The 60948-nt window shown below is 36.2% G+C and overlaps 3 protein-coding genes across 4 annotated transcripts in view; 1 reads left to right on the top strand and 2 right to left on the bottom strand.

Moving 5' to 3' along the window:
- Positions 1-8887: 8887 nt before the first annotated feature.
- LOC125676611 (uncharacterized) lies at positions 8888-14790 on the bottom strand. The gene is made up of 3 exons (XM_048914448.2): positions 14773-14790; positions 12295-12975; positions 8888-9034 (listed from the first exon to the last, which is right to left on the bottom strand). The coding sequence occupies exons 1-3, from the start codon at positions 14788-14790 to the stop codon at positions 8888-8890; spliced, it is 846 nt and encodes a 281-aa protein (XP_048770405.2).
- Positions 14791-17558: 2768 nt separating this feature from the next.
- LOC125676612 (tolloid-like protein 1) lies at positions 17559-53929 on the bottom strand. 2 transcript variants are annotated; one of them, XM_056157636.1, is made up of 10 exons: positions 53775-53929; positions 53278-53359; positions 51136-51241; positions 42144-42259; positions 41634-41789; positions 34772-34856; positions 25007-25143; positions 22378-22527; positions 17902-18027; positions 17559-17806 (listed from the first exon to the last, which is right to left on the bottom strand). In XM_056157636.1, exons 1-10 carry the CDS (start codon positions 53775-53777, stop codon positions 17625-17627), a joined length of 1143 nt encoding a protein of 380 aa, XP_056013611.1. In that variant the 5' UTR covers positions 53778-53929; the 3' UTR covers positions 17559-17624. The 2 variants fall into 2 exon arrangements, with proteins under 2 accessions (XP_056013611.1, XP_056013612.1); XM_056157637.1 differs by having other exon boundaries at positions 17902-18021.
- A 6594-nt stretch (positions 53930-60523) lies between these two features.
- Positions 60524-60948, top strand: part of LOC130053499 (uncharacterized) — a 657-nt gene continuing 232 nt past the window's right edge. Inside the window, exon 1 of the mRNA XM_056160823.1 lies at positions 60524-60948. This exon is cut by the window's right edge and continues 232 nt beyond it. Coding sequence (XP_056016798.1) covers positions 60524-60948 — 425 coding nt within the window.

The following is a 60948-nucleotide window of genomic DNA, read 5'->3' as shown; positions in this document are numbered from 1 at the left end:
TGCATATTGTTTAACTTCGCTCTCTGTATACCTTGTTCACAACTAAAAACATACATTCAAAGTATTAAATGTTCATTTATATCATGTGGCGTAAATGTGTATTGTTTATTATAAAGCACTGTCCAATTTATTATTAATGTATTCATTTTGAATTTTTCATTTAACATGCATTCGGGTTGTAGAATTCAGTTTATTGAACAAAATGAAGCCAATTTTGATCTGTTTAATGCGATATAACCTAACTTTTAAAATTCGCGAATATTCAGTGGTGAATCTAGAGGGAGGGTTCAGGGGTCAGGTCGGACCCCCCTCCCTCCTTGTCAGAAAAGTTTGCTTAAAAGGGAATCAATAACGCATGTTGAGGGTAGACCCCCTTTGAAAACCAAAATCAATGGTAGAACACCCCTCCCCCTTCAATACATTCCTAGATCTGCCTGTGATATTTTGCATAGAGATGGGTTACATTGTGTTAACATTGGTTAAAGTTTATTAGCTTCCTTCGTTGAAAGCAAAATGATAAAACTACACTGTACAAACTTTTAATTCATAAAAAGGTAAACAAGTACTGATACATAAAAATTGCTTGCGCCGCGCAAAGATTCACTTCGCAACGTAACGGCGAAGTGAAAGCCGCCATCTTGGTTATTTACATAAGTGGAGTTTGTAATTTATCAAAAACGCAAGATGGAGTATGCAACAAATTTTAATAGGTGTTCAGAAGACATGCGTAGGCTAAATATATGGGATAAAGTGCAGTTGTCCCTATATATATTATGTAGGCCTATTGTTTACTTCATAGCGCAAGATCAGACTTCGGAGTCGCTCAGACAGACATTACACAAAATACGCAATGCAACAGAAAATGCAGAATTATTTGCGGTTTTTTATTTCATTAAAGTTTTATCAAACTGCGTTATAACTTACCCGAGCATGAACATTGTCACTAATTCAATCCGACACAGTAAAATACAATCAATGCACAGATCGCAATCCACATGTCAATAAATGCGATGAGACGTCATTTAACAGGACATGACGCATTTTATGTTTTGATAAGCGGATTTAATCTGTTTTGTTTGCCAGAAAATTGCCGCAACTACATGTATTTGCCACTAGTGGTAAATCATTTTCAAAAGTCCCAAATGTTTACCAGTACTTTGCTACAATGTTTTACCTCTACTGGCAAACTTCTGCAATGTTTTCGTGAATAGTTATGGCAAACAAATTTATTTGCCATAAACTTGTCGCAAAGTTGCAGCAAACATTAAGTTTTGGAAAGGGTGTCAAGCTCAAATAACCCTGTATCAAGAAAAGTTTTCGCATTTCAAGGATTTAATTCGCGCTGGTGTATTTAGGGATGTCTAACTATGTTTTGACTGCGGATAACTCCGTTTACTTGATCAAGATAAAGGGAACACGGCGGTTGTGACCTGCCGCCAGGGGATGCTTACTCCTCCTAGACCGGTGATCCCACCTCTAGTATATCCAAGGGTCCATATTTGCCAAACTCTCTATTTTGTATTGCTTATAGGAGTTATGATATTGATCAATGCTCGATATCGTCACCTTTCATTCATATTTGTGATAAAAGAGTTTCCAGTATTCGCATATTATGATGTACATAAAATTTTATTTGCGTACATCAAACTTCATAACATTTTCCTTTTAGATTGAGACAAAGGGTTTAGAATTTCAACGGATCGTTGTGGTCAGTGGAGTATTGAGTTAAAAAGCCCTGATTTTACAACAAAATGGCAAATGTTACTGAAATAAAAATCCAAGGCTGTCAACTGAATACGTCCTTAAACTGTTACCCTCATGTTGAACAACAAAACAATTATTCAATACCTCTCATTACCTTATCTATGTTTGTTGGAGTTCTGGCTCTTGTGTTCAACAGTTGTATATTAGTTCTTATTGTGAGGGAAAATAAGATTAGGCTTAACCTGTACCACTTCTTAGTTCTTATGCTGTGTGTGAGTGATTTTGTGGTAGGGCTGGCATTCGTATTTGCTATCCTACGCCAATTGCTTCCAGCTGTTAGGACAAGCAAAGTTTTTGCGGTATTGAACAGTATGTTAATGACATTAGGAGTCTCTCTGTCGCTCTATCATACCTTTTTGATTAGCTTACAAAGGTGTTTGGTAATTTGTAAAGAAAAATGGAACAATTTCGTTTTTCATGAAAACCGAAAGTACATTGTGTATGTTAGTGGTTGGATCGTCATATTGATAAGCAACTGCCTCTTTATTTCACCGCCCCCGGATTCACCTACTGGTGACATAATATCATATGCCTATAATGGTCACTATAAGGCATTCTCAATATATATGAGGTCTTTAATACTGGCTCTCCTATTTTCCACAGTGCTTCTGTACGCAAGAACTATTGTATATATGTTGAAGGCATACAGTCCCCCAATAAGCAATCCAATGCTTTACAAGTAATTAAAACAATCGACATTCACATGACAGAGCCACATGCCTCTAAAAACACATGTACTTCGTCATCTCTGCCAGCTCAGGTCAAAGTCAAACCAATGAAGTCGCGCGGTGAACAGTCTAAGATCGATACACTTAGACGTAAAAAGGTTATGAGTACATTGTACCTGGTGGGTCTCTTGATCACCCTCCTCCTGATTTTTACAGGGCCATTTCTTGTAACACAGCCATGGCATGATACATTGTCCATTAGATTTAAGGGTATATTGTTTTGTTTGTGTTGCATAAATTCAACGTTGAATCCCATCATATATGTGTGGAAGCTGGTTGATATCCGGGGAATTGTGAAATCAGCACTGTTTTGTTCCAAAACGTAAATCCAAACGTGCACACAAATGTAGATATTGGCAAATTGATTGTAGATATTGGCTCATTCCCTTCAAAATAGGCAATGATGTGCGGAGTGCAAAAGCAAATGGTGACTATCGTTTAAGATTGGATACTACTTGAAAAGAGTACCAGTTTCACATTGGAATACCAATTTTGTAGATACTTATCTGCAATTGCTCCTGGATTGTAACACACTATGCGTACATGTATATTGTGTAATATACCGGTATCACAACATTTTTCTATAATCAACATCAAAACTTTACACGACCATTCCTCACCATGAATTAAAGATCAACAAAAATGGAAAAAGGAAACATCAGTTATCCAAAAATTAGTTTGTTACACACCACTTTGATTTCACCGACAAGTATTCTGCAAGTTGAAATTAAAAAAAATACGCTGGAGTTCCTCATTGAAAATATTTTCGTACTTTTTAGTGATCAGCTCTTCCAACAACGTGCTGGAAGTCCCATTGGCACGGATTGTGCTGCTTTGTCAACTGGTCTGTTTTTTATATTCTTATGAAGCAGAGTTATCAAAAAGCTTCCAAGTGAGAAGAAAAAGTTCTTGCTGTGGCCTTCAGTTCGACACTTAGATATATCGACGACGTTTTATCTATTAACAAGAATAATTTTCCTTTATATGTTTATTCAACATATCCTCGTGAACTCGAAATGAAAGACAAAGCAAAGTCCTCAACATTTGCTTCCAACTTAGATGCTTTATTGAAAATGAATATCAACGGCAAACCAACAACTCAAATTGTGACAAAAGATATGATTTCAGCTTCTCCATCACCAACTTGTGTTTTTTTTTAATGCTCTAAGTCGTCAGTACAACCTGTCATTTTGTCAAATGCTGTCTGACGTATTTCATACCGATTTTAAGTCGTTCTTGGCACACTGATTTTGACTACGGATTACTCCGCTTATCTGATCAAGGCAGGACTTACGACGGGGTGTGACCAGTCGACAGAGAATGCTTACTCCTTCTAGGCACCTGACCCCACCTCTGGTATATGTATGTCCAGGTGTCCCTGTTTGTCCAACTCTTTATTTTGTATTCCTTATAGGAGTTATAAGATTGATCACTGTTCGTTATTTACACCTTTATATGAGCTATACGATTGATCACTGTTCATTATCTTCACCTTTATAGGAGTTATAAGATTGATCACTGTTCGTTATTTACACCTTTAAATGAGATATAAGATTGATCACTGTTCATTATCTTCACCTTTATAAGAGTTATAAGATTGATCACTGTTTGTTATTTTCACCTTTGATTTGATTGACATATTTGACCTAGATAAGAGTGCAGATATTCTAACTATAAAACGAAGTTTGTCTGAATTCAGTATAGAGAGGAAGTAACACACGTTTTGTCCTAACACTGTACGTTCTAGAATAGAAGGCTGTGGAAAGTTAATGTTAGTATAGTAGAATGTCTGTGTTTATCAATTTTGTATTCTTTATATTAGGTATGATATTAATCGCTCTTTGATATTTTTACTTTTTTCACTGTAAATTGTGTTGTTAGAAGTACTCGTTAAGCATTCGTTAAGCATTGCACGGAAAATCATTTTGACTTTGATATGTGGGTTTTGAATTGGACTTAATAACCAATTTGTGACAGTTTATATTTTCGTGTATAAATTCAGCTCGACGATAAACCAGCATTGGACACCGTGTATGTGAACTTTGGTGAGGTGTACTGTGTGTTTGTTAATTCATTCAATGGTGTATTTTTCTGTAAATAAATGTGAATAAATTGTGAAATATTTGCATTCTTTGTGATTGATAACTTCTGGCCAAAGGGTTTATTCTGACCCAGGGAAATGTATTAATTTCAGCGTCTCCATTGTCAACTTCCAATACTTAAGTAGCAATATTCAATGATCACATGCATCTGGTGTTTATTTATGAAACATATTTTGATGTTACAGGGGCTTTAACAGTCTCGTTTAAAGTCAGCATTTCGCAAATTCTATGGTCGTTACAAGGATCTATGCTACCAATAAAACATACCATTGAGTCAAATGCTGTCTGACGTGTTTCATACCGACTACTAGACCGTTATTGACACACTGATTTGACTAAAGATTACTCCGATTACTTGATCAAGACATAGGGTTTACAGCTGGTATGGCCGGTGGGCGTAATCGGTGGGCGTGACCGGTCAATAAGAGATGCTTACTCCTCATAGGTACCCGATCCCATCTCTCTTAAATCCAGGGGTCCGTGTTTGCTCAACTATCTATTTTGTATTACGTATAGAAGTTATGAGATTAATCGCTATTTTTTATTATCTTCCATAGCAATATTTCAGAGAGGGGTGTGTGTGATTGCTTTTTATATTTGGTGTTTGTTGTTTGGCTACACGATATAAAAAACATTGCAGTAATTTAACGGCTATTTAATGATGAAAACGTCATGACACGGCTTCTTTACAGTCCCAGTGCATTCACAATTCTACTCTTTTCTAGAAAACCACACTGTGCAATTTCAAAAGATACTTTTGAGTTGGCAAATGTAACATGAATTTCAAATACAGGAAATTTTATGTTACCTAATTAATAATTAGATGTGGTTTGATTTGAAGACGTTTTCTCAACACAATAAAAACGATCGGAAACACGTTCTACTGCTTGCAAGATCTTTTCATAGTATAATCGACACAATCGCTATTGTACACATTCTTTTTAGAATATAGCATTGATATACTCGTACATTACTTGCCTACATTTAAGTCAATCTACGCGAGTCATAAATTAGCTTATGAAAGTCAAGATAATTGTATTTTGAAACAAGCACACACAAACACTCACATACGGTCGACAGAGGATGCTTACTCTTCCTATGCATCTGTTTCCACCTCTGGTGTATCACGGATCCATGTTTGCCCAATTCTCTAATTTGTATTGCTTATAAGAGTTATGAGATTGATCACTGTTCGTTATCTTCCCTTAGCACATAAAAACTCACGTGTACGCGTGCCAAATTAACATTAACCTCTCACATGCATCTGAATACTTCTTAATGTTCTGATAGTTTTATAAGAAACTTTAGCATTTGGTGACACTGGGGACATAACTGGGGCTGTAATTTACAATAATATTGCCCTATTCACTCCTTGACTTTTGCTTATTAAGTACGCAATTGTATATAGCGATATGTACTGTAACTTTGATGTGGGACTTCACCTCGAATTCAGAAGTGTAATTGCTAGTGTTACTGCTAAACACCGAAATAATATTACCCGTCTGTTGACTGCAAGCATTCTAACATGCATTTTCTACATCGTAATTTCCCGTATGATCAAGTAACACGTTATTTTGAAAAACAAATATCAGGTTGCTCTACTAATGAACAAAAATTCAGGTGATGTACGTTAAAAGATGATCGTATAATGATAAAGCGATACGATATAAAAATTCTCTAAGTGAACAGTGCTGGGAGCAAGCGTATAATCAAAGTAAATATGCTATAATATAATAACATATCAACAGTCATCAGCGAACTACATCATATCCCCGCAATCCTTTAGATACTCTACCATTAATATAAAGGTCAACAGGTGTTCTCTGCACTTTTCAAAGACATCAATCAATTTGAAATATAAATAAAACGAAATGTAATGCTGGTTATAATACATGTAGATGCCCCTGAACTTTTCCACTGTTTACGTACATCGTGATCATTTATAGAAATGGCTCCATTTGAAAGCGTGTATCATGTATGCAGATTTAGAACGATTTCAAATTCACAATATAGTAACAAAATAATCTTTGTACATATTGATGAAGGTTTGTTTTACCAAATAAAAATAACAATCATTTGACAAGCGTATGTCCAGTCAAACACCAGAGTGACAGTCGAAAATAGTTCGCGATCAAGATATTTCATGTTACGGGAAGCACATGCCAGGAACACATGTAACCCACATATCGGTTCGCAAAACAACAGATATATTGCAGAGTTGCTGAAAATTGTGCACAGCTCGTGGTGTTTTAAGCTCTCATTCCAGAATTCTCATTTTATGGGATGTATGTCAGTAGGTCACTTCTAATCTAAATACAAAATTGTAGCCCAATACGTCGACAAGCACCAGAGATATGGGTGCGGAGAGACAAACAAACAGACGAATTGAAACCTATTTACTCCCATTTAAGAGGGGGTACAATAAAATAACTTCTGTGTAATCTATCCTAAAAAATCAATAAAATATTAGCGGGCGACGATTTAGGACGGGCGACAATTTGGGGTGCACTATAGTACATCCAAAACCGTCGCCCCCTAGTGATAGTGTAATATTGTCCCAAATCGTCGCCGGGCTTGTTCTGGGTATAGTCAGTTTTTAAATCGAGGTAAGCTACTGACAAACAAGTTGATGGTACAGGGATTTCAACAGTCTCGATTGAAGTCAGCAGCTCGCAAATTCTATGGTCGTTATAACGATCTAGTTCGTCAATACAACCTCGCATTGGGTCAAATGCTGTCTGACGTGTTTCATACCGATTGTTAAGCCGTTCTTGGCACACTGATTTTGACTGCGGATAAATCCGTTTACCTGATCAGGATATGGGGCTCACGGCGAGTGTGGCCGGTCAACAAGGGATGCTTACTCCTCCTAGGCACCTGATCCCACCTCTGGTGTGTCCAGGGGTCCATGTTTGCCCAACTATCTATTCTGTATTGCTTGTAGGAGTTATGAGATTGATCACTGTTCGTTATCTTCACCTTGCATGAGAAAATCAATTGCCTGATTATATGTCCAAAAAAAGAAAAGGTTATATATTCATTTAGAGACTTATAACACAGCCAGAATCAGTTAATACCAAAATGTTGCTGAATCAGCAAAAATTGTCATATAGTCAAATGAACTACCAAATATTGTTTAAATATAGTCCTATTTGTGCTCATATATTAAATACATGTATCTAGATTATATACATAAACAAATTGAGTATTATCTCTATAAGTAATTGTAAACATTTACATTTATGGCATATCAAAAATACACAGTGAATACATACAATGATAATAGTCATCATTAACAGTTATTCAAATATTTAACAAATTTGTTGATTACATTTGTTGACTTAGATATTCTAGGCTGCTTTGAACCAGATAATGGTTAACTGCAAACATTTCTCAACCCATTATGAGAATCCCTCTTGTGTATAATCTCTAATTTAGAAAAACATTTTGAAATCATAGTAGATATGACATTTGCCTTAATAAAAGATTCCAAAGACTTCTTGAAGGAGTAATAATTCAATGAGAACATATCATATTTTTCTGAAAAATTGCATAATGTCAACAACTTAATTTCAAAACGTTTTTTCAGTACCTTCACAGCAGCAATAGCATCATGTTCCCAAGTAGTTACAAGAGTATTTTGTTTGAAATTTACATCATTTTTACCAAAATATCTCTTGGACACTTTCAGGGTATCAATAAAATCAATAACAGCACTGGCAAAACTATCAAATAATTTGTATCTGACAAGCTAATTAATCAAAATTGGTAAATCAAAGTTTTGAATGTTGTACCCAACCAAAATAGGTTTACCGCCAACAGACACAACAAATTCTATAAACTGCTCGAGTCCTTTAGATGGCTTCTGATGCTCAACAACCCTGTCATTGTGTTTCATCCCTCCACCAACAAAAGTAATTCCGGTTACTGTGGATGTATCAAGACTAATGGGGGACTGTGGTGTCGAGTGTATGTTGAACTCTCTCTCTCTCTCTCTCTCTCTCTCTATCTCTCTCTCTCTCTCTCTCTGTCTTTCTCTCTCTCTCTCTCTCTCTCTCTCTCTCTGTCTTTCTCTCTCTCTCTCTCTCTCTCTCTCTCTCTCTCTCTCTCTCTCTCTCTCTCTCTCTCTCTCTATCTCTCTCTCTCCACACACTGCAGCAATTTGAACAATATCAGATGTTCTGGCTGAAATAAAATTATATTTTCACTTCTAAGTCAACCGAAACATGCCTCTCTAGAATGAAACTAGCCAAATAAAGACATATGTAACTTGATCATAACATAACAATTTCTTCACAAACCTAATCCAGTCGTTTCTAGGTCAAATACCGCATAGGAATTGCAATCTCTTGGAAGGGAATCTGGTTGATTTAAAGAAATGTCTTCCAGATTAATTTCATCTTTAAAACCAATTTTGCTGCAGTATGTGTCAGCTGCAACCTAAACACACAAGAATAAAACATTAAGTATGCACAAAATCACAAAAAATGAATTGCTCGTTATAAGCAGTATTTATGTAATTACCTTCAAGAATAGACTGTGATGCATGTATTGCAGACCACCGTTCTAACTTCAGCTCTAAGCGTCTCCATTTTGTGCTTCCGCTTTTGTCTGCTTTGGAGGATTCGGGCTATTTAACGGTAAACTGTCCTAGAGTAATTGCCAATCTCTTATTCAACTGAAAAATAACAAATGAATCAGTAAACTTGCCTTTCTAAATAAAGATCAACTGATGCTCATCGAAGTGAAAATTATCATTTTTTTTTTTTTTTTGAAAAAGTAAAACGTTTGATTTTTGTCAACAAAAGAAGAAATCAAATGTAAAACGAATTAAGATCTCCTGAAATGTTAAACTGCACATGCATTAAAATGTTCGGAAAAAAACCTGTTAAAAAGTATTAAACATCAACAAGACATAAAACTAATGAAAACAAAAACTAAACACCGAAAGAACTTTTTTCAATCAAGAACATATACCTCTATTATATAATTATACCCATCATTATTTTGGCAAACTGTTGCAGATACAGTAGTCTGCAAACTTTCTGAACCCCCATAAAACGTATTAGATGGACATTTTCAACAATTATGTAATGTTTACTTTAATTCACTAGCAAAAAAGAGAACTCATTATAACTCCCTATTTGTTGATGCATGACTAGACTTTTTGACATCATAGACAGTTGCTTCTTCAACAAAAACGGAAAACGGAAATATTCATATCTAGTGATCAGTCATTCAAAAACTTACTTTGTTAAACATCACTCTGATTCCACGCACAAGTACTCTGAAGTTGAAATAAAAAATATGCTAGAGTTCCTCATTGACAATATCTTCGTGGTCTTTGGTGATCAGGTCTTCCAACAGTCTGTTGGAATTCCCATGGGCACGAATTGTGCTCCTTTGTTAGCTGACCTGTTTTTATATTCATATGAAGCAGAATTTATTCAAAAACTTCTACGTGAGAACACAAAATCTCTCGCTGTGACCTTCAATTCGACTTTTAGATATATCGATGACGTTTTGTCTATTAACAATGATAGCTTTCATTCATATGTCGATTTGATATATCCCTGTCAGCTCGAAATAAAGGACACCACAGAGTCGTCCACTTCAGCTTCATACTTAGATATTTTATTGAAAGTAGACATTAACGGCAAACTAAGAACTCAATTGTATGACAAACAGGATGATTTCAGCTTCTCCATCGTCAACTTCCCACATTTATGTAGCAATATTCCATTATCACCTGCATATGGTGTTTATATATCTCAACTGATTCGATATGCAAGAGCTTGTTCTGGGTATAGTCAGTTTTTAAATCGAGGTAAGCTACTGACAAACAAGTTGATGGTACAGGGATTTCAACAGTCTCGATTGAAGTCAGCATTTCGCAAATTCTATGGTCGTTATAACGATCTAGTTCGTCAATACAACCTCGCATTGGGTCAAATGCTGTCTGACGTGTTTCATACCGATTGTTAAGCCGTTCTTGGCACACTGATTTGACTGCGGATAACTCCGTTTACCTGATCAGGATATGGGGCTCACGGCGGGTGTGACCGGTCAACAGGGGATGTTTACTCCTCCTAGGCACCTGATCCCACCTCTGGTGTGTCCAGGGGTCCGTGTTTGCCCAACTATCTATTTTGTATTGCTTGTAGGAAATATGAGATTGATCACTGTTCGTTATCTTCACCTTGCATGAGTAAATAGGAAAGAATTATTTCTCTCACGCTTTATCCACAGTTTAGTGTATTTATTCAGAAGCTTTGAGAAAATTCAAAATTATCAAAATCCTCAATTGAATTCAATTGCAAAACTAATTAAACAATCAGGACGAGCATATCTTAAAAATGGGTTACACTTGACGTGTAAAATGCAAAACTACATGGTTGTCCAAAAGAAAGTTGTATCATATTAAAGAAGAAAACAATACACAATATCTTATTTCACTGTACAACGTAACTCATTGAACGTACATGGCATCGTAGCAGTGTAAGACAGAAAAATATCTAATGACATTCCCACATGGGTGATATTGATCTCGCATTGGTGAGAATGTGAGAACGAAAAGTCTCACATGACTGTCATACGAATAATGTCGGTGATAAGGATTGACTTCCTAGTAGGTGATGTAAGAATCTATCCAAATTATATCTCAAATAGCTTGTAGATTTCTTCTTCATATACTATTGATATTGATGTTAAGGTGATATCAACAGTGTCGTTTAAAGTCAGCGTTTTGCAAATCCTATGGTCGTTAAAACGATCTAGTTTGCCAATGCAACCTCTTTTTGGGTCAAATGCTGTCTGACGTGTTTCATACCGATTGTAAGGCAATTCTTGGCACTCTGATTTTGACTACGGATACCCCCGTTTACCTGATCACTATATGTGGCCGGTCGACAAGGGATGCTTACTCCTCCGATGTACCTGATCCCACCTCTGGTATATACCATGGGTTCGTGTTTGTCCAACTCTATATTTTGTATTGCTTATAGGAGGAATGAGATTGATCACTGTTTGCTATTTTCACCTTTCATTTATGAACGAAGACTGTTGGATTTTTTCTGTTTTTGGATTATTTCAGATTTTAGTGTGTAGTGTTGATACATGTTATTTATTGTTTTTGAATGATGTATGATGACTCTACAAACTTACTTCCATGAATATTTGAATGTATTTACTTTTCATATCATCAACTGATTTCAAAATGAAACGCATATTGCCAGTTTTGGACATCTACCCATTATTTTTTTAATTCTAAATATAGGTTTATTGCTTAGTATGTTGACCCATATGACATATGTTTAATAAATTAGAATTTTATTCATTTTACCAAAGGCGGCAAGTGCAAAAAGGTCAGTTTCTAATCATATGTCAGTCATGTGAATTTGAACGTCTTCATTATATCATCATTTAACAATATTTTGGTTCATTTAAATCATTAAAAAAATTTCATTATGCTTTCTTTATACATTGAATACATTAATGTACTATGTTACTTACTGTCTCTGTCACATCACAATAAACAGATTAATTCATACACATTCAATCAAAAATATAGTATTTTCCTTGTTCTGTACGTTGTAAATCGGTGCCGCTTTATCACCTTTGCTAGTATTTTACCTTGGTAAGCTGTTTTTTTTATTTGACTTCCGTATCCTGCAGGTAGTTGTAGATATTTATAATGTTACTGTACGTCTTTCACAGATAGAGATTGTGTTGGTCGTCCACACACGCATTCCATGTTGGTCTTGTGTAAGCAGTAGAGAAAGGAACTGGCCGTCCTGATCCGGGAAATGGATACTGCTATTGTTATAACCACACACCAATACGTGTCCGTGGACATCAGTGCAGATTCCTGTTGGATAAAAGACAGGTTGATGACCTGAGTGGTCATACGGACGACCTTTGTAGTTAAACCGACGGCGTCCTGATTTATCCACCACCACTAATACTGCTTTCGTTCTCCATTCAGAAGTCCAGATGTATCCGGTCTTGTTCTCCGTGATGTATGCTGGTACTCCATACAGACTTTGTCCCTTGTCGTCCTTCTTAATGACCCGAGGATTCCGTCCTGTCCTGTCGTACTTCGTCACTTTCTCATAACTCCCCACCAGTATATCGCCATTAATACGGGAGGAGTGGATACAGAGTGCTCTTCTGTCTGGTGTGAAGAGTGTGGTGTCGACTGATGTTAACTTACGGACTTCATCATCACCGTCTATAAACAGAAGGTTCCCGTCTTCTGTGATGGTGTAACAACCTGTAAAACCGTATTTGACTATCCGTTTGTCGCGTACTACGTGTCTAGGGGTGTCCACCCTTAGGTGTTCTTCATTGTTTAATACTTTGGATTTGGGAATGGTCGATACCTGTTAACATTGCAAAAGTAACGAAAGGGTAGTCGATTTTCGATAAAGAATTCAGAATGAGAGAGAGAGAGAGAGAGAGAGAGAGAGAGAGAGAGAGAGAGAGAGAGAGAGAGAGAGAGAGAGTGTGTGTGTGTGTGTGTGTGTGTGTGTGTGTGTGTGTGTGTGTGTGTGTGTGTGTGTGTGTGTGTGTGTGTGTGTCTGTGTGTGTGTGTGTGTGTGTGTGACAAAATACCCCGAACGTTATTGATAAATTCATATATTGGTACCGACGGTTGCAATTATACCTATATATTTGATATAAATACGGTCGATACAACATATTTTGACCAGGGATTTTGTTTTGTGTATTAAGATATAAGTACAAGTGATCATCAGCGACATAGCTGAACAGCTAACTGTAAACAGTATGCGCAATTTGTCAGAGAATGAATAAAACAAGATCTTGTCCTTATAAAAGGAAACCAATATGTGAACACTAGGTATGTGTAATATCTTAAGTTGAATATGTGTACGATTTCATTACAAGTCACATTGCTAGAGTTTTAATGATCAGATGATGTATCATATTGATATGAAATATTGGTAGCTTTGACTTTTAACCTCAAAATTAAGAGTCATTCTTGTATTTGATCTGGACCGTAAAGTTCATCTGGACCGTAAACTTCAAATTCAACAGGGATCACTATGTGATTTACCTGATCAAGATATAGGGCTCACGGAGGGTGTGACCGGTTGACAGGGGATGCTTCCTCCTCCAGGGCACCTGATCCCACCTTTGGTATATCCAGAGGTCCGTGTTTGCCCAACTCTCTATTTTTCGTATTGCTTATAAGGACTATGAGATTGATCACTGTCCGTTATCTGCGCCTTTCATATATGTTCTAGAAATGGAATCCAAGGTTTTCTAGACCAGTGTTAAACCGTGTAAATAGACTCCCGATTGATGAGAATTGCAAGTATTCAATGAACGTCTATGGGGCAGTGATTGATTTCCTGGACACATTATCCCCTGGTATGCGTGCCTTTCCATTTCATGCCTCAGATCAATGGGGGATAAGATGGCTCGGATTACTGTTTGAATATTTGGCTTTCATATTTAGCTTTTCACAGCAACATCGCATTCTTTACTAAAATAATGTTGTGGATTTGTAAATGGATGTGTTAATTTCAAACGCACACCGTCCAAGAGTAATCTGGATATTCAATAGATAAACAGGTTAATCAACTGATTTATGAATGTTTTACATATTAATGGAGATACTTTATTCAATAACATATATACGATACTTGGTTTCACTATCGGTAACTGAATACATCACATGACCAAACAGCCATGATCAGAGTCAGCGAAAAAGAGTAAGGGCAATTTTTATTGAAATTTGCAATGAAGATGTCGGAAGTTTACCTAATCCTGCTCATTGTTCTTTGGCGTTTGACTAATTGTTGCCATCTCGAGACACTTTACGCCTTATCCGGAAATGTCGTCAACGCTTCGTATATCAGCTTTTCCACGAATGTCTCCTTTTGTTTCGGCAGGAGGTGCAAACTTCAGGGGAAATGTTTGTCCTTCAACTTTGACACTAGGGACAAGAACTGTTACCTTAACTACAAAAGCCACGTGAAAATCCAAATCGCATTCGATCTTTTGATGTCAGTGTGTGGAGCTTTATTTCTGATCTAAAATTGTGTTTAAAAGGGTATCTATAAACTCTTGTTGTGGCAGTTAATTAATTGAATTGTTTTAATTGTCTGATAATGTATATGTATCAACATAACATGTGTATGTTCGAAACATACGATGACAATAGTAGACATTTCTAAGTATTTCCTCTGTCACCGGAAACTGCAGCAACCACAGCTGTAGACATGATCTTGTCTGTAGTGAGGGAGGAAGCGATCCCACAATACCCTATAGGTGTACACATGACACACAGTGTCAGATGAATGGGCGTTCCAGCAGTATACAGGATGAGACAACTCTGGCCATACGTAATTATTTAGATTGCAAAATGTCTCTAACTTGAACAATCCGTTAATTGTTGGTCACTGACCGGTTTGGGATACAACACATTCTATTACTAATCAGATGTTAGTTATTCATGTCCATTGTTAGAGTCGATAAATGTATATAGTACGCCGAAATTACATGAATAATTGTTGGCAAAATGAAAAATTTAACCTCCATAAAATATCAATGAAAACCAAGGTAATATTTTGGACTCTTTTGTAGGAATGAAAATTCTGTATCAAAACAATACAATGTCTTATTGTCGTCCTCACATTTTCTTATCGTTGTATTCTCTTTATAGCTTAATATATGGAATATGGAAATCCTTTAAATGTTATGGAAATAAACAGCTATTTGAAATTTGTTGTAGGTAGTGGGAATACGATACAAGAAAGGTGAAGATAACGAACAGTGATCAATCTCATAACTCCTATAAGCAATACAAAATAGATAGTTGGGCAACACGGACCCCTGGACACACCAGAGGTGGGATCAGGTGCCTAGGAGGAGTAATCATCCCTTGTCAACCGCTCACACCCGCCATGAGCCCTATATCTTTATCAGGTAAATGGAATTATCTGTAGTCAAAATCAGTGTGCCGAGAATGGCCTAACAACCGGTATGAAACACGTCAAATAGCATTTGACCCAATCATAGGTTGTATTGGCAAACTAGAGCCGAATTCATTTTATTTGGCAGCAGGAGGCAACTGGATAAGTGTAGCACAAAAGTTATTAACATTAATGGTGTTGAAATTGAACCAGAACTTTAGATAAGATACTTAGGTGCATATTTGGAGGAAACTCTCAATTTGAAGGAACATATAAAAAGGAAATGCCGAACAGCTATGATCAATTATCTTAGGATTAAAAGTATTCGCAAATATTTGACAAAAGAAGGTACAGAGATTTTGGTTTTATCTTTAGTAATTTCTCATTTGGACTATTGTAATGTGATTTTAAACGGCATAGCACAGACTGAAATATGTAAAATGCAAAGAATCCAAAACATGGGTGCGAAACTGGTATTAAATCGTAATAAATTTGACAGCTCTAGGGATGTTCTCATTGACCTACATTGGTTACATATCGATTCTAGAATATCATTTAAATTATTGACCTTCATGTATAAGTGTCATGTGGGCGAAGCGTCATTGTATTTAACAGAACTTTTAATGAAACAGGTATCAAATAAAAAGTTGCTCTATCTTCTGAGAGTTGCTACATTGTTCCTTTGAACAGGCGTAAAACTGTCAGTGATAGAAGTTTCGGAACCATTGGTCCGAGAATGTGGAACAGTTTACCGGCTGAAATAAGACAGTCCAAATCTTTACATACTTTTAAAGCCAAATTGAAAACACATTTGTTTAGACAGTTTTAATGTACATATTTTTAGTTTAGTATATGTAGAGTGTGTTTGCATGCATATGACGTATTGTTTATTCATTTAAAGCTTTTTACATGTATATTGTACATGTACAACGCCATTGAATACTTTGTGTAAAATTAGGCGTTAAATCAAATAAAAACAGTTTCAGTAGAGCGTTATATCGACCATAAAATATGCAAATTGCTGACTGTATACGAGACTGTTGAAACTCCTGTACCATCAACTTGTTTGTCAGTAGCTTGCCTCGATTTAGAAACTGACCATATAAAGAACAAACTCTTGTGTATCGAATCAGTGGAGAGATATAAACACCATATGCAAGTGGTAATGGAATACTCTCTCTCTCTCTCTCTCTCTCTCTCTCTCTCTCTCTCTCTCTCTCTCTCTCTGTGTGTGTGAGTGTGTGTGTGTGTGTCTATATTTTCATAAATCAGTCATGATATGATATGCCATTTTCCATCAAAATGATTATTTTTAGGTCAAAAGATAAAATGATAGAACCGTCATTTGTCAAAGCATAGGCTACACCATAGAATTGTCTAACAGTGCATGATTTTAAATGAACTTAATCTTAATTAGTAGAAAATTGCAAAGATGCGTATCTTTAGACAAAAAATATTAATGAAAAGGTGAAGATAACGAAAAAATTATCAATATAAAAAACTCTTGATATATTAGAGGTGGGTCAGGGGTACACTGTTATGCTTGATATATTAGAGGTGGGTCAGGGGTACACCGTTATGCTTGATATATTAGAGGTGGGTCAGGTGTACACCGTTATGCTTGATATATTAGAGGTGGGTCAGGTGTACACCGTTATGCTTGATATATTAGAGGTGGGTCAGGTGTACACCGTTATGCTTGATATATTAGAGGTGGGTCAGGTGTACACCGTTATGCTTGATATATTAGAGGTGGGTCAGGTGTACACCGTTATGCTTGATATATTAGAGGTGGGTCAGGTGTACACCGTTATGCTTGATATATTAGAGGTGGGTCAGGTGTACACTGTTATGCTTGGTGGAATGACACAATTACACTTATAGATATGCTAATAACCCGCGTTTAGTAAGCGATTTACAATTTTTGATATATTCTAAACATCTTTTTATTACTGTTGAAATTGTCGTATGTCAATGAGGAAGGTAAACAATTGCATATAGTAATTCACCACAAAACAAAAACATTTTTGGTTTTTACTCTTGCAGAATCATAAACATTTCCATCTACTTCTGCCACAGAAATACATAATTTAACCGTTGGTACTGAGGCCAAACAGAAGAACCAACAATCCAACACCACTGGCGACTGCAGCAGTCCCGAGGGAGGTCAGGATTAGCGGAAGTCGTTTGGGATCCTTTGTGGTGGTAGGTGTGGTAGGTGTGGTAGGTGTGATAGGTGTGGTAGGTGTGGTAGGTGTGGTAGTGGTTGTAACTACAGATACCAAAAACAGATAATAAATAAAGAGAGTTCGGCTATAGTAAGTATGAAATGAACTGGTATGGAATCGAAATTGAGTGAAGGCATACCTTGGTCACATTGAAACCCGTCTCCGATAAATCCCTCCTTGCATTCACAGCGAAAGGAGCCGTCAGTGTTGAAACATTCAGCGTTGGTGTCACAAGGTTCAGTTTCCTGTGCACATTCGTCTATATCTTTTGTACAAACCACAGATATAAGCATCAGGGCAAAATATAAAACATGGTTTGGATGGTTTCGTGGTTACATATTTAATTATTATTTCTTACTGAAAGTGGAAGGATTTTTTTCATTAATTCTGATATAACATGAAAGTTGTATCATCATTATCGCCAGTTAGACCAATACTTAAATCCTTGGGCAGTGTCCTACTTTTCCATTTTCTATCAAGGTACATCCGTGATCTATTTATAACAGTTATGCAATGACGTCATATGGAAGCGCATGTTTGTCATGTTGTTATGATACAACATGTTCTCGTGTAAACAACCAAAATAGTTTTCAAGAGTTAGTAGCTCCCTCTTTCCTCTCTGTGTAGGACATATTTAAAATGAATATGCAGTTTACGTGCAGAAATGGAACAAGACCTACCTTAACATTCCTGCGTACATCAGCGACAGACAAAATCAGAGTTAAGGTAAGTGAAATGCCAATAAAGAAACTATTTTTGTGTTTAATGCTATGTTTTAATTTACGACCAGATACCTCTTACAGGAGTTATAAGATTGATCACTGTTAGTTATCTTCTTTTTTCACTTTGACAATGATATGTGATGGCTTAATCAGGATCAACTTCACACCTCTGATCTTAATTAGATACAAGTGGGTTAGTCAGATGCCCGGTGATATTTGTTCATAATGGGGATTTTAGATGTCTACGATCATAATAAACAGTACCAATTTTGTACATCATACTTTAGCAGTTTGGGTATGATTGCAACGATGATATTTCCAAATCTTAATCATCATCAAAACCTTTTTTTATAGAGATTGGTGTTTGTTTTCTTCATAACATCATGGTAGGGAGAAAAAACATCTAATAATTCATATACATGTAAATCATTAATAAATGCTAATATTGTGGTAAATCGGCCATCCCTGTGGTCACTGGTCATTGTTTCAATCCGATCGTTTCATTTCGTCTAGTAGCTGACCGGATATAGTCATTTTGTTGTATTTCCGATTCTCTCTTTTACTGAAGTAGCAGGTGACTAAATATAAGATAATTTAATCTAGCCAGTCTTTAATTCATGATGAGGAATGATTTATATTAAAGACGTTTTATACAGTAGGTGTATACATTTAATTTCAATAATGGAGACTTTCGTTTTAGGTCACTTCGTGGTGTGATTGAAACGAAGTAACAAAAATTCAGAGCCATTAGATATATACTTGGAATGACTAGGAGTAGGTATCATGCGGATCGGACTTGGCTAAATGTGCTAGTAGTCTGTTGACATTCGGGAAATATTGTACCAGGGGGTGGGATGGGCTTAAATACGTCAAAAGTAAATTAGAGAAAATTCCCTTGGTAACATCTTGTATATAGAATAAATTTCGACAAACGTCATAAAAGATAACTACGAAATGGATTGGTTCACATCAAGGATAAAGGTTCCCCAAAGATAGCAATGCACCAAATTCTTAGGAAGCCCTTTATAAATATGATATGATTGAGATTTTTTTAATAGATCATTATGATCTAATCAAATGAAATATAACAGTTTACATTCAAATCGCTAATAGGAAACATTCGCCGATTTCACTGTACGAGATTGCCCCACTGTTCTGAAGATGGTTACGCGTACGTTTGATATCGCTGCACCGTTTGAATTCCCATTGTTTTTGCATTAGACCTGACTAGTCTCTTTTTTGCATTTTCGATTTCACGCGATTAAAATGCTACAGTATTGCTGTTTACCAGAATACGCCAACTCTAGAGGACACCACTTTCCATAGAATTCCGAATCATGCTTAAAATGGATAGTGGTAATTCGTAGAATGAATGAGAAAACTAAGCGTCTGTGGAAGCAGGAAAGTCCGATGTTGTGTGTCACAGCCATTTTTGTTCGGGGTGACGATAGAACAGCTAGTTTATTAGGTTATTATTACCTTCACATTGCATACGTTCAATTCAAGTGTTTTATTTTTTGTTTCCTTGTTAGCGTTTGTTAAGAGTTCATGTTGTTTTGTGGTTCTTGATTATCATTTCAGATTATACGTTTCTTTTTGATGACCGGTTCATACCACAAGACAAGAAGCAGGCTTGTTATCCTGATACAATAACTCAGGAATTATTGCCTAATTCAGTGAGGTGCACTAAAAGGAACATGTCTCCATCATGGATATATATGAATGCATAACATTTACACGATAGTTTTTATCATGACATGTGAGTAATACTGAAAAGCATGATTTACGAGGAAATTTTTGAAACTTTTTTCAATTCAGTTCAGAATAAAACATTAATGATTCTAGGGTTAATGAATATTTCCATATCACCAGAAAACATCAAATGTCTTTGATGTAGGGGAGTCATTACGGGACACGAGATACAAACACAGAACATCCTCACTTGCAAATTGCAAAACGAACCATTAGAAAATATAGCTTGATGATTTTGATATTCATTGTCAAGCTGAAATTGTGTCAGGCAATGAATAAGAATGTGGAGGAGAACGTGCCATAAAATATTTGCCATCAAGGAATTATTTTTTCTATTAAAAATTTTCAATCCAAAAACAAAATTGTCAATTACTACACAGTGTTTGATTATGATCATTTTATGATGTTTTTCAGTTGTTTTGGACAGGTAGCTTATTATTAACTGAATTATATCTGTTCAGTTCACAACCAAACGATCAGTTCCCGTTGGGATCCGGTTTACAATAGGTCCTCAATACCCCTTGCGACGAAATAAGTCGATCCATCAAAGATGACCACATAAACCGAGACCTCGTGCTACAGCAGGTGTGGTACGATAAAAATATTCCTCTCTGCTCAAAGGCCATAAGCGCCGATCATAGACCTAAATTTTGCAGCCCTTTCCCTGTAATGGTGACAATTCCATAAGAGTGAAAAATTCTAGAGAGGGACGTTAAACAATATACAATTATAATCATAACCAAAAGATAAATTTTTCTAGACATTAATGAAATTAAGGCCAACAAGAAAAAAGAAAAGAATATCGCACTAATTTTGTTATTCAATTTGTCAGAGTCAACTGTTTGAAGAGTGTTTGATACATGGATAATCTTTTATCTTTGCAATCATTTGGCCATCTAAAGAAATAGTAAAAAACACCATACCAGAAAAGTCCCAAACACAAAAATCATTTAGATGCAACAGGTGTTCCTATAGAAAATATGTCCATGCCCAATATCAGAGTAAAACGTGGTCAAATTACACGCATAAAAATACCCCGAAAACAATGATTGGGCGTAGTCCTATGTGCAGTCGGGTATATATTTGATTACTTGGGTAGTTCAGTTAGTGGCAGACATATTATTCAAAAGTCTTGTATTTTAATTCCAAAAACATGATGTTTGATCAAGATGATAGTATTAAGGTAGATTATGATGCAAGGTTTTTTTTCATGGTAAAATGTTATCGTGAGTATATCTAAATTCTTAAAATGCAAATCACAGTAAGGAATTCAGGAGGTTGGTAATATCAGACATATTTCATGCAATGTATAGGCCCAGAATGTTAATCAACTACCAATTGCAGTACGCTGTGATTTTAAGCCATTGGATTTTAAGCCAACTATTTTTTCGGTCAAAAACAACATTTAAAATTCAGGTAACTCTAATGATACTAGCAATACGGGAAATAATGGAAATCCGAATAAGAATACGTTGTCTTTTACCTTTCGGTGTGTTGTTTCATACTATTGATAGTCATGCACGACGATTTGTACTAAACTGTAAGTTACATAGATTGTATGATGCATAGGTCATAATATATCTTTCAGCTAAATCCAACTTCCTGCCACTTGTTGTAGCTTCTCTTTTAACCAACTCCTTCTTTAATTGCTGTGCAGTAAGACTACTTTCTTTCTCTCTCCATTGTTGTCATTTGGAACAAGAGCGTACATGCGTTTCAAGCGCAAAAGTAGTCATCCTTATAACGATCATGCGACCTGATGATTAATGTCACGAATGTTTTATTGTTTCAATATTACTTGTACAAAATCTACAGGGATCATTTGTTTTAACACTAATGTTTTTCAAATAATAACCAACAGGAAGAATTCTATGTAAAATTCTAAACTGTAGCCACTGAACAGAAGAATCACTAGATGTTTTGAAACAAATTTTAAACACATCTTGCACTGAAATATCATCTACTACATATGAAGATAGTTCAGTTTTCCACTTGCCCATAGAAGTTGGGATATCTTCTTAATTATGTGGCTAAAATGAGATGTATTGTATGTGACCGAAAAAATAAATAAATTATAAAAAAAAAAATGTCACGAATGTTTCCTATTGAACTATTTGCTGACATATATAATTGTACAATACCTTTCTGGCTGAAGAGAATTAGAAACCCGGTTTCCTGCTCAAAACCATCTGGTGCGAATAGGATACGTAGAGCTCTCTCCGAACTTTGACCCCCGTTTTCAGGATGGAATAAAGCACAGTTGTCATAGAGTTTGTTTTCCTTCATAGATCCTTTACAATAAAAATGGAAAACATTCTACTCAAAATCTAGCAGTTTTAAAGAAAGCTATGTTGATCATCATTCGTTTATATGCCATAATGAAAAATAAGGAAAGAGAACGAAAAGTGGTTAATCTCAAAAATCGTTTGAGGAATAACTGAGTGTGGGATAAATATGGACCCCTGGAAACACCAAAATGGATCTGGTGCCAAGAAGAAGACACCAACATCGAATGACCAGGAGCAACTACAGTGAGCCCTATGTTTTAGTCAGGCAAACGGATTAATCTGTAGTCAATATCAATGTCTACAAATGCCGTAATAATTTGTACTAAACACGCCAAACAGTACTGGACTGAATGTCAGGTAGTAATTGAAAAACATAATCATTATAACGGCAATATAATTTGGAAAATGTTGATTTCAAACATGAATGTTAAAACTCAATTTATATGTCAGTAGCCTGTTTTCAGCTGAACAAAAAACATACGCAGAATGTTTTTAAGTATCAAATTAGTTGAGAAAAAAGAACATCAAAATATGATGTAAGTGATATCCACATTTGCTACATAAATATGGAAAACGAATGAGGGAGAAGCTGAAGACATAACGTTGGTCATAAAACTGTGTTGTTAATTTGTCGTTGACTAAATTTCCATATATGAAGCAGAGGTGATGAAATATTGATGGTGTCCTTTACTTTGTGTCACTGATACATATTATGTAGTTATTTGGGTTAAATGCACTGTGAAGATGAAATGCAGAATCCATTAAGACCTTTACAAGGACAAATGCTGTTACGGAGAAACTTCAACCCATTGTGCCACATGATATGTGAGAAATTGTAAAACTTTAAAAAGGGGGAGGGGCTCTAAATCTCCCAATGCAATGCATAAGCAAAATATCAGATGAATGTTTGACGGGGTGATTCCATTCATACGCAGGAAAAGACTGATCATGTGACTCATGTCATGATACAAGAAATTGAGTGTCAATTTCATTAGTATTGTCATATAAGGAAGTGCATTAGCAAATGTAAATATATCATATTGTGTAAGAATATCAATAACAATTTCAGTGAACTTATGCTCTTGCATAAGAACATATCTGTTTAATTCACGTTTTTAAAAGGGAACATATCTGTTTAATTCACGTTTTTAAAAGGGAAAACGACTGCTCGCGATGAATTAAAGAATAGGAATTTTGACATCACGGAAAGCAGCTTCCTTAATAAAATATGAACTCGGAACTATTTATATCTTGTGATCTGTTCAGACTTCAATTTGAAATCTATGTCCAAATGATGCTGGAGTTGCTCATTAGCAACACCTACACTGGCTTTGATGATGATGTCGTCTTCTGCATGAGGCATTTATTAATTCCAAACAATTTACATGAGAAGACATATTTTGTTGTAGTCTTTAACTCGACACTTGGACATACTTACGACGTTTTATTTTTAAAAAAAGCATTCACTGTCATTCATTTGTCGATTCGATATATCCCAGTGAACGGTTTTGGTTCTCCATATCTGTTTCATATTTGGATAATGTATTGGGCATAGACATAATCGACAAAATATTAGCTCAGTTTTATGATGATGAGATGTCCAGTTTCTCCAATTTCAACTTTCCATATTCATGCAACACTCATATATTATCACCATGTATGATGTTTATGTCTCTGAACAGTTTCGATACTCAAGGCTATGTCTTGTGCATGATCAATTTTAAAACACAGATGTCTACTGACAAATAAATCAATTTTTGGGGGCTTCGATAGTCTCGTTGAAATTCAGCATTTTCACAATTTCCATGGTTGTTATTGTGCTATAATGTACATCATTTATCCGATCAATATATAGGATTCACAACAGGTCTGAGAATTTAGTAGAGTATGCTTACTCACAGGTATATGATCCGATTTGTCCTGTTTCCAGGGATGTGTGCTTGCCTTGTTTACCTTTTCATTTTTGATTAAAATGACTAAGTGCGGAAATTCTAATACATCAGATGGCACTATGATAGTATCAGTCATGTGATTTAATATTCATACCTCTTTAAATTGTCTCAGTTCAATGGCAAAGCATAAACAAAACGAAAACTTGAATATATATGTATATATACAAAGCAGATTAAGGTGAAAAGGTAATCGTATACGTGATACTTTGTGGAAAATATCGAATATTCTTAAGTGTGAACAATTTTGATTAAGAAAAAAAAAGACCAAGGAGCAGTTATAAAAAATCGAGCAAGACTTCACATTTTTTTAGTTTTTTTCTTCCAGAAAATATCAATGAACAATCTTTATGCTTGGGGTGAAGTGAAAATCTACATATACATTATATACACAAGCAATAAATATGTCTTACCGTCAAATACTTTAACAACAAATGAATCTTTTTTCAAAACTCGATATATCCCGGAATATGTTCATTCTAATTCTCAAACATTTCTAACGTGGCACACTGTCGAATAATTTAATACATTACCATCAAATATTTTAAAGTCATCTCTGCAAGCCCCTAGGTTTTTCTGCCTGGAATCATTCTCCACATTGTTAAATGTCAATTGATAATGAACAGACTTCCCTTCGTCAGCAATTATTTTTACATCACAAACTCCATCGCTGAAAAAGAACAACAACAATACAGACAATCGTTTTAAGAACTGTTTACGTTAGAGTCAGGTGAATTGTTGTTAATGGAAATATGTCGCAATTTCATGAAATTTGGTATATACTAGAATACTATAGATAACCTATAATCAATATGATGAAATGATTTTTATTCCACTCCCTGGGCAACATGGGAATCGGTGGCAGTAATCTCATTTTCTAATTTCAGATCTTTAAGAAATTAAGACGATATATAATTCTTCTTGATTTATTGCAGAATCCATGCATTGCAATCTAATGATAATCATTCAATGACAAATGCGAATTTATAACACATAAATGATTTAATTTTTATACACAGCGCATAAAAATATGGAGGGAAATACTGAAGTTTTTCCAGATTTCACTTAGTTGCACCATAAATAGGTACTGATTCCCAAGAAATGCTTCAATTGCTATTATATTTTATATCTATATAATCTATACATTCTTAATACAGGTCAAATGGAATTCGATTGTAAATGAAAGTCAGTGGAATATTTTGGGATGGTGGAAAAAGGAGGTTTATCAATGTCAGCTACATGTATGTAGAGTTAAAATAATACTGAACACATAATACTACATGTACATGTGTGATACACAGGCACTAATCAAGGGTGAATATTATTTTATATAGTGATTTCACTTACTATTGATATGAGTTGTGCTCCTTTGTTACCTGACCTGTTTCTATATTCTTATGAGGCATAATTCATTCAAAAGCGTTTACATGAGATGAAAAGATCTCTTGATGTGGCCTTCAACTCGACATTTAGATACATCGATGACGTTTTATCTATTAACAATAATCATTTGCATTCATACTTCGTTTCAGTATGTCCCAGTGAAGTGAACTAGGAATAAAAGACACCACATAAACATCCACATGTGCTTCGTACTTAGATATCTGATTGAAAATAAATATTAACGACAAAATAACAACTGGACTTTTTGACGAACTGGATAATTTCAGTTTCTCCATATTCCCATATTTATATAGCATATTTCCATTACCACCTGCATATGGGGTTTATATCTCTACTGATTCAATGCGGAAGAGCTTGTTCTACATATGAGCAGTTTCTAAATCGAAGCAGGTTACTAACAAGTTGATGTTACAGGGGCTTCAACAGTCTTGTTTAAAGTTAACGTTCGCAAATTCTATGTTCGTTATACTGATGAAAGGTAAGGATAACGAACAGTGATAAATCTCACAACTCCTATACGTAATACAAACTGGCCCGTTACAACGACCACAGAATTTGTAAAATGCTGTTTTTAAACTGACTGATCCAGTTTGCGAATGCAGTCTATCATTTGGTTAAATGAAAGACAAACATAGCGAACAGTGATCAATCTCATAACTCCTATGATGAATACAAATTAAAGAGTTGGGCTGTCTGACGTGTTTCCACTAGCTGCAATGATATAGTTCTACCCGATATTGTTTTATTCTGACGTTTTCGGGATAGGGCCACAGTTTCATAAGACTTCCTTAATGGTGCAAAATGATTTAATGAATAACCAATAATAAGCTCCGTGTAATAGTCCCAAATGGTTTTTTTACACCAAAATGAGTATTAACTTTGTGCTCGGGCAGGTCTAACAAAGGTGTTTTTCATTAAGTAACATGTACAGCATGCACAACTCTTCGTCTGCTCCGATATGTTTGTTATCGTGAGATCTCGTAGGTGGCTCTACTGAAAAACCTGAACATTGACAATCAGCTCGAAAATGTAGTTACTCAAGCCATTCCAACAAAGAAAGGAAAGTAATATGGTTGCAGAGAGAATTTACACTCTGCTGTGCGTTTTTTAACGTTTATTAAACCTAAACCTTTTCAATACCGATGAAATAGATTTATCTTCCGTACTCGTCCATTGATGTTAGGACTACTACTTTATATGGCATATACAAATATCTTGACAATCGGAAGTTGAAACTTCAGTATAGCATACATGGCGCACAGATATGAATCGAGAAATTGGAACATATCTAAGTTGTTGAAAACGAGCCTCATAAATCGTATGTTGCAGGCTGTACATTTATATATTGACTAGGAAGCATAAAATATCAATCATTTTATTTATGTAAAGAAAGTCAGCGAATGTTTAGAATAATCAGAAATGTTGCAGGAGTGATTCACTCCCGCATTTGCACCATTACGGAGATCCTAAGGAGCTGTAACCCTCTCCCCCAAGTAAAAAATATAAAGATAAAATCGGAGCGGGCTACATTATTGCCGTTATGTTTCCACCTGATCTCACTTCTATTGTATACAGGGTTCCGGGTTACTCTGTATTTTGTATTCCTTATACATTGTCGAAATGCGCATCTGGTGCATCAAAATTGGTACCGTATAAGTTTTACATTATGACTCCTGGGTCGAGGCCCCTGCTGGTGGACTGTTAGTCCCCGAGGGTCTCTACAGCCCAGTAGCTAAGTACTTCTTTACTAGCTTGAAAATACGGATGTATATTTCATTGCTGTTATAAAATTTAGAAATCCATTTCAAAATTAAGGATTATCTCCCTCATGCATAGCTCTTATCCTTGGACGAATTTGGCTCCACTTTTATGGCACGCTGTTGTTGGCTATATTTAGCAATGGTACCGTATAAGTTTTACATTGTAAAAGTTATGAAATTGATCACTGTTATATTCACTTTTGATCTTGATTCCAATATACGCTGCTAAATGAAAGGTGAACAGTGATCAATATTATACCTTCCAAAAAGGACTATCTTCATAGTCTTTCGTGACCAAGTTTTCCAACAGTCCATGAACTTTTCTCATTGGCCCGAATTTTGCTCCTTTATTAGTTGACCTGCTTTTTATATTCTTTGAAGTAGAATCTATCCAAGGGTTTTACATGTGAAGAAAAATTTGTATATTGTGAAGAAAAATTATCTTGCTGTGGCCTTGAACTTAAGAATTAATGAGTCGACTACATTTTTATCTATTATGTTACTTATTTTAAATTATGTCAATCCGATGTATCCCAGTGAAGTCGAAATCAAAGACACATAATAATCCTCCATATCTGCTTCGTACTTAGATATTTCAATAAACGTAGAGGTGAACAGTAAACTAACATCTCAGCTTTACGACACATAGAAGGAATCCAGCCTCTCTATCGTCAACTTACAATAATTTTCCATTATCACCTGCCTATGATGTTTATGCCTAATTACTGATTCGCTACGCAAGAATTCTTTCTGCATATGATCAGTTTTTAAATCGAAGCAGGCTACTCACAAATAAGTTCTATGGTCGTTATAACGATTTAATTTGCCTCTACGACCTGTCATCAGGTCACATGATGTTTGACATGTTTCTTACCAATTGTTAAACCGTTCTTTACACATTGATATTGGCAGTGGATTATTCAGTTTATCTGATTGAGATATAGGGATCGTAGCGAATATGACCAGCCGACAGGGGATGCTTACTCCTCATACGCACATAACCCTACCTCTAGTGGACCAAGGGATCCGTGTTTGTCCAACTCTCAATGCTGTAGTCTTTAAGAGTTATGGCATTGATCACTGTTCGTTATTTTCACCTTAATTTGAGTCAGAATGCTGTTCTTTATTGAAAGTTCATGTCCATAATTTGCAATATTTGACAGTTTAAGTCTATGTACACCAGTACGTATAAGAGTAAACAATGATTCTGAAATTTACAAAAATTTAGACAATTTCTGATGAACATTTAAAAAATTTCAATTGCACGGAATTGTAATCTTGGTGTAACCCCCCTCCCCTTTCCTTCTTCTCACCAAGGTTATTTAACATCTATCACTTTCAATTCTTGTTGTTGTCATTTACTTTCATCAATCATTTTTTCGTACCTTCTTCACACGAGAGTTCCACAAAATAGAGATAATTTTCTGATAAAAGTTCCGAATGTTATCCCCATAATAAATGCCTTTGTATGTTATTGCTACGGAATTCTTGTTTAACAGCAATTATTTATGCTGACTTTTGTTTTTCAATCCAGGAAAATATTGATTTAAAGCGTTTCTTGTGGTTGTATGAGACACTATCAATTGCATTTAATTTAGGACAATGCATACTTTTACTAATCAAAACACTATACGATTTGAATTTGAAGAATGTTATGATTATTAATTCAAAGCAACTGTATTCAAAGACTATACGAGTCTAAAATTATAAGTGATTATTCTATATTTGATAGTTTAATAATTAGCTAAAATTGTCCCATTTGTGCATGAAATTGACCATGACTAGTATTCTAATAGAACCCATTAGGTGAGAGTTTTGATAGTGTTTTAACAGAATAGCCCATTATGTGTGAGTTCGATAGTGTTCTAATAGAGTAGACCATTAGGTGTGAGTTAACGGGTACTCGTCAATTTTGCTACAAAATACGATAGAATCAGAATCAGAAAAATACTTGTGAAATATCATTAAAAAAACTGTCATCATAAATATTTGGCTTTACGTGTATCTATAGTATGCAGTCCCTAAAGGACTATTGCAGCTATAGATTTTACAAACTTTGAGCAAGGTACAGAAACTTTCGATTTTTATAAAAGCTTGAAGGTTTTTGTTAATGCAGTCAATAGATGTATCAATCTAATTAAAATTAGATCCTTTGATCTGCTCACGAATATCGCTACATAAGGATTAAAGAAATCGTATACGGAGGTCAAATCTAGTGAACTTTTAATAATGCATATTTATTGATATGTTAATCCAATCAGAGAACGCTTAATATTTGCATTCGGGAAAACAACAAATACGGTGCACGTTATAAATTTTGAAAGATCGCAAGATTCAATCTTTAAAAGAGGAACAGAAAGATTTGTTATTATAACTGTGCTGAATAATGAAGACTGTATGACAGTTTTCCATACCCTCCGCGCGCTGCGGTAGATTAATCACCTGTCGAATCACATCAACCTTTTCCTTTGTAAGTTTTAATTTCAATTCATATAACTTCCTGATTTTGGAGTTCCCTTCACTGTCGGTCTCTCTTAAAACAAATGAACATCCACACAAACAACAATTATTAGTCAAACTATACACTCTTTGAGTTTTCTTCGGTATGTCTGGTACGTTATAATGCTTCGGCGGCAATTAGTAAGATTTCATCATTCAAGTGTTCCGAATGACCCGAGTTTACACCGCCGATTTAATAGCCAATGCGCTGATCGGTTAGATTTAAAGGTCACTAGATTTGACCTCCGTGTGCGGTTTCGTTAGATCCTAGTGTAGCGATATACGTAAGCGGATCAAAGAATCTAATTCAATTAGATTGTAGATGTATTTCATTATTAGGCAAAAAAGAAGATGCAACAGATTGAGACATTGGTGATTGTTTGGTTTTTTTTTCATTTTTGAAATGCGTTTGGAAAAAGGCAGTTCAGTTACAGTTTGCAACTTTTTGCATCTGACGTCTAGTTTTTGTTGTTTTCTTTCTTTACACATATACATGTATAACATCTGTTCAAATTAATATTTCTATGGTGACTCAGCAATGTTTATATTTGTTTTCCCATCTAACAATACACATTTTCATTCACATTTTGTTTCGATATACCCCATGTACCTTGAACAAAAGACACCATACTTGTCCATTTCTGCTTCGTATCTGGATATGTTACTGAACAGAGATGTTAACGACAAACTAACAATTCATCAATTCTTTCATAAATCAATGAATGAATCATGTACAATGATATTACTACTACTACATGTATTACTACTACTACTACTGCTACTACTACTACTACTACTACTACTACTGCTGCTGCTGCTGCTGCTGCTGCTGCTGCTACCACTACAACTACTACTATTACTACTACTACTACAACCACTCCTACTACTTCTACTACTACTAATATTACTACTACTACTACTACTGATGATGATAATAATGATAAATATTTAGCTTTATAACAAACGTCGTCAACTTATCATAATTGTGTGGCAATGGTCTATTATCACCTGTATACGGTCTGTATATCTCTCAACTGATTCGATACATAGGAGCTTGTTCTGCAAATGATCAGTTTTTAAATCGAGGCAGGCTACTGATACAGTAGACCATATCAGTTGATACAGTAGATACATATGGTGTTTATATCTCTCAACTGATTCGATATACAAGAGCTTGTTATGCGTATAGTCAGTTTTTAAATCGAGGTAAGCTACTGACAAACAAGTTGATGGTGCAGGGGTTTCAACAGTCTCGATTGAAGTCAGCATTTCGCAAATTCTATGGTCGCTATGCCGATCTAGTTCATCAATACAACCTATCACTGGGTCAAATGCTGCCTGACGTGTTTCATACCGATTGTTAAGCCGTTCTTGGCACACTAATTTTGACTGCGGATAACTCCGTTTACCTGATCAGGATATAGGGCTCACGGCGGGTGTTACACTGTCATACAGAAGTTGATGGTGCAGGGCTTTGAACAGTTTCGTTTAAAGTAAGAATTTCGCACATTTTATGGTCTTTATAACGATCTAGTTTGTCAATGCAATGTATCATTGGGTCAAATGCTATTTGCTGTGTTTCATACCGATTGCTATGACGTTTGTGTCTCTAAAGGGGTTTCATACCCAGGAACATGTTCTGTGCATGCTGTTGTCAGCCGAGCCAGACTAAATACTACTTGATGTGACAAATGTTTCGACATATTCGTTTACAGCGTTTCACAAATGCTATGGTCGTTAATAGTTATAATGATCTGATTCGAAAAACTAACCTGTCGTGAGGTCATATGCGGTCTATCTGGCGTGCCTTATGTCTATTGGGTATTTTTGGGTTCTTCCCTTTCGTGCATATTTGTGTTTTAAAATCTACTTAAGTCACGTGATTTAGCGATTTTTATGCATGTTGTATTTCGGTTTAGCTAACAATCGGAGGATTCCGTTCATTGTTTTTTACTTACTGGTTTTGATACCGAATTTAAGAACCAGTGTTATTGGTGTTTGACAGAGGGATCAAAGGTGAAGTTACCGAACAGTGATCACTCCTATAAGCAATGCTAAATAGAGGGTTGGGCAAACACGGACCGCTGGATATACCAGAGGTGGTATCAGGTGCCTATGAGGAGTAAGCAACCCATGTCGACCGGTCACACCCGCCGTGAGTTATATATCTTGATCAGGTAAAGGGAGTTATCAATGGAGTTATTATTAAATGGATGTAATATGGATTTACAGAAGAGGGGGAACCAGGCACGTAGCATCGTCTTTCAGAGAGGGGGAAGGGTGTCAAGCTGATCAAGGCAGAGGACATAAGGCAGATGTAACCGGTGAGCAGGGTATACTTACTCCTCCTAGACACCTGATCCCACATCTGGTATGAACTAGAGATGCTCACTCCTCTTAGACACCTGATCCCACCACTGGTATGTACTGGGGATGTTTACTCCTCTTAGACACCAGATCCCACATCTGGTATATACTGGGGATGTTTACTCCTCTTAGACACCTGATCCCACCTCTGGTATATACTGGGAATGCTAACTCCTCTAAGATACCTGATCCCACCTCTGGTATGTACTGCGGATGCTAACTCCTCTAAGAAACCTGATCCCACCTCTGGTATATACTGGGGATGCTAACTCCTCTAAGAAACCTGATCCCACCTCTGATATGTACTGGGAATGCTAACTCCTCTAAGAAACCTGATCTCACCTCTGGTATCTACTGGGGATGCTAACTCCTGTAAGAAACCTGATCCCACCTCTGGTATGTACTGGGGATGCTAACTCCTCTAAGAAACTTAATCCCACCTCTGGTATATACTGGGGATGCTAACTCCTCTAAGAAACCTGATCCCACCTCTGGTATGTACTGGGAATGCTAACTCCTCTAAGAAACCTGATCTCACCTCTGGTATCTACTGGGGATGCTAACTCCTGTAAGAAACCTGATCCCACCTCTGGTATGTACTGGGGATGCTAACTCCTCTAAGAAACCTAATCCCACCTCTGGTATATACTGGGGATGCTAACTCCTCTAAGAAACCTGATCCCACCTCTGGTATGTACTGGGAATGCTAACTCCTCTTAGATACCTGATCCCACCTCTGGTATGTACTGGGGATGCTTACTCCTCTAAGAAACCTGATCCCACCTCTGGTATGTACTGGGGATGCTAACTCCTCTAAGACACCTGATCCCACCACTGGTAAGTACTGGGGATGCTAACTCCTCTAAGAAACCTGATCCCACCACTGGTATGTACTGGGGCTGCTTACTCCTCTTAGAAACCTGATCCCACCTCTGTTATATACTGGAGATGCTTACTCCTCTTAGACACCTGATCCCACCTCTGGTGTATACTGGGGATGCTTACTCCTCTTAGACAACTGATCCCACCACTGGTATGTACTGGGGATGCTTACTCCTCTTAGACACCTGATCCCACCTCTGGTATGCACTGAGGATGCTTATTCCTCTAAGACACCTGATCCCACGTCTGGTATGTACTGGGGATGCATACTCCTCTTAGACACCTGATCCCACCTCTGGTATGTACTGGGGATGCTAACTCCTCTAAGACACCTGATCCCACCTCTGGTATGTACTGGGGATGCTTGCTCCTCTTAGACACCTGATTCCACCTTTGGTATGTACTGGGGATGCTTACTCCTCTTAGACACCTGATCCCACCTCTGGTATGCACTGGGATGCTTACTCCTCTTAGACACCTGATCCCACCACTGGTATGTACTGGGTCTGTGTTTGTCCTCTTCATTTTGTATTTTTATAGGATATAAAAAAAATGACGTTCAATGTCCGATATCTTCCCCTTTTCCCTTTTTTTCAATAACATGTTCCATATTTTGGGTGAGGGCATATCTAAGAATGAATGGAAACTGTTAAATGTCATTGTATATAACCCCTATAAAGAATAGAGAATTAAGAGTAGGACGAACACAAAGCCCTGGACATGCCAGAGGAGTAAATATCCCCTATAGAACGATCACTCCCGACATGTGCCTATATCTCGATCAGGTAAATGGAGTAACATGCAAGCTGCTGACGAAGAAGTTGATGGTAATGGTGTTTCAAGAGTATCGATTAAAGTTAGTATTTCGCAAATTATATGGCCGTTATAACGATCTAGTTTGCCAATACAGCCTATCATTGGGTCCAATGCTGTCTGACTTGTTTCATACCGATTGTTATACCGTTCTTGACACACTGACTTTGACTACGGATAACTCGGTTTACCTGATCAGGATATAGGTCTCACGGCGGGTGTGACTGGTCGACAGGAGATGCTTACTTCTCCTAGGCACCTGATCCCACCTCTGGTGTGTCCAGGGGTCCGTGTTTGCCCAACTTTCTATTTTGTATTGCTTGTAGGAGTTATGAGATTGATCACTGTTCGTTATCTTCACCTTTCATGTAGTCAAAATCAGTGTAAAACGCCAGAAAACATTTTACTACTGTATGAGGACTTTTGAAGAAGATTTACCTGTAATAAACTTTTTAAAGATTCTTGATCTTTACCTAGATAAGTACCCAACTGTCTGTAAGTGTTTTGGTACCTATGATTACGTATAGCAAATAAATTGATAACGTTATTGATAGCATCCAATTGTGAACATACCTTTCATATGGGTCTGGAAAGTTATTTGAGGTCAATAGTTGAACATTGTCTGTTGCAGATATCGTCTTAGTACCAGGACATGTGCCTGAAATACATGTCTAGATTTAAGAGTGTGCAGAGACAATTATCGTAGCTTTAATGACTTATATGTAACCATAATAATGAAAAACAGCGATCGATATCATGCTTTCTATAAAGAAAGCAAAATTAAGAGTTGGGGAAACACGGACCCCTAAACACACCAAAAATGGGATCAAATGATCCTAGGGAGTAAGCATCTCGTGTTGACTGGTCACACTCAAACTCCCCGTGAACCCTACATGTCGATAAAGTAAACGGAGTAACCTGTAGTCAAAATTGGTGTAAAAACGGCTTAACAATTCGAATGTAACACGTAAGACACATTGGCCAAATGACAGGCTGTATTGGCAAACTAGGTCGTTGTAACGACCATAGAAGTTGTGAAATGTTGACCTTAAACGTGATTGTTGAAATCCTTGTTACATTAACTTGTCGTCAGCATCAATTCAAAATGGCATGACCATACGCAGAACAAAAATGTACGAACTAGTTATTTTGTTGCTTTAAGGGTGACGAACGTAATTCGTTTCTACAATAGATTTTATTAAAATTTTGATGTCAGGTAAAGCATGCATTAATGAGTTAAAATCAATAAACAAAACAAATGAAAATCGTCTTTGATTTCAGCAGGGGGCGTTTTAAAAAGTTGGTTATAAAGTAGTTGTAATTTCAAAGGAAATATGGGGAAAATTCTAATGCGCAATGTAAAAATTAAAATTGAAAAAAATAACTACAATAGAGTTTTAATCCAAATTGAGGAATGATTTTAAAAAGACAATAAGCTTACTTGTTATGAGAAAAAAGTATGGGTCACCGAGACTTGTTTTTTCAGGGGAGCATGTCAAAGGACAACTTTGGTCAGTTTGCGATGAAAATGTCGTTAAAGAAGACATGAATCAGTTTTCTACTTTAGTTTCATAATTTTCCTTTATATGAATAATTATGTTCATTAGGAAAATGTGTATCAATCATATATAAACATTGAGTCATTGCATAATATTCCAGAGGTGGTGTTAAAATATGCAATGTATGAACTGTCACAAATTCTATGATTCTGATATAGAGCTCAGTATGCAGCTTAAGACAACGGGTTTGTATGTAATCTGTACATTTTATTTCTTTTCCGTAATGGTTAACCCTTCTAAATAAATTGAAATATTTTATTAAAGGCATGCATATTTTGTATCGATAAGAGACCAAGTCCATGACTTATTGGACAGTTTCGAGATATGATTTAACATGTACTTCAAATGTCATTCTTCATTTATAACAGTTTTGATGACCACTCTCATAACGAAATTGGAATTTTATTTCCTGAAGCATTTTTATGAGTTAAGCTTAAGAGTAGCATAAATTCATTTCAATATAGAAATTCTAACATTTTTTTGTATTTATATTGAATATAAATACATATACATGTACATGTTTAGGTAATACGTGGTGCATGTGTATTGACATTAGCAATCTCAGAGACGAGTAACTTAAACATTATTATATAGCGTATTTTTCTCGATATCAAAGATGACGATAGCCGACTATTTTCGCTAATATATATATATATGACCATTTTTGAACACTTTTTTTTCAATTCTGTTCACAATCAGTCCATTTTATTTTTTTTGAACTTCATACCCGATTGCTTACATGTAAAACCCATTTATCAGTTTCCGTGATTCTATGTTTTTCTTACACATCTACCTTAGACATGATCAGTACGGGAATGTCTGATGTTGATTCAATTTCCTGGGCTACCTATTCTTTGATTTTGTTTGGAGTTGGTCCATTTTGTTAACTTATTCAAACTTGTTTACATTATCTTTCTCTCAAACTTTGTTCATCTCTTTCTTCGTTTACATAGCTTATTTTCATTTATTTTTATATTTTTTGTATTTGTTACTTATTATTATCTTTTATAAATTATGCATGGTTAAAATAGAATCTCTCTGGGTACGAGTTAGCTTTACTATTTGTCAACGTATATATATATATATATATATATATATATATATATATATATATATATCTGCCGTTTGATCGGTTCTGTGCTAGGATCTGCGTTAAGGATGATAGTCTTCAAATTATTCAATGGCAGCGTGGATTTTCAGCGGAATTCCCCATTGTGACGTAAAATGTAAAGCCCAGTGGCATATTTAATGTGTGATGGTTTTGTATGTACCATGCTATTTAGAGTTACTTCCCTTTGTTTAGACCCGGCCGGGACTGTAAGAACCGGCCGGTGGGTGATTATAGAATGAGATACTAACTTACATCAGTACTGTTTAGACGTATTTCGGGGTTAAATTAGGAATTAAACAGCTTTTAAATGGTAAATATCACACTCCCTTGGACTTATAATGATACTGTTTCATATCTTGCTAATTAATTTGTAAATACCTGTGGGGTTTTTTATTCTTAAACACTGAAACTCTAGTTATTCTTTTTTGAACACGGAGATGTACGGTAATACTGAAAGCCCCGTTACAATTTATGGGGGCTCGTCCTGGGGATAACTGAGTTAGTTTTCAGTGTTTAAGTGAGTGTTCATACGTCACTTTGTTGACGTTTTCACATGTAAACAATGTCATTGTGGGATTTTAGCTTTAATGCGGGTTTCAATTCCAAATTTTCTTTATAATGACCGTGTTGATGAAAAATTCTCTGAATTTGAGAGGAAACGTAAAGCGGAAACAAAAGAATTTGTTACAGTTTCAGACAGCACAGTAAATTTTGTGTCCACACCTCGTAACTTACTTCGTAATGATTAAACATACGACACTCTTCATGCCTCGTTTTCTCAAAACTCGTCGGTAAATCGTGGAGACAAATCAGGGAGTTCTGTTTCAAACTTTGTTGATAAGTCCGTGTATGAAAACAAATCGCTAAGTTATTATCCATATGACACGATAAACGAATGTTTTACTCCAGCTCGCACAAAAGATAGAATGAGGTCTTCAGATCACGTGACTCCGCAATTTAAAAGTAAGGAAGGCAGTACGGGTTTAAACTTTCGAGATTCGCGAGAATATAAAAGCAAGATTTTAATGTGTATTCATTTGGACACGACAGTTTGGAACCTGAATTGAATCTGGGTAAGGATTCTGAAATGAAAATAAATTTTCATTACAACATATCTGAATTTTTAGACCGTCCTCGGTTCACTGAAACGTTTCGAAAACATAAAGAACTCGATATTTATAATGGGGAGAACGTAGAATGGCCCAATTATGTATGTCACTTCGAGAATATATCGCTTTGGAATGAATGGACATATTGGGAAAAGGCTATATTCAGCTAGATATGTGTCTTCGTTAACGAGGACAAAGAGTTCTAAGTGAACTCACAAATCGAGAACTCAATAATTACTTTCAGCTTAAAAGCGCACTTACACAAAGATTCTGTCCTACCGAACGCAAAACCGCGTAGAGGTGCGATTTTAGAAACCGATGTAGAAAATTTGGTGAATCGGTAGCGGATTGTGGTTATTCATTAAGGCAATTAGCAAGTCGTACATCCCCAGCCTTCCCAATTGATATGCGTGAAATTTTGACAGTTGAACAATTCGTTACTGGGTTAGGGTCCCAAGAATCAAAGTGATATGTAAAATGTTCGCACCCTAAATCGCTAGATCGAGCAATATCTCTTCCCCAAAAGTTTGAGTCCTTTGAAGGATCACAGGAAATGCTAAGGAAACCAACAGATACTGAGAAACTGCCTTATCAGCAATGTAGTGCATTGATCTCTCGGGCAAGAAATGATTCCAGTAATGGAGATTTAGAAAAATGAATTGAACGGATCTTTTCAAAGACGCTCTCTAGCTATATGAATAAGAACCCAGATAGCCAAATCAAGCGACTTACAGCTCATAGTAATGTAAAATGTTTTACATGTAAACAAAGTGGGCATGTCAGTAGAAATTGTCCTCAGAATCATAATAGAGGATCCCAAAGTAAAACAGAATGTCAAACCGGAAATGGAAATGACTGTCGTTTTTACACCAGAGCAGGCTGCGCTCGCGGCCACAAGCCCAGCCCCATCAGAATCATTCAACAAAACAGAAAAAGGCCCACCAAAAGTTTTCGTGTTCGATTGAATTCTATATTAAAGTATGGGTTTGTTGAGGTTGAACTATACTCGAAAAAGGTTTGTTTCTTGGTTGATACTGAGCCATCTCTGACTCTTATATCAGACGAAGTTTTTGTGTCACTTCCTGAGCATCATGTTCTGGTAGAACTGGATGCGAGTTTGACAACCGCAGACTGAGACTTGCTCTCTGTACATGGGGAAACCAATATCATTTTATTATTTGAAAATCATTAGTTTAGTACATCTGTTTATCAGGAATCCTCGGACTAGAATTCTTAGCAAAGTACGATATTTTGATAGACGCGAGCAAGGGGATCTTGTATTCACTTTATTTTGGTGAAATTCTTTTACTTATGGAAAACCAATTGCACAATAGGTGCGCGCGTATAAATTTGACAGAAACAATTAGTGTACCCGGAGGAAGTGTTATGTTTGTTTAGGACAGTGTAATTGGTGACCCCCCCCCCCCCCCCCCCCCCCCCCAGATGTAGAAGCATTAGTCGAACCCGACCTTGATAACCAAATAGAAAACCGTATACTGATGACCAAATCCGTCGCCAGAACGAATGGTTCAGACGTTACGTTTTCTGTGTTTAACCCAACAAAGGAGACGATCATTCTTAAAAAGAATGCAATGGTCGTTTCATTACAAACCGCCGACTCAATATGGGATTGCGAACTCATTCGAAGTGAAGAATCTGGCTACAAAGTATTAGATGTTCAGGTTTTACCAGAACATGTAAGACCACGGCTTGACAATGTTTCTTCAAACTTGACAGAATATCAACGCCAAATGATAGAAAGCGTATTATATCGCTACACAGGCGTATTTATGGAACCTGGAGGTACAATAGGGCGCACGGAATTGGTGAAACACACCATTAATACAGGTGAGGCCCCACCAATCAAATTGCTTCCCACACACCTCTCTATCCACCAATCAAATTGCTTCCCAGACACCTCCCTATCCACCAAAGAGAAGTTGCAGAGCAAGAAATAGATAAAATGCTGAAGGAGGACATTATTGAACCTAGTAGCTCTCCTCGGGCAACGCCTATGGTTCTCCTCAAGAAACGAGACGGGATGACTCGATTCTGTGTAGATTTCCACAAGTTGAATTCAGTAACTAAGAAAGACGCTTACCCGTCACTACGCATAGATGAATCATTTGACACTTTTGTACGTTAGATCTTGCAAGCAGCTACTGCCAGGTTGTCATGGACGAATCTGACAAGCAAAAGACGGTATTTACAACCCAGAAGGGACTATTTCAGTTTAAAGTTCTATCATTTGGTCTTTCGAAACTTAAGCCAAAGTAATGCACCTTATTTCTGTAATCCAATCAATTATTAGATATTTAAATATTTCGGCATTCGTTTATGGTTAATAAATGTTAATAGAAGCGAGATCACTGAGATCGGAATCAGCCTGTCTGGTTATAGTTCCTGTAACCAAGACAAAAACTTAAGGAGAACGGAGGTTTGACATGGTGACAGCGACACTTTGGAATGGTCTATCCTGTGGACCTAGGAATGTACAGACACTTTACTGTTTTAAAAGAGATTTGAAGACCCACCTCTTTCGTCAGGTTTTTAATGTGTGATTTGTGATTTTTTTATATGTATTTATTTTGTTTTTCTCGAACATTTATGCCAATAGTGTTTTATCTCTTATTATCTTTACGTTGTTTTTAAAAATCTGGTATTTTTATGTGTTTATTGTTTAAAGGATTTGATCTTTGTATTTTTTTAGCGTATTTTAGTGTACTTTTTGATAAGGCGCTAATATTCTGCATAGTGCAATACCAAAAAACTTTAGCCATCGGTCTTGATAATTCGCAAATTCTATGGTCGTTATAACGATCTAGTTCGTCAATACAACCTATCATTGGGTCAAATGCTGTCTGACGTGTTTCATACCGATTGTTAAGCCATTCTTGGCACACTGATTTTGACTGCGGATAACTCCGTTTACCTTAACGGGATATAGGGCTCACGGCGGGTGTGACCGGTCGACAGGGGATACGTACTCCTCCTAGGCACCTGATGCCACCTCTGGTGTGTCCAGGGGTCTGTGTTTGCCCAACTATTTATTTTGTATTGCTTGTAGGAGTTATGAGATTGATCACTGTTCGTTATCTTCACCTTTCATAATAGTCTTTCATTTTTTATAATACTACAGATGTAAAATCTTATGTCATTCTGTCATCTAATTTCATTTAATTGTCATCTAATTTCATTTAATTGTCATCTAATTTCATTTAATTTTGTTTTATGGTAACATTCCACTTCTTACCCTTGTAAAGCGCCTTGGAGTAATTTGTTTTATAAAAGGCGCTATATAAATTTTATTATTAGTATTATCATTTATGTTTTTGTAGTGGTACTTCCATGGTAGTGTTCACAACGTTCTGGTTCCGTGGGGATCCGGATTAGAATAAGTCCTCAATATCCCCTGCTTGTTGTAAGAGGCGACTTAATGAAGCGGTCCTTCGGGTGAGACCGCAAAAACAAAGTCCCGTGTCACAGCAGGTGTGGCACGATAAAGATCCCTCCCTGCTGAGAGGCCATGTGCGCCGAGCATAGGCCTTAATACCGGCAATGGTGACGTCTCCACACGAGTGAAAACGTCTTGAGCTGAACTTCTTGTATGTTGCCTAGGAAATCTGCAAAAAGTATACAAATTCAAACTTGCTCACCTGAATCCTTTCCTGCGATGGTATTGATGAGAAATCTCTCTGCATCGCTCCCCACCTTGTCTGTAATTAACTGTACTGTAAAGGAGTCATCAGTGGCGACCCAATACTCAAAAGTATCATCGGAGAATGGTCCAGTGTCTGTGTCTTCAACGCTTCCTTATGAAATTAAAATGATATAAGAATTGGGACAACGTTGTATTCTTTAAGGTAATTAACAGTATAACGACCATAGCATTTTCGAAATGCTGACTTTAAGCGAGACTGTTGAAACCCCTGTTACGTCAACTGTTTTACCAGTAGCTTGCCTCGATTTAAAAACCGATTGTATGTAGTATAAGCTCTTACGTATCGAATCAGGTGAGAGGTATGATTTACATACCTATAAAAGGTAAGAATTACAAACGGTGATCAATCTCAAACTCCCACAAATGGCACAAAGAGATCATGTGCCTTGAAGAAGTGAGCATCCCCTGTCAACCGATAATACAATAAATGAAGGTTGTTGTTTACCGTCAGAATTTATTATGTTAATTTCATCATCATCTCCAACAGCTGTTACATCTATTAACTGCAGCAGAAGTCGTAAACCAGGTTCTGCTTTAAACTTCCAATTGCAAGTCCATCCCCTGAAGTCACAACCGAGAAATGAAGGTTCAAACAGTTTGACATTGCACAAAGTCAAAGACCGGGTGTAGATGAATGTCAAACATTGTAACAAGAATATAGGAAAGCTACTTCATAGTCAATATGGATGTATTTTGTTGATGTTTGTGTGATAGCTTTTTGCCTGAACTTTCCTTATCAAGAATTGTCTATGCATAATGAAAGGTCAAGAAAACGAACAGTGATCAATGCCATAACTCCTATAAGCAATACAAAACAGGGAGTTGGGAAAACACGGACCCTTGAATACACCAGAGGTGGGATCAGGTGCGTAGGGGAAGTAAACATCCCCTGTCGACCAGTCACATCCGCCGTGAGCAATATAAAACATTCCATTTTTTATAATCAAACTTTGAATTTTGGAGATGTCGTGTTATGTATCATATGTAAAAAAATTTTACTGTATGTTTGTGCTAATCAAAGCAATCTTGCCGTGTATGGATACTAGTATATGCTTTTGTAAATTGTTTGGGGATGATATTAAAAAAAAACCGCTTACTTTTCTATAATCCTGCTGACGCGTGATTTATTCATTTAAAAAAAACCAATAAAACAAAACAAAACCTGCATAACCATGTGTTTATTAATTCTAGAAATCCCTTACTTTTTCGATTATAGTAATTCAAAATACCAGCGTTTTTAGCTCACCTGAGCCAAAAGCTCAAGTGAGCTTTTCTGATCACCCGTTTTCCGGCGTCCGTCCGTCCGTCTGTCCGTCTGTCTGTCTGGAAACTTTAAACATTTTTGACTTCTTCTCAAAAACCACAGGGCCAATTTCAACCTAAGATGGCACAAAGCATCCTTAGGTAAAGTGAATTCTAAATTCTACCACCTTCAAAGCGGAGATAATCAAGAAAAGGTAAAAATAGAGTAGGGTCTTCTTCTCAAGAACCACTGGGCCAGAAAAGATGAAATTTATAGATAAGCTTTATTAGGTAGTGCAAAATCTAAATTGTTAAAATCCTGGCCCCCTGGGGTTGGATGGGGCCACAATAGGGGATCAAAATTTTACCATACAAATATATCGGAAAAATCTTTAAAATTCTTCTTCTCAATAACCACTGAACCAGAAAAGCTGAGATTTATATGAAGGCTTTCTGATATAGTGCAGATTCTAAATTGTTAAAATGATGGCCCCCGGGGGTCGGATTGGGCCACAATAGGGGATCAAAGTTTTACATACAAATATATAGGAAAAATCTTTTAAAATCTTCTCAAGAACCACTGAGGCAGAAAAGCTGAGATTTATATGACAGCTTCATGATATAGTGCAAATTCTAAATTGTTAAAATCCTGGCCCCCGGGGGTCAGATGGGGCCACAATAGGGGATCAAAGTTTTACATACAAATATATAGGAAAACTCTTTAAAAATCTTCTTCTCAAGAACAACTGAACCACAAAAACTGAGATTTATATGACAGCTTTCTGATATAGTGCAGATTCTAAATTGTTAAAATCCTGTCCCCCGGGGGTTGGATGGTGCCATAATAGGGGATCAAAGTTTTACATACAAATATATAGGAACAATCTTATAAAAATCTTCTTCTCAAGAACCACTGAGGCAGAAAAGCTGAGATTTAAATGAAAGCTTCCTGATATAGTGCAGATTCTAAATTGTTAAAATCCTGGCCACCGAGGGTCGGATGGGGCCACAATAGGAGATCAAAGTTTTACATACAAATATATAGGAAAAATCTTTTAAAATCTTCTTCTCAAGAACCACTGAGCCAGAAAAGCTGAGATTTATATGACAGCTTCCTGATATAGTGCAGATTCTAAATTGTTAAAATCCTGGCCACCGAGGGTCGGATGGGGCCACAATAGGAGATCAAAGTTTTACATACAAATATATAGGAAAAATCTTTTAAAATCTTCTTCTCAAGAACCACTGAGCCAGAAAAGCTGAGATTTATATGACAGCTTCCTGATATAGTGCAGATTTTAAATTGTTAAAATCCTGGCCTCCGGGGGTCGGATTGCGCCACAATAGGGGATCAAAGTTTTACATACAAATATATAGGAGAAATCTTTAAAAACCATCTTCTCGAGAACCACTGAGCCAGAAAAGCTGACATTTACATGAAAGCTTCCTGATATAGTGCAGATTCAAGTTTGTTAAAATGATGGCCCCCGGGGGTCGGATGAGGCCACAATATGGGGATCAAAGTTTTACATACAAATATATAGGAACAATCTTATAAAAATCTTCTTCTCAAGAACCACTGAGGCAGAAAAGCTGAGATTAAATGAAAGTCTCCTGACATAGTGCAGATTCTAAATTGTTAAAATCCTGGCCACCGAGGGTCGGATGGGGCCACAATAGGAGATCAAAGTTTTACATACAAATATATAGGAAAAATCTTTAAAAATCTTCTTCTCAAGAACCATTGAGCCAGAAAAGCTGAGATTTATATGACAGCTTCCTGATATAGTGCAAATTCTAAATTGCTAAAATCCTGGCCTCCGGGGGTCGGATTGGGCCACAATAGGGGATCAAAGTTTTACATACAAATATATAGGAAAAATCTTTAAAAACCATCTTCTCGAGAACCACTGAGCCAGAAAAGCTGACATTTACATGAAAGCTTTCTGATATAGTGCAGATTCAAGTTTGTTCAAAGCATGGCCCCCGGGGGAAGGATGGGGCCACAAGGGGGGATCAAAGTTTTACATACAAATATATAGGAAAAATCTTTAAAAATCTTCTTCTCAAGAATCATTGGGCCAAAGAAGTTCACATTTACATGAAAGCTTTCTAACATAGTGTAGATTCAAGTTTGCAAAAAATGGCCTCCAGGGTTAGGTTGGGGCCATAATAGGGACTACGGTTTTATATGCAAATATATATGGAAAGTCGTCGGATATGGACCAAGGTGACTCAGGTGAGCGATGTGGCTTATGGGCCTCTTGTTTTTTTGTTTTTGTTTTTGTTTTTGTTTTGTTTTTTTTACAGAAAATCAAAGTACGAACGCTTTTGTTACAGCAAATCAAAATATTAAAACTCTCACTATAGTAAATCAAAATTTCATAGTTTTGTTTACTATGATGAACTATAAATAGATTTGTAGACACAAAATATAACCTGATTTTGATAAGTCTCATTCATACTCGAGATACATTGGTCAGCACCCAATGATACATGTACATTTGGTAGTTGTGTGAGTACCTATTGTCGCTGTGTACATATTATCACCGACGACATTCTGTACCTTCTTGAATTGGAAAAAGGAAGTTCGCAGAACATGTTGTCGTCGGCTATAAGATGCCACGATAAACGATAATATGTTATTTTACCGTAAAGGTATGTAAATATCATCGCCAACAGCAATGTGTCGAACGAGAATATGCACCATCACACACGTCCAATAGACCCAGTGCAACTTTAACATTGAATGCCGAGGGTTAGGTTATGCAACTGTTACTACTCTTGTTTTAATGTTCTAGGTTTGTCGGGATCTTGAAACATGTCTCCTGGTTGCGAAGAAAACGTACGTTTTTAGAAAGCTTTGAAACTCAGTCAATTATGAATAATCGGCTATTCAGAGGATTTTTTTTGTCGAGTACGCGGGAGTTCCGAGCATTTGTTACCGGTGCTTGTCACATTCGTCGTGTTGTCATGAATAAAACCGGGTACCTTGACAGTCAAATTAGATCTCGCTATGTCCTTGTTTAGAGTCTCAATTGTGTTTTCTTATATATGTTGTTCTGATATTTCGCGGAATAATAAAGTATTTGAGAACAATTTCAATGGTAGCAATGTCATATTCCGTATTTGTAATGAAAATCGTTGCTGTATCTACCTTCAGTCTTTAAAGCAATAGCATCGAGCATACATCAAACCTTTCAGATATAAATTTCAAGATTATCAATTCAATGTCAAGATTTTTGCATAAAAAATTCAAGATTATCGAATATACATCATCATGTTTGCATCTTTGCTTCTCACAAAATTATCAACTTCTGTAAAAAAAAAAAAAAAAAAAATCTGAAGAACTTTTAGTAAATTAGAAATGGCAAAACGTTTCTCAAATTGACATCAAAACGTATGACTTTTAGCTACGGATTACTCAGTTTACTAAATCAGGATATACATGTAAGGCTCACAGCGGGTTTGACCGGTCAATAGGGTGATGCATATTCCCCTTAGGCACCTGGTCCAAACTCTGGTATATCCAGAGGTCCGTATTTGCTGAACTCTTGATTTTGTATTCCTTGTAGGGGTTATGAGATTCACCTTTCATTTATCATTTTCACATTTTTTATAGTTGGCAATTTCAAGTGCTCGTATGAAGTTTTATTCTTGCTGAAATCTGTTTCCAAAGACGATTCCTTTTCTTTAAAAAAAAAATGACTATTTTGTTTATATATTAGAGCTACATGTATCTAGACCTTGATCTCTTGGAAGTTAATTTAATCCCGAACTTTATTTAAACTTTAATTCACATATATAACTGGTCAAGGTGTAATTCAATGATTGAAACCAATCTCTGTGCATATTGCATCATGGTAAAAGTTATGTGTTCAATGCACATTACTTTATAACAACATCATTGAGTGTTTGCTTCACATACAGCATTTATTTCTATGAAATAGGGATAGGATGTCGTTTCGAAAAATCTACTGAGACAGGTGCCCCATAGCCACAATGGACGCTACTCCTTTAAATGGTACAAACTTCTTATAAAACTTTTCGAAATATTTCTGCATGGTACTAATAGTCAAACCACGGAATGTGGTATCTAAATTAACGAGCGAGTATGTATCGTTGTTAGCTATAGACAGTGTCATATAGAAATCTGTATGGATCGTTGTTAGCTATAGACAGTGTCATATAGAAATCTGTATGTATCGTTATTAGCTATAGACAGTGTCATATAGAAATCTGTATGTATCGTTATTAGCTATAGACAGTGCAGTGTCATATAGAAATCTGTATGTATCGTTATTAGCTATAGACAGTGTCATATAGAAATATGTATGTATCATTATTAGCTATAAACAGTGACATATAGAAATCTGTATGTATCGTTATTAGCTATAAACAGTGTCATATAGAAATCTGGATCAATCTTCTCTTCTATCCCATAATTTGCATTTATATCGTATGCCGCAAGTCTGTTAAAAAATTACACTGTTTTGTTTTTGTTGGGGTTTTTTTTTTTCATTCACACAAAGAAAACGCTTGAGTGTAATAGGCAGTTTTCAGTATCGATTTACACGTGGACAAGTCCTCTCCCTGCCGTAATATTTTTCTTAATTCGTTTATAAACTTAATTACTCTCTTTAAACCATATTTGTAGTTTTTCGTTATGATTTTCTTTGCAAAGTCCACTATCCCGGTTGAGAATGTAAGTGAGATAAATTTTGCTAAACTCTCACATTCAACAACGTGGCGAATCACATGACTTTGACATGATCAATTGACCGGAAAAATTGCGACCATTTTGATATATATTTGTTCCAGAAAAAAATCTTCAAATATTGATATAAGTTATGTGACAATCCGTTATTGATAAAGGTGTTACTTGCTCGTTTGAATTTTCCATTGTGCTGACTTTCGTTGCCATTTTGCCATGTAAATCAGCATGTCAAAGTCATGTGATTTGCATAGGGATTCAATGTAAACAATATGTTTTTGGACCGGGACAAGCCGCCTAGCGGGGAAACAGGGAAATGTAACTCGCTACTAAATCCCATTATGACCTGTAACAAACACACAAGAGAAACTGGATATGAATGGAAAGTGCAGGATGTGTACAGCGATATTTTGAAATTAAAGGTTTTCGTATATACATGTACTTTATTTAGATTTTGAAATGCAGTTTCAGTAGAAAGCCTGTGCCAAACTCGAACGCACGGAGTATTAATCAGCAGTCCACATGTTAACATACTAAACTACCCTGTGAGGCAATAAAATTTACAAGGAATATACATTTAATTTATTGCTGATATTTATATTTTCCTTGAAGTTTCAATAGTAAGTCAGCCGTACCAAAGACGAGGTATTAGTACTCCTTGATATTTTTGTTATGCGTCAAATCTGCAAAAATCGTTTCGCTTCATCGTGTCTGCTTTGGTTATAAATATATTTTACTGCCTCGATTGTATGTAACAAGAGCTTTCATATCAATGAAAGGTGAAGATAACGAACAGTGATCAATCTCATAGCTCCTTTAACGAACATAAGATAGAGAATAGGGCAAATACAGACTGCTGCATATACCAGAGTTTGGATAAGGAAGCTAGGAGGAGTAAGCATCCCCTGTGGACCGGTCAAACCCACCGTGAGCCCTATATCTTGTTCAGGTTAACGGAGCAAACTGCAGTCAAAATCAGGGTGCCAGGAACGGTCTAACATCGGTATAAAACATGTCAGACAGCATTTGACCCAGAGATAGATTTTTGTATCAACAAATATTTAGTCTAAATCCAACACACTGAATGAGGAAATTGAATGTAATTGCATGTACATACAATTCGCAACATCAAATTAATACCGGCAATTGCATAGAATATTTATTCGAAGTGATCACAGGAGTAATTCATCCCGGACCTTGATTGAATTTAGTTCAACTCCGAATAAGTCGACATGAGCGATAGATATGCAAGTAGTTAAAAGCGATAGATATGCAATAAATGTAGTCAAGAGCTGTACATATTTTCATGAAAAATAAGTAGCAAAAAGCGATGAACAAACAAGAGTATAGGATAAGTAGAAAACATACATAAGTATCTATACTTAAAAATTAACAAATTTTGCCAATAAACTCCGGAAACCTTGTCCCAGAGTTACTGATTCGATCATTAATATTGTTCCATATGTGACGTGAAGTCCGTAAGCTATATTAGGATTTTACTTGATTAGTAAAAGTAAAAAAATTAATTAAACCTACTTTCATTTCCCTAAACTACCATGAAATAGCAAAAATGAGAACACGGTGGCGGACACGCTTTGGCAGATCTAAGCCAGTTCTATATTTTTTTATATCATTTTTAAGAATAACGTAAGATAATATGATATGAAGTAAATATGTTGTTTATTGATTCTTGAGTTTAATCTTACAGGAGATAAAAGTTTCAATAATTTTTTTAAAAATACAATATGCCTGTTCGTTTCTTCAATCCGTGAATTTAGTCGTGAATCGACCTTATGGAAATTTCCATAACGAAGCGTCAAAGGCATTACTTCACTATAGACGCTTAGGTCTACAACAATGGCACACTCTCGGGCTTTTCCGGCAAACAGAGGAGTTGCAATTGGTTTACAACATGATCAGCATAAAATTGTGTAGGTGTTCAGTGTAAGTTATATTTATAATAGCTTTGGCTGGGCCCATATTTATCCTTTTATGAAGATTTATAATTATATTACTTCAACGAAGGACACCCTCCTCCCGAGACCATAAAGCGATAAATCTTTAAACATGATATTCACATGATATTTTCGGTGTTCCTAATTTCCCCTGTAATTATAGAAGTCACTGTTACGACTTTTTAAAATAATTTATAACCTGACATGTACAAACACATGGATAAACACAAAAAGTTTTTATGTTGGTTGAACATGTTTGGTGATGGCACAGATCATAAAAGTAAGTAATAAGACGAAAACTGTTCAAGACATGTATGTCAGATATTGAATGGTGCGGGGCTGTTCTGGAAGTTTGCACCTTATACCTTAAAACATTTTTGCAAAATTAGATTGTACACTACCTCACAATGTCCAAGAAATCAGGCCAATGTTTACGATTTAACAGGGGTTTTTTCTGTTTGTCATTCATATATTGAACTATGTTTTCGAGTATTGCGTTTGACGAGAAACTAGAAACGACATACATGTATTCTTAATTTTACCCTTGCATTGTCACACTGGACAAAAACTGTTATTATAAACACATTCGCAATACTAAGTTTCAAATTTTAAAATTAAGAACGACCGTTCATTTTGTCTTTATTCAACTATTCGGCATGGCGGAATGCATTCGTAAAATCATTATCTAATTTTCTTTACGGAGAGAGATCATTTATGTTATACAAGGAACATTTAATTTTGAGCTCACGTAACTTCCTAACAATCAAGATTTATTTACTGCCTATGATATAAAGAAATATAACTAATGTATGAAGTTATTCAAACACTGTTCTTAAATTCCTTTGAATTAAAGATATCGTTCATTCATGTGCTCAACAATTCAAACACGCATTATCAAAAAGTTCTTTCTGTATGAATATTATTCAATTGTGATTTCCAGCGCTTGCGCGGGGTTTCATCTATAGTTTATCTTTCAAAATACGTAGTCAAGACCAGTTAGGATACAAAGATGAAAGGTGAAGATAACGAGCAGTGATAAATCTCATAACTCATATAAGCAATACAAAATTGATAGTTAGGCAAACACGGACCCCTGGACACACCAGAGGTGGGATCAGGTGCCTATGAGGAGTAAGCATCCCCTGTCGACCGGTCACACCCACCGTCAACCCTATATCCTGATCAGGTAAACGGAATTATGTGTAGTCAAAATTATGTGCCAAGATATGTAATCGAAAGTGATAAACATACACAGATGAATGATTAAGAGCTGTAGACATATATATGTAAGTAAACAGAAGTGGTAATTAATACTAGTAAGTAATCAACAGTGGCAAACATATATACAAACAAAATAAAGAACGGTAGACGTAAGTAGTTAAGTAGTTTTCGGTGTTCATGATCTTATTACCAGTTGCCAAGTCTTCGAAAACAAAACGGGAATTGAACATGAAGATATGCCACAAATTCTAGTAACTGATTTACGATATGAATTGGATATGAAGATATGAATTTAAATAACTTACTTAGGAAAGCCAGCACTCCCAGTTGGAGGGAATCGAAAGGATTGAGTTTCAAATCCAATTCCATCGATGAGAATTTCTGATCCGTCCTTTGGACAGGTAAGATCTGCTGTAGATGATTAAGTTGTAACATACAATCAAAGACTTTCTGGTTAGTTTTAGGATACACAGGGTAAAAGTAATTTTACATATATATCTTAAGATTTCACTGTTCGTCCTTAAGTATGTCAACACTTGATAAGTTTCTGTAATATTTATTTCAACAACAGCTGCATAGTGCTAAGCAATGCATGACAAAACTCAACAATCTAAACATCCACTTTTTTTGGTGTTGCGTATCGTGTTACCTTTCTGTGATAAAAGAATGACTTCGTAGTTTTTTATCTGAATAAAAGGAAATAATTATGTCTTATCTATCCTCAGAAAATCATTACTTTTTTGCATGGATCGAATTATGCTTCACTACATCAAATGAAAATGCTGACTTGTTTTCTGCTTTGATAACAAAACAAATAAAAACAATTTTTATCTACACAATTTCAGTCCCTGGTAAGCATCTAAACATTAGAAAAAAAGTCAGTTACATTTCTTGAACATGGAATTTGCCTCTAATTAGATTTTCATCTACTAGTATTTGCTCTTTTACGCCCTTTTGATAAGTTTTCAATTAGGTGAAGTACAACCAATACTCAACTTCCGAGATATAAGCTCTTCTGTGATGGAGGTATACGTTCAATATTCTGTTGAACGCTTGGGTGGGTACAAAATGTATACATATATTATACACTGGCTATATAAATAGGCATTAAGTTAAGAAAGCATAAATTATTTTTTATATCAGCCAAAGAAAGATAGAAAGATAGTGATTATCTAATTTTGTTTGAGCTAACGTATCATCAAATACTCATAAATTTACTAAAAATGTGTGTCCCAGCAGTTTGGGTGGTTGCATGATGTTTGGTAATCATCCTTTAAGCAATATATAAGGCAACGATAGACATTTGTACCCACCGCGTGTGGACACAAATATGTTTTGCTTCTCACTGTGCCCAAGTGTTCAACAAAGGGAAAGAACTATTATTGCGTACTGAAATATTTCAAGGATCTTATGATCTTAACAGATTGATTGATTGATTTGCTGTTTTCCGCCACACTCAACATATTTTCAGTTATCTGATGGCGCCCATTTTTATTGGTGGAAGAGAGAACCCAGATACAATGTACCTGGAAAGAGACCACCGACCTTTCGAAAGTCAACTGGGAAACTTTCTCACTTGCCGGCGCGAGCGGGATTCGAATAGAGATAGGTCCGTGTTGTAAGAACGCCTACCACAGCACAGGACATAGAGTTTTAAGCTCTCACCCGAACGAACAGCTGGTTCTTACTTCTAAATGCTGCACATTTATAGAAGGATCTGTCCCTATCTACCTAAACGCGGACAGGTGCATAGGAGGAGTGGGTATCCATTGTTGGCCAGGTCACAATTGGCCGGCATGAGCGCTATTGTTTATCAAGTAAATGAGATATCCCGTAGTTGGTTTGTGGGTTGTTTCTTTTACGTCCCGTCGAAAAACAAATTTCACTTATATTGAGACATCGCCAGCTGTAGGTTTTGTGCGATGAAGTCAGACCTATATTTAGCGCCCCGAGGCTTAGCAATGGTTTTTTTTAAGATGGCAACACCTGCCGCGACACGGTGTTCTGTAGTTAAAAGCAGTATGTGAAGAACGGTTTAATGATTGATGTGGAACATGCCAGACAGTATTCAACTTAATGGCAATCAGATCATTATAACTACTATGGAATTTGCAAACAAATCTATTTTGAATAAGACAGTTGAAATTCCTACAACATTACCTTATTTGACAGTAGCTTTAATCACAAATCAGCTTAACAACATCGTATTCCATTCTGAACGTCATAGCTCGAGGGGCATGTATGTTTAAAAAAAATGATATCAAAATTCAGTGGTATAGATAAGAGGGAAATATCGCAAGTGTTGTGATATTTACATTGTGTGCTCATCTCAGACGAAGTTTAGTATTTCTTAGGAGAGTATGTTTGCGAAGTCAAAGTCATGAGTAATGACCATAAAGAAGTATTCAATACCAATAGCTATAGAACAGGTGATTAAGGTTAAATACTTATAGTAGGTAGCAGGTAAACCACATGCACAATGCTGCAGGCAACAAGGAAGAGGTACGGCAGATCTTGCACTCTGAAGTTCTAGAGGAAATATATGAATATACAAATAATTTAAATCTGTAAAGATAGATATAACATATAGCAGCACCACCACAGTATAACACTTGCTGACAATCTGAGGAACGATACAGGGGTGTCATTGAAATATACACTTGACTCGGTAACGACATACAATCACTAGTCATCGGATTAACGGTAGAGGTATTTACGGAGCAGATTTTACAAGTATTGCCATTAAATGATATCATCTATTTGATGAGCTGAAATTTGGAATCATGAACAATCATAATCAAAAGAAAGGAAAATTACTATTAGCTAAAGCATCAACATTCTAAACTTGTTAGTGGAAAATGAGTATACCACATATAGTATTATCGCTAGCTTATGCATCAGTGTCAAGAATTGAGATGGAATTGGTGAAAGAAAAGTGACATACCATTTCGTCCTCTCCTGTTGACAGTGAAACGGTTATGATGGAACTAGTGTTATATTATAACACACATTTGTACTGCGGCAAATGAACCACAAACTTCGTGGCATTGGTTCATAGATTCAGTCTGACTTGCTTGGGTGCATCAATGTAGATTACATGTATACAGTTTCTGGAGGCGATTCCTTTTATAAAATGCCCGGATATCAGTGCTGTTTTATCAGTGGCTGTATTAAAATCCAATGACACTCTGTCATGACTAGATTTAGTCACATCATTATCCTGTTAATTAATTGGAGAGAAGAAATTATCTCACTTTTTCAGAATGCATGTATGTAGCTGCATATATATAGCTTTCTGTGAAAATATTTGGACAGACCAGAAAACTACAGATACACCCTATAGAACCCTTCGAGTTATAGCGCAGAAAAAATATGTGCATGGTTGAGACTGTAAATCGCTGTATTCATGCATCGCCGTCTCAAAAATTTGATAAATACTTCTGACATACTTTTAACATACTTCCCCACTATCTTTGAGTTCAAACACACCTTCAAACAAGTAATCGAAAAGGCTCGGCTTCAAATGATTTTGTCTGTTGTCGTAACCATGTTCGGTAGCCAGTAAATTCGAACCCCTGTTCAATTCCCTGCTCGTTCTTTTTCCTGAAACAGTAAAGTCTATATGAGCTAATATCCCTGCAAATATGTTTAGGTCACCTGGGTCACTCAGGTGACCTAATGCAATTTTCATTTTATTTTCATAGTGTTTATCTCCCGTAAGTATTTTATAACAGAAATTATTTCCTCAACTAAAGAGAAAATGGCAGCTAACGAAGATGATACCCCGACTAAGATCTATCTAATACTGCAATGCTTGTCTATTGTATTGCGTAGGGTGCATATGTATTGATAGATATATAAAAAGTATCAATTGAATAATGCTATAATAATTGGAATGATTAATTAGTGAAATATGTATGTACATGTACGTCTGCCCTTTAATAATACTGCATAATGACTTGTAATATGAGGTGGACTCATTAAGGCAGCACGCCTTAATGAGTCCACCTCATATTACAAGTCATTATGCAGTTTTATTAAAGGACTGGACCCCTTGATAGTGGCTTTAGTATAGCAAAAAAGAATTCTAATAGAAACAAAAGAAATTACGGACACCATTGTGTATATTATGACCTGATTCCACCTCTGGTGTGTCCAGGGGTCCGTGTTTGTCCAACTCTTAATTTTGCATTCCTTGTAGGAAGGTAACGATAACGAACAGGAATCAATCTCATAACTCCTATAAGCAATACAAAATAGAGAGTTGGGCAAACACGGACCCCTGGACACACCCGATATGGGGGTCGGGTGCCTAGGAGGACTAAGCATCCCCTGTCGACCGGTCACACCCGCCGTGAGCCCTATATCTTGATCAGGAGTTATGAAATTGATCCCTGTTTTTTATCTTCGCCTTTTCATTTTTAGATAATAATCAAGACGAATTTGGGCAATAAAGCCGGGATGCCAATACGACAAATTCACCATTCCTAACAATTCACTGAGCAGCCAAAAGAAATTCAATTCAGAAAATTCATTTGGACTCCGTTCTGTATAAATATTTAGATAATCGTGAGTTTTAATTCAGCAGTTACATTTATTAGTAATTAACCTGACAACCTGAATATCTTGTCTAGTCTGTCACACTTCATCGCACCGCTCCCAATTTTCAAGTCTGATTTCAGATATGTGTTGGGTAATTGGCAATATTATTGATGGTAAACCCTGTAAAATGTGACCATTTGTTTGTGAAAATCAGTGGAATTAGGCATTATGCATGGTTGGCATCATAACGGGGGTGTTAACATGCAAGGCGAAGATAACGAACAGTGATCAATCTCATAACTCCTATAAGCAATACAAACATGTGGAGCAATCTATTCTTTAAGATTTACAGGCAATAAGTGGGATTGCATTATAACGGAGGGGGGTGGCATTGTATCGAGGGAGCACTAAATATTCTTTAATTTTTCTTGATATATACATTTCCTTACATATTTTACAAATGTTCTCTATCAGTAACGTTGCATATGAGGTTTTTGTGATTTGTTTGATATCAATTAAGATATGGTAGAAGAACTTGGAGGTTTTTTTTTAGGAGATAGCATAATTCGTGCCCATGGGAATTCTAATAGATTGTTGAAAGACCTTTGAAATTCATTTTCACAAAATAATCTTACAATAAAGATAAAAATTTGCCTCTGCTTTATATTCAATTCAATGCAACTATGCCGTAAGGAAGCATGTCAGTTTTATCACCTATGTATACAAGAAGTTTTGATTATTCAGAAATATATGAGTGAAGTATTATGAAAGAATTACAGCGTTACAACATTATCATCTTAATTGCAAGATTTTTTTTTTGTGAAAAGGGGTTTTGATCACTAACGATTACGAAGATATTGTTAATGAGGAACTCCATAATATCTTTTATTTCAACTTCAGAGTATTTGTGTGTGGAGTAAGAGTGGTGTTGAACAAAATATTTACTGACAAACAAGTTGATGGTAAAGGGGTTTCAACAGTCTCGATTGAAGTCAACATTTCGCAAATTCTATGGTCGGTACAACGATCTAGTTCGTCAGTACAACCTATCATTGGGTCAAATTCTGTCTGATGTGTTTCATACCGACTGTTAAGCCGTTTTTGGCACACTGACTTTGACTGCGGATAACTCCGTTTACCTGATCAGGATATGGGGTTCACGGCGGGTGTGACCGGTCAACAGGGATGCTTACTCTTCCTAGGCACCTGATCCCAACTCTGGTGTGTCCAGGGGTCCGTGTTTGCCCAACTCTCTATTTTGTATTGCTTGTAGGAGTTATGAGATTGATCACTGTTCGTTATCTTCACCTTACATTTTGGATGACAGTCACAAGATATGAATATTTTCTCTTCTCATTTTTGTTGAAGAAGCATTTCTCTATATCAAAAAAGTCCAGTCTTTAATTTATCACGAGACATGGTCCCGTGTGTTAAGTGTTGAAAGGTCATACGTTTTGATGTTGTTGATTGGAGAAACGTTTTGTGGTTTCACATTTGCTATAAGTTCATTGAGTTTTTAGAATCCACATTCGATTTATACCACTTCTGGCATATGTAGTGACACAGTACGTCTGAATTTGCTCCTTCACAGCTGTTAATATTTTCGTGAGGAGCACAGATAGGGGTCTGGTACATGTAGAACATTTACTGGATCCAGAAATGTATCTTTGATTGTAAGGGTTTTATGAAGTTTAGGTATGGTAGCTCATATTCATCCAACTCATTGACTGGGATATTAAATGTGTTTAAAACTTAAGCATGACTTTGACGAATTTCATCTTTTAAAAGGGTGGTTGGAGTATAGATACTATTACCAAGGGTGGAATTAATGCCACGTTCGTTTAAAATACAGTGTAATAATGAACATTACAAAGGCAATGTTGTTACAAGCTTTGTCGGCTGGAATCACAACATATTCCTCATGTAACCTATTTAATTCGCTAGATTTAATGTGTCTAATGCAGAATTTTAATATTCCTTTTATAGTCTTAATCCATTTTGACATTGTATCAAGTTCTTCTTTTTCATATTTAGCACTTCGACTGGCATAATATTTGACAGAATTGATGATAGAGATGAATAGCTATCACCAATTGTAAGACCGAGGTTCTCTGTATTTAGGACCTTTTAGAATAAGCGATTTGAAGTCCTCATTTTCAAATACATCACCAGTAATGACATGTCCAGCTGGACTATATCAACATCACCAGTAATGACATGTCCAGCTGGACTATAGTAGAAAGGAGACGAAGAACACGTCAGTGGATGAAGTAGATCTGGCCAATAACAAGCATCAGGAATCATGAATATCCACAGTATTTCGGGAAGTCACTGAAGGAATTGTAATAATAATGACTAAGGCACTATAACTAGGATTATCTTTACAGTTGATCATCCAACACTGGAACTTTGTGTTTGCATACCTTTGCTAGTTTTCATTATTCTGAGGTTTTTTTTTTTTAATTCCATGCAGTACTTTTCACCTGTACTATATTCAATTTCTCTATTCTCGTTTAATTCAATTGTACCTCGTGTACCATTTTATCTATGATTGGGGAGGATAAACCTAACAGAAATATGATAGGTATAATTATAGATTTATTGCCATAAAACTGATGCAGTTTGATGTAAAGATAACTGTTCCGTAGTGGCGATTTGTATAGAATGAAAACCACTAGTATACATGTACACATGTACTGTTTTGTTCATGCAATACATGAATGACGCTACAAATATAATTCACATTTAATTTGCTATCTTTTTTTTTAATTCCATGTATATGGCATGTCAAACGTTGCAATATTTGATCTTTTTCATTTGTATTGTATTTTTCATTTGCATTCTATATTTTCCATTTGCATTGCATGAATTTTCATTTGTATTGTATACTTTCCATTTGTATTGTATAATTTTTCATTTGTATTCTATATTTTCCATTTGTATAATGTTTCTTTTGTATTGTATCCCAGGGATTGTTTATTTTGATTTGTCACGATGGATTTCATTAGTTAACGTTGAGAATTGTTTACTGATATAGACGTGCTTAGCGCACACAGGGCCGTAGCAATGAGGGCTATTTAACGTGCCAACGTAACACCTGCCTCAACACAGGATATCTGGTTTTAAGGTCATATCGGAAAGACCCGTGATTCAGTTTTAAATGTCGAGTGTTTGGCAAAGGAGCAATCACTACCTATGTTTATGTCTTAGGTTTGCCGCAATGGCAGGAGCGTGGCTCGAACTCACGACCTCCCGACCACAAACCAAGCGACATATCACTGAGCTACCGCAACCAGGTCCATGCAGGACTAGTTATTTTTAGAAATACGTAGCTAGCAATGGCGAATCAAGCCCCCCAGCCCCCCATGTTCTATTTTTTATAGAACTGTCCAGAAAAGCATGGACATCTTATTTAGTCAGAATTCAGTAGATTCAGGGACCTTGGACCTTTGGGTTTAACATCAAGTTTGGTTTGTTACAACTATTCATTGGATTAATCTTGAATTATCTTTTATCGAATTGAAGAGGTCAAGTTCAGGAGCCACGTTTCGCAGGAATATACCGTATTTGCTAATTGCAATGGCGTGACCCCTCCCCCCAAATTAATTGCTTTTATGCGCCTATTGTGATCAGCACATTCAAACTAGTCCCTGGCTGATCTCGATAATTCTGAACGAAAGGATGCAGTAAATTGCTGGATGTCTGGGGACTGTCTTAAGACCCCTAGTGAGTCCAGAGCAAATCCTAGGTGGTGGGGGGAGTCCCCTGAAACAAGTGCGTTCTGACAAAATAAAAGGTATATTCATGCTTTCTTCGACATTTCTATACAAAATATCATATTTGTGAAGGAAGGGGGGGGCGCAAGATTTGTTATTGCTAGCTACATACTAGTATGTTCAACTAGTTCTATATGGAACCGGTCGCGGTAGTTCAGTGATATACCCTTTGGTACGTAACCATGAGGTCGCATGTTCGAGTTCTACTCGTGTCATGGCTGCATCCAAGGTTTAACGTAAATATAGCTAATACTTCGCCAAACGCACGGCTATTTAAAAGTGAGAATCACCGATAATGCGACCTTAAAAGCAGACACCCCGTGTTGCTGTTGCGACTGAAGTTGGCACGTTAAAGAACCCCCACTGCTACACCACTGTGCGCTGAGCAAAGCAAGTCTATTTGTGGTACATCACCGGCCTACAGCTGGTGACGGCTAAATATAAGTGGGACCTAAACTAATGAAATCCTTCGTAACAAATCAAAATAAACAATTCATCGGATACAATACAAATGAAAAAATTTGTAATGCAAATGGAAATTATACAATGCAAACGAAAAAATTATATAATACAAATGGAAAATATAGAATACAAATGGTAAATTGTACAATATGAATAGAAAATATAGAATACAAATTTTAAAAAAATAAAATGCAAATCGAAATTATAGAATGCAAATGAAAAATTATACAATGCAAATGGAAAAGATCAAATATTGCAACGTTTGACATGCCATACTTGTACCTCTAATCCGTGCTATCTTATTTTCTCTATTGTCGTTTTGTTTAATTGTACCTCGTGTACCATTCTATCTATGATTGGGGTGGATAAACTTAACAGAAATGTGATAGGTATAATCATAAATCATTACCATAAACCTCATGCACATTGATGTTAAAATGACTGTTCCGTAGTTGCAATTTGTATAGAATGAAACTCACTAGTTTGTACGTCTAGTACAGGAATGACGCTACGATCATTAAGTTTCCAATTTTAATTTCAAATATTATTAACATATTCGGAACATCGTTGTCGAGCTCATTACGTAATGATTATTGTTCTAATGATTATGTTGTAATTGGAGAGCACTTAGAGTCATGTATGAATCTCCTTGGAACTGATCTTCGACCTCCTGAAAGCATCACATTCTAATACCTAACCAAGCACCTCGAACTTAGGGACACTTACATACCTTCTAAAAATAAAACATCCTCACCTCGTTCCTCTCTAAATCGCGTACCCCCTTAGCCGTGTTAAGAGTAAATACTCAATCAAAGTTCAAATGTCCTGTTGCATTCTTTCGTATAAAATCGGCAATTATTCACTAATCTCGATCAGTTACCGTAAGCTTCGAAGGATTCACAAATAGTTGATAATGAAGCTGTTATGGATTATCATGGCTTGCTATACTCTGAAAACAACTATCTCCACAGGCTCCGTGAATTCCACAGGTACGGACGTGGCTGACAAGGTGGCTCTCGGGCAGGATGTCTTCAGACAACTACTGAACCAAGAAACCCTTATTCGAATCGATCTGGTGAAACACGTCCACAGTCTGATGCAGGAGATGGTGACACTTAAGGATAACACGTTGAAACTGCAGAACAGTTTGGATGAAATATTGATAAGATCGAAAGAGGACATGAAGTCCACACAGAGAGATATCAAGGCGCTCAAACTAGAAAACCAGATATTAAAGGAAACCTTGACAGAAATAGAGACGGTGCTAAAGGAACAAAATGAGACAGACATAAAAATTAATAATGCTATTTCGAATCTTCATAAAGATCAACAGAGGTT

This window comes from Ostrea edulis, chromosome 3, assembly GCF_947568905.1.
Source record: "Ostrea edulis chromosome 3, xbOstEdul1.1, whole genome shotgun sequence".
NCBI lineage: Eukaryota > Metazoa > Mollusca > Bivalvia > Ostreida > Ostreidae > Ostrea > Ostrea edulis.
Note: the sequence above shows the minus strand (reverse complement) of the source record. Positions and strands in the feature narration are given on the sequence as shown.

Excerpts from the sequence above, each read along its gene's own strand:
- LOC125676611 (XM_048914448.2), bottom strand. Across the intron at positions 9,035-12,294 it reads CTATCTGTGAAAGACGTACA|GTTGCAGCTGACACATACTG; the intron begins GTAACATTATAA and ends TTGTGTGTTTAG.
- LOC125676612 (XM_056157636.1), bottom strand. Across the intron at positions 51,242-53,277 it reads TTACCTGCTACCTACTATAA|CAGATCTTACCTGTCCAAAG; the intron begins GTATTTAACCTT and ends AATCATCTACAG. Across the intron at positions 41,790-42,143 it reads TAACATAATAAATTCTGACG|GAAGCGTTGAAGACACAGAC; the intron begins GTAAACAACAAC and ends TAATTTCATAAG.